This window comes from Lathamus discolor, chromosome Z (assembly GCF_037157495.1).
Source record: "Lathamus discolor isolate bLatDis1 chromosome Z, bLatDis1.hap1, whole genome shotgun sequence".
NCBI lineage: Eukaryota > Metazoa > Chordata > Aves > Psittaciformes > Psittacidae > Lathamus > Lathamus discolor.
In genome coordinates this window covers 112,036,871-112,107,274 of record NC_088909.1, presented here as the reverse complement: position 1 = coordinate 112,107,274, position 70,404 = coordinate 112,036,871, and the positions used below count along the sequence as shown (strand labels likewise).

Sequence of the window (70,404 nt, the reverse complement as noted above, 5' to 3'; positions counted from 1 at the left end):
CGGTCAGCACCTCTGCAAGTGCATGCTCAGCCTACAAACAGCACCCACAGCTCCCTCGCTGGTGATCCGGTCCTGGGATGGCTGTTCCATCAGCTAATGATGGGGTTCATGATTTACTGGGTTTTGGTCACATTTCAGTGCCTCAATCCAAAAAGCCATTTCACAGTGAGCAGTAGCCCACTGGAACTACAGTGTCCCACTCCTCGTAGAGCAGTTCCTATTTCAAACTCAAACACAGTATGGCTGGAGAAGTATTTAATGCCAAGTACAAGGTTCCTACGTGCACCACACCATCATCACCGGCTTGCTTCCCTCAGGCAAACAGCGACATCCACCATTCCTGTACATGGAGCCCCTGTGTGAGCTGTGGGACAGCAGCACCTTAAATAAGGGGGATGTCTAACCAAAGCCTGTGCAACACAGAACCCCTCACACCCAGGGAAATCTAGAGTCGAGCTACAGAATCCAAATGCTCTTGTATCCTGTGTACACCTCTGACTGCCATTCATAGGCACCAGAATTACATCTTCATAAATACGGCCTCCTCTATTAAAAATAATAATGATCATTATTTAAATATTTATCACAGCCCTGAAGAAAAGCAAAGCACATTCCTTCCCATCTTCGGATCTTCATCTGGAAGACAGATTTCAAGCAGACACAAAGCTTAACCATCAGGGGCTGGGGTTTTACTTTCTGAAGGCAAAGGAAAACCAAGAAAACACACCTTATCTATCTGGGCTGCAGGTAATCAGGTATCCGTGTCCAGCAGTAGGAAAGCACAGGGTACCTACTACTCTCACAATTATGTTTTACTTCAAGATAGAACCAAAGTAACTGTTTAATGCTGGATATTCAAGGTTCGGTGGCAAACTGAGCTTCTGCAAGTCGTTATATATCCTACTCACACAGAAGACCCTGTTTTCAGTAGAAATCTAATCACTGGAGAAATCTGGATATTTAAGGCAATAATCTCATTATTCCATGCATATGTTCAAAGTCTGACCACAAAAATGTGGCTATTGATGCAGGGCAAAAGAACACACACACTTGGATGTGTTTACACGTACCGGGGGCAACTTTCAGCCTCTGTAAGTACAATTCATTACCAAATACTTTTCAAAGTCAAAATATTTCCCTCTTTCCATAGCATAATGGGATTTGTCTCATCTGATGACAAAGCTGCCCACTGCAGAGCTGAAGATGACACAGTTCCCTCTTTTGATAGTAAGAATCACTGTTACTGCAAGTGTCACTGTCATAAAGCTGTAGCCAGAAAGAAACCTATGGACAGCATTTGTATTAGTGGTGTAAGAGACTTAAATATCGGCTTTAATTTCTTACCCATATTCAAGTCAAACCCCAAATACTCACTGACTTCAGCACACCAGCATTTCGGGAGGGAGGAATATTAATTACACCATACTGCAGTAGAATATGGGAAGAAAAGAATCATCCCGCCAATGTCTTTAAGGTGCTGTATTAACCTTTGCATTCTATTTCAAACCACTGCACCTCTATCACCATGACTGTACCTGAGGCATTATAAAGGCAGGAGTTTTCTAGTAAATTCTGCAATTTTGTGTCATTTAGGCCCTGATTATTTTCTCTAAAGCCTCACTGATACACTTCCAAGGGCAGTTTATAGGGTTTTTCAAAAGAACAGGGGTGAATCTGGTCCAAAGCCTTGAAATCTTGTGAAATAGTGCTGGTAAATCCATTAACCTGAGGGAAGAAGAGAAGCCAGAGCTGGGAACAGAGGAAACTCCCCAACCCAGATGCTCCGTCCTCTGATCAGCACTCAAGGGAGACAGGCAATGTGATGTGCTGTTATACACACCACACTTTGCCTTCTTCCTGCCCACTACACTCACACCTGGTTTTCACACCAGCTTATTTTTACTGGATTAATACACAGCTGGGTGCTGATGTGGCCAAATGGGCATGAGGTGCTGGAAAAGAAGAGAGTGGAACAACCGAGTGACTTGAAGGAAATGCAGGCACTAAAATCTGAGTTTATGTCCAGTGGCAAATTAACCCATTAAAATTACAATATATATAATATATACAATACATATAATATATAGAATATATATAACCATAGAATCACAGAATGGTTTGGGTTGAAGGCACCTTAAAGCTCATCCAGTTCCAAACCCCCTGCCACAGGTAGGGACACCTTCCAATAGCCCAGGTTGCTCCCAGCCTCATCCAACCTGGTCTTGAACATTGCCAGGGATAGGGCAATCAAGATAATCACTAATCAGTAAAGCAATAATCGAGAGCAGACTCTACTGAATGACTAGTGTGCAAGATGCATTTCTGCTGCTTTTCTGGACAACCTGCAAGCCAGAGGAAGCTGATCTGTTACCGTACAATGAACAGTGAACATATGGAGTGTTTGTGCAGGTTTTTTCTCACTTACATTTTTCCAGCTGCTGTTGTCATCTGTGTCCCAGGTATTCCTGGCGTACCAGGGAAGCCCTCCTTTTACAATATGAGCACTTTTATTTTCACTCTTTTCCAGCAGCCGTAGCAAATACTTGGAGATTTCCTCCCACTGCAGGTAGTCTTCCAGCTGCTTCATATTTTCAGGTAATGCTGAAAATGGGGTCTTATTTTCTTCTTCATAAGCATAAGGAAAATCTCCAGTGCTCTTTTTCCCCATTAGATGCCCTGGAACAACAATTATGGTAGCATGAAATTACCCAAGACTGGTATAGATTTGTTTTTTTCAAGCATCAGCTGGAAGATGAAACTGATGGATAGCATGGAGGCAATGACTTAGACAATATCAAAGCACAACTGGAACTGGAAATGCCACACAATTTCCCCCGTCTTTTATTCTACATTGTCAGAGAAAAACTTGCCGAGAAAAGGCAGAGAAACCCAAGCATTGTGCCTGGGGCTAGAGACAGGCATCTAGTAAGATTGCTGGAATAAGAAATGGATGGAGACTCATAGAATCACCTAGGTTGGAAAAGACCTTTAAGATCATTGAGTCCAACCGTAAGAAGCAGGCTTGAGATGTTCCCTGCCTTGACATGCCATGCGGGAGCTGTGGCGTAAGGCTATGTTCCTGTGCCTTTCTAGGATGTAAGCTGGGTGCACTGTTGATATACCGTACTTTATGATCATCAAACTGAAATCATAGTTGGCTTTAGGTTGCAAAGGAGGTTACTGGGACGGGGAGGGTGAGAGGCAGCGCTGGAGGAGCCCCCCGCTGAGCGCCCTGGGGCTTCGGCCGGACCAGGGCTTCCCAAGGTGCCGGCAGCTCCCTGGGGTGCTTCGGGCTCCTGCATCTCTGAGGAAAGGCAGCGGTAGAAGCATCACCGCCAAATGAACACGTCAAAGCTGCGGTACCTGACGGGACGCGGGTTGCCGGCCCTCGGGGCGTGCACAGAGCCCGCCCGGCACCGGCGGGTACAGGGAGGCGCCCGTCGGGGACTCGCTCGCCCCGAGCCGTCGGTTCCAGGGCACCGGCGGGAGCCGGCGCTTCTGCCGGCAGCCACCCGCCGAGCCGACGGCGGGGACAGGGGCGCTCGGTTGGACGCCGGACGCTCGCACCCGCGTCCCCCCGGACGGGGCGCCTGGAGCCGCGGCGGGAGCGCCGTCGGGCCGGACGGAGACTTACCCACCGCCCAGTGGCTGCCGCGGGGGTAGATCTTGGAGAGCGCGGGGGAGCCGCCGGGCTGGAGGGGAGCCGAGCCGCCCTGTGCCGCCAGCAGCGCCAACGCCAGCAGCGGCAGAGCACCGGGCCGCCGCGGGCCGCCGCCGCCGCCGCCCATCCTGCCGCGCCGGGGCCGCCGGTGCCGCCGCTGCGCAGCTCCGGCGCCGTCCGGGTGAAGCGCTGCCGCCGCCGCCGCCCATTTATACGGAGCCGGGACCGGGCGCGGACGCCTCCTCGCGGGGCTGCGGCCGCCCCCGGCCCCCGCCCGCCTCCCGCCGCGGCACCGCGCTGCCCCCCGCCCGCCGCCGCCCGCAGCCCCGGGAGCCGCTCCCAGGCGCCCCGCTCCCTGCCCCGCTCGCGTTCGCCCCGTCCTGCCCCCCCCCCCCCGCTCGTGCCCATCCCGTGCGGGGCCGCAGAGGTGGGGCATGGGACCGGACCGGCAGGAGCGTCCTGCGGGGCTCAGTGCAGCGCCCGACCCGGCGGATAGGTTTTAACAGGAGCCTGTAGCACCTCCAGCGTTTCTGTAGCGGGGGGGGGCGGTGAAGCGACCAGGCTCCCGGGATAACATCGCCTGGGGCTCACTGACATAGAACATCTTGTGCCAAGAGGCTCTTCAGTTTCCACTGTCACAGAAATTTACCTTCATGGGTGACAGGAACGTCCCTCACAGACCTACAGGGCTTGCTGGTTTTATTGCGCAGAGAACCCATGAACTTCCAGCAGTCTAAAGCACCTGGAACCGGTCAGCTTTGTAATAGTGGGTGAAAAGACCTTCATCCTGAAGAGGCAGTGCCGAGGGGAGGGTGGAATCACTGAAGGAGGCAATGGGGGACAGTAAAGGCCACAAAAAAGTGGAAGCTGAAACACATACTCAGCTCCAGGCATGTGAGCAGTTCCACTGAGGAGAAGGTGGAAGTAGCAGAGGGATATGGAGTCCTTACGTGCTGTTTGTCTCGAGGAGAACAGAGGCAGGGATCGAGGCACATGGAATTGGTACAGTTTATGTGGTGTCTTGTTCCCTAGGCACCTAGGTGGGGTACACTGTTAATAGAGTTGAGTGCCAGGGGCTTGCCAGATCCTTCAGCTAGCCCTGCCTGGCTGGGACTGAACTACACCCACTGGGAACTACCATGGATGCAAACTAACACGATTACTGGGCAAACCATCGAGTACAATCACTTTGGAAGTCAATTGTGTATCCTCCTGTATGAGCTAAATTGTTCCCTTGCTTAGTCTCAGCTTATTGCATCTTCTACTGATTAATGTGATTCATTCCTTTATTTTGGTTATTAATTATGCATTCTTGTTTAATGTACAATGGTATTCTGATGCCTCAAGCATTCCTCTAACAGCCTGCAGTGCAGCTACAGACAGCACGTGCTCTGTGCTGAGTGACAGTGATCCAACACTCAAAATTGCCACCTGTGGGACATCCTCATTGCTCTTTGCCAGAGACTGGAAATTCAGGAAGCTGTCCAGAATGCGGAGGATGTGCTGGGCTGGGGGATCCCACTGGCGCCCAGGGAGATGGGTGCAAATGTGGGCACAGAAGGGGCTGTCAAGGTTTGGACCACGTGTAGGTGGACAAGCGCCTGGACTGTGCTCATCAGGTTATCTGGGTGCTGGGCAGGGACAGCAGAAATGTTCCCAAATAAACACTCTTCCTCCTTGGCCTCACCACCTTCCTCAGCCCAGCCGAGGATCCAGCCCACTCTTGGAATACATTTGTGCATCATTATCATTTCTTTCTTTACTTGTTCATAAGGATAAAAAAGGCAATATGGATTTATTTAAATTATTATATTTATTAACCTTTCAGAATAATACTCATCTGATAACATACAGAAATAAAATAGTGGACCCCCCAACAGAAAGAAGAGCCAGATATCATAAACGTACATTATGAACTGTGACTCAGTCGAGACAACCCTTCTTAAAGAGGAAATCTGATCACGTCGATCTGTGTTGGAACACCCAGAAGCAGCTCTCCCCATGTTAAAATACCTTTCTACCTTTCGTATATCCCATGGCAAAGTGAACTCTTGTTGTGTTCCACAGCAGGAAACATGAATGGGTTTTAAATGCTATTACCACAATGACACTCTTTAATTTGCTTCCTTTACATTTTAGACAACACTGACTGTTCTATCAGCAAGGCAGGTTTCTGGGAAGAGAAAGGGCTAACAGAAGAATGGTGCGCCTTTCATCGCTCCCTTTGTAGGGATCCTGCCATCGGAGGCAGCTGTAATGTATGTACAGAACAAACAATGGTTGAAGCCTATCACCAATGCAATAATAGGGCACAATCACCCAGGAATACTTGGTAAATGTTGGAGATGCTGAATAGACTTCATCTGCAGCACTTCCCACCTGCAGGGAGGGCAGGCGCCCGCAGACAGCCCCAGAGCTGACCACAGCAGCAGCTCCCTGAGGAGCTGAAGACATTTTTCCATCAAGAGCTCCCCGCTTTACAGGGGCTGAGTAATAGGAAACAAGAAACATGTTTGACAGGGCACAGCCGACATTTGTGCTGTGTTTGGGAAGCGCCGGGCTCAGGCAGCCTGTTGCTTGGTGCTCGTCAGGGGAAGCACTTCTCAGGACGGGCTCAGGGTGCAGGTTAAGCGCAGGGTCCATGGTAAAGGGTCAGGGCTCTTTTTCGCTGGACAGCCTGAGCTGTTCCAGCAGGATTTCCACACGAGCTGGGGCTGGGACAGTGCAGCCAGTGGCAGGTGACTCATCTGCAATTTGTTGGGTTGCAACTAAATCTATGGAAAATAAGCACTGAAGGAATCTGAAACTACCAGGTTTATCTCCCAAATGACAACTTCCTTCCACATATAGCTGCTGGGTTTATAAATACTGGATTGTGTTGGAGAAAACAGCTGAGGAACCTGTGTGACAGAAATCCAGGGGGCAAGCAAAGACAAAACAGCAGGACAAGTGCTGATGACGAAGGACAGGCATCAGCAAACCAAAAGGCTCTCAAAGGGACCCTAGACCCCCATCGCAAGAAGCAAAACAGGAAGCAGCAGCCATCCAGCAGCTGGCAGAAGTGGCACTGTCCCTTGGAAGCAAGGAGAGGCCACAGTCCAGTGCCCAGCGCTGAGCTGCCCATGACTGCTGGAGCCCTGTGCTGGCTGGAAGGTAAGCCAAAGGCTTCAGACATCCCCAGGACAGAGCCACACTGTGCATCCCTCCCAGACACAGCAAAACCTCTCCTCCTCCCTTGCCCCCAGCAGGCAAACACAGCCAGGGTGCTCCACTCCCAGCCCTTCTTGCACTCAGATTTTCCACATACACCTTTAGTTTTATTTCTAGCAAAAGTGTTCATCAGCACTGGGCACTGGTGTCCTAATGTGGCTGCAGAAGAAACAAAGCTTTGTCCACAGCAGAGGACAAACACATGCAAACAGATTAAAAATTCAGGTGATGGTCATGCCCACGTCAGACTTCCACGCATCTACATATAGACACAGACTATCTATAGCACGTGTGTGTGTATATATAGTTTGTGCTATTAGTGTATTCACACAGATGATAGAGAAGCAGTTAGTTCTCTATATAAAACCAGGGTACTGGAGCATAAATGATGACAGAAGAGGTGGAATATACTTATTTAAGTCAAGCTGCAGAGCAGAGAAGCATATTGAATTTTTGCCATGTGGGTGGCTTATGCTTTGTTTGCTTTTAGCCCTTAAGATGTTCAAAGAAACATTGATAAAATCCATGTACACAGAGGAAAACGTCCTTTTCATCACTGTTGCTTACTATCTTGATTAAACAGTGAGAGAAATGACTTGCTAAACAAGGCTCAAACTGGAGTTCTCCCTCCAGTTACTCCACATACTCACTTTCCCTCTACCAACGCAGGCAACAGTTCAGCCTGAGTATGCGGCATCAGGACTCGGCCGCCTCCAGCACTGCCCTTCCAGAAGGGCAGTGAGGAGCAGAGGGGCACAGCGCCCGGGCTGCCCTGCACCCCCAGCCTAACACCAAACACCAAAGTGCTGAGAAGTGATTTAAAATGCTCCCTCCTTTCCTCCAGTGACACAATGCGCAGTATTTCACACCAATAGCCAAGCCAGCCGTGCTCCCCAGGGGTACTGATGTCTAAAGCAGTGTGTAGGCTGAGGTGAACCAGCTACCACAGCTTCAAGGATCAATGGAGCACTGCCTCCAGTTAGTAAGCCAGTAGATCTGATTATTAAATCCTTGATCTGTCCTGCCTTCAAAGGGAAGCTGCAGCCTGGAAGCAGAGCAGGCAACTGAAGTAGCTGAATTTATAGAAAAAGGAAAGCATCCAATACAAAGGATCTTAACCCACTTTTTGTCAGTCAGCCCCATCTATAACCTGCCAAATGACATGCACAAGCGCAGTCTGTCGCTCACCTCTGAGGAGAGAATATAGCATTCTGCTTGAAGCACAAGGAGCAGCAATATTTAATGTGCATAAGTTTGGCTGTAACATGTTAAATCACCTTATAAAAACATGCAACATCGCCTTAAAATCGCCTTAGCAGGACGAGCAGAGAGAGTTGGTGATATGCAATTGCAAAATATATCAAACAGCAAACTGCATTCTCTCTGTTGCAAATGCAAATTAACATTTAGCAGACATTAAATCATTCTAGCATCAGAGTGCAATTTACTCACAGCAGAAAGTATTCTGATATGCACTGGCCCACTGAAGCTCATTTATCATTGCTTATCGGCCCAAGAACTAAAACATTCTGTATGTTACCTAGCAGAAGGAAAGGGTTTATACCAGAGATTCAGGTTCTGGGCAAAGCTTTTGGCACTCCTTTCCTCTTGGACTTCTCCTCCACAGAAATTAATAAGCAGCACTATCTCCCTAGATCATCAGAAATGGAAGTGGGGGCTTAAAGCAGCTCAATGACAGGAACGAAAGTCAAGAGCAGAATCGAGAACAACCCGATCCAGATGTTGTGAGTGATCTTCAAACATTATTCACAGGCAGCCAACCAATCTGGGCTGGCCAAAGCAGCCACTGGCTAGCAAGCTAATGTGTTTCTGCATGGAAAGTTACCATCCTTTAGTGCTTTCACTATGTTTTTAGCGGCTTCACTATCATTTTAGCCTGTTTCAGTAAAAATTACTGTTTCTAACGTTCAGATGGAATTCTTTCTTGCCTTATCACTGGGCACCACTGAGAAAAGCTGAGCTCCATCTTCTTTACAGCCTTCCCATGTAGACAGGTAAATTACCTATATGGTTAACCAAGCGAGTGTATGTGCTGACCAAAGTTGCTTCGGCAGATGCACTAGCAGATCTCTAGGCAAGCAGCCAAACCCAGACAAAGCGGGCCGGCACTGCCATCCAGCATTATGGAAAATGAAGAGCACCAGATACGGCCATGCTGACAACCACATGTGCAGGAAGAGTTAAAATAAGACAGGGGATCTCACACCCGAGAAATACAACCTTCTTTTCTGAGCATGAACCCACATGCTTAGATGTTATCCTTGTGTCTTTTTACTAAACCATATTTCCTCAACAGAATGAACTCCCATAATAACATGTCAAATCTGTCATGGGGGTTCTATCCAAAACCCCCCTCCCAGAGCCAGAGCTGGCTGTGATTGCACTGAGGAGGTGGATTCTGATTTCAGCAACACAGGAGGAAGAGAGAATGAAACATCAATGTCCCTTACTACACATACACCCTCTCCAAAACTAATCTTTTTCTGAGCTGTGATGGTGCACTTCCAGGAAGGCTGCATTACAGATACCTAAATTATTCTGACATGCCATTTATTATAGCCAATTTTATTTCCACACAATTTGACACAAAATAAGTCATTTTTATAATACAGTTTGTCATGAAAACTGCTTAGTAGGACACAAAAGGAGTACTTGGAAAAATGCAGCAGTTGTCTGCCTTCAGCAGTAGCTTTACAACAGAAGAGGTGCCAGTATTCTGTAACAGGGTATAGTTTTGTAGAGCTAAGGGATTACAGAAGAAACAACACGCCACTGGAAGAAGCCTCATGCTGTTCCTTATCAAGGCTACAAAACAAAGCAAGCGAGGAAAACAAGTTCTGCTTTGTTGAGGGTAAACCACCAACATTTGAAGAGAAAGGAGAGAAAAAGCCAGAATTTCATATAAAACACTGATCAGGCAAGTTTTTAAATGAAAAAGCCACTTTATGTTTAACACTATTCAGGTATCAGATGATAGGAGAACACAATACAGCCTCAACACTGGAATATGAGTTATGTCATACCCATATTGGTAATATTACTGAAGTGAACTACTGAGCTATTCACTCAGCAATTTACTGGTGTTAACAAAGCCCCACAACATCTTGTTGCCAGGTTTGGTTTATAGCTGGGAACACAAAGGCAGAATGCCTACAGCTATGAACACACAGAGTCCCTGAAAATCAGGCCTCTCAAAATCAGGCCACCAGGTTATGTGTCCCTACAGCACTAAGGAACATGTTTCAAATCCAGGGGAAAAGCTCTGAGTTTCCACTTCTCAGTTCTTAATCAAAAATACCCCTTCTTTTTTACTGTTGTCAGCCCTACCTGGACAGCTTTCTTCAGGCATCAGTCCGACTAAACACCCTCAACCCACTTCCCATCCTAACCCATATGCTGTGTCCCTGCAAGCACTGATCAAAACACTGTCTATGGTCATGAAAAGAGAGATTAATCAGGAAACAAAAATACTTAACAGGAGGCAGAAGGTGCGTTCAGGCACAGCACCACTTCATCGAAACCAGCAGCATCTCAAGGAGTGCCACAAGCTGCTTTAGAACATGGCAGGCAAAAGCCTAACCGAAAGCAGCATTTATGTAAGGTAGTACACATGCCATTTCATAATTAACAACACGCAACAGCTTTACTCATCAGTTTATTCAGACAAGACAGAAACTTGCACAGTTTTGTATACAGAAATGATCTGAAATATATTAGTTTTTTCCCCCCTGTATATTTAACTCTGGACTTCTGCAAGAACCAAGTGACCTTTGTCTCAGGATTCACGTTTCAGCAGTACATATGCTCCCATTACAGCCAGCAGAGCATACTGCAAGAGAAAACAGAGAATAAAGGAGGTTATAATTTCTCTTACAAAGTGTTCCAAGCATGCCCTGTCCAACATTATACCATCTAGATCAGTACACCATTACGGAGTTGGGTTCCTACAGATTTACAGGACTATTTCAATGTGATCATATTCATTACAAACAGGCACCACAACTGCAAACACTTCTGGAATTCCTACAAACTAAAAGTTTTCAGATTATTTCTAATACTAAGTTCTACTGTGTAACAGACAGGCTAAAACAAGCAAGAGCACACAGCTTGTTTTACATTAGGTACCAAAACACAGAACCACATTTATTAACGTGTTCTTATAGGCAACATTCTTACTATCTTCACTTGCTATTCTAAAGTATCCAAAATGTCTGCATACATACCTTAAATTTCGGATAGTCATTCATTATTATAGTCACCATCCCAACGTAAGGCAAAAACCTGTAATTCACAAAGCAGCTGAATGTAAGATGAACCCTAAAATATTACACAGAAACCTGTCAATGCTACTCAGTGTTGGTGTAAAACAACCATTTATCCTGCCACTAATGGATGGCTGAATGGGAAATAATTGCTTTCCCCCCCCTTAGATAAAAAAATTAATCAAGTTATGCAAGATGTATCTTAGAGATCCACACCGGTGAGAGGAACCACAGAGGCAACTTCTACATGTACTTTACTTCCCATTTTCTTTAAGAAATTCAAAGCCCCCCAATACCAGACCCACTTTGTACCAACAGTGGAAGTGATTCAAGTTCCACATTTTCTTTCTATTAAACCATCAAGAACATTTTCATTACTTACCCTCTTGCTCTTCCAACAACATCTTTCTTCTCTAACCAGTTCTGACCTTCTTTGTACAAGCCTCTATCATCGACTTCATTATTATCACCTTTAGTCAGAAATTTGATGTTCCCATTTCCTCTAGAAGGCAAAGAGGTGATAAACTAAATACCACTTAATATAAAAGCCTCAATTAACATCTACAAAGCACAACACAGATAAACAGTGTTATCTAATCTCGTAGCACTTTTCACTTCCAGCCCTGCTTATTTAACACCATTAAATCATTAACATTACAGACCTTACTGACAGAATTAATAGATTTTAACAAGAAATGTGTTTTAAAAACATTCCTAGATTGTCATTTAATGTAGGCAATGACACGACGGACGTGAAAGGGATATTGTCCATCCAGAGTAAAAGCTGTATGTGCCTATCAGAGAGAAACAACCCCAGCCCTCTGCATTTCCAACAGATCAGAAAGTTAACTCTGAAATGCTGAATAGTCTCTACTAAGAGGTTGTGTCTATTTTAATTGTATTGCACAAATTGTGGAGCAAAATCCCCTGAAGTCATCACACCTTGGAGAATTAACTTAAATCACAAGTTTTGTTTGAGGTAGACCCTGAAATTCTTCCCTTGGGAAGGAAGTGGTATAACAACACAGTGCAATTTGCTTCTAAGTTCTAGACGCTTGTTTAAGTCTCAGTAATCACATTTATGGCAAAAGAAAGCTGTCCTTCCTTTGATGGAAACAGATACTGAAGACCCTCTAAAGCAGCTGCAAAGCTGCATCAAATTCAGTATTTTGTCACTAACACTAACACAGTTCTAGTCACTCACCGAAGCAACAGGCAGACATGCAGGCGATGCATGCAAGACTTTGGTTCAATGCTCCCATTTAAATAAAATCATTAAGTTATTAATTTTGCTCAAGAAGCTGCTAATTGCAAGGAGTGATATCAAGAAACAAGGAGTTTTCATGAAGACAAATTAGGTATTAAAAAAAGGCAGTTCCTGGATGTACAGATTTGTTACAAAAAGCACTGAAGAACAGATACTTCTCAAAAGATGAACACCTTCAGTTCGTGGCCAGCACTTCCTGAGGAGCAAGTACGTCAACGTCTGCAACCTCCATCGTGCAGAATCAGAAGCAGACTCTGCTCCCATACTGCTACTGCTGGCAAAACCAACGGGTACAGCTTGTGTTACTGGACTCCTCTTTGGCACAGATTTAGCTACTTCAAACCTCTGACGAGGAACAGGAGTCAGGGTCTCAAGAAGTGTGCCACAGGACTGGGGACAAACGTGGATCACACTCTAGAGATGACTTATGTTCCAGCATGGCCTCACTGCCTTTTGTCATCAAATACCAACAAATCAGAATATGATCAAAAGCTGGGGTGAAGGAGAGCACATTTAGAAACAAGGAAAATGCCAAATTGCATTACTTTTCATGTACTTTGATTACTCTGTGAACTATTGGAATGTCTCTGCCTTCAACTTTAAAAACAACTATTTCACCAGCTCTGATTGGGTCATCATGGAAATTTGTTAAGAAGAGCAGGTCTCCCCTGTGGAAAGCTGGTTCCATGCTGCCACTACAAACAGAAAGAGAGGGAGACTGTAAGTATTCTGTTAAATGGAAGAACCACTATGAAAACAAAGTTAATTCTTACAAATAAAGTCACAATTTTAACTGAGATGTGTTGCTACATCCATTCAGTTACACTGCACAGACAATTAGCACAACCCAAGCCTCAGCAAGCCCCAAGCTGAGCCAGCCTATAGAAGGCTTCCTTACTGCCTCATGGAAATAATGAGACGACCTGGATTTTCAAAGGTGTCACATATCCACTGCTTCTACAAACTGCAGTGAAAACTAGACTGCAATTAGAAAAGCAACCTAACTCTTACAAAACTAGAGTTAGGAGAAAGGAAGTGTTTGAGAGCTCCTTTAAGCAGGTGAGCCTCTAAACTCCAAATCTATCCAAGGGGAAGGGGAGGAGACACAGGACAAAAATCGCATTTGGACTTGAACAAAAAAAGTCTTTACATTCACTTACCTGAGCACCACGACAATGGGGCTCTCACTTCCAGTAACCACGATCAGCCCTTTCCATATCATAAGGGCAGAAGACACAATCATAGCAAAGTTTAAGACTTGGTAATACAGCTGTATGAAACAAGACAATCGTTCCACGAAGTTACTGTGCTGCATTTAAAAGCTTAACAGAGAATTTCAACCCATATGGACCCACACTCCAGGCACGTGGACTTCCATGCTACAATCATATTCCAACAGAAGGTGTTGGCTGGAGCGCCAACGCAACCGTACACACCACACTGCAGCATAGATCCAGCGTGCGCTTCAACCTTGGCTTATCCTGCCCGTGAGATGCTCCCACGTGTTTGCGCTAGGAGCTAGTGAACTCACCAGCAAAGGCTTCTAGCACACAGGCCTTGAGCACTGCCAGGGATGGGGCAGCCGCAGCTTCTCCGGACACCCCGGGCCAGCTCCGGGAGGCCCCGAAGCTCCAGAACCCCCGAGCGGCCCCCACCTCCCGCCCCGCGGGCCCGGGCCCCGGCCGCTACCTGCCGCTTGTTCATGCGCCGCAGGTCCCCGAAGAGATCCATGGCGGAGCCCCGGGCCGGCGGCAGGAACCTGCCGGCGCCCTCCCCAGCGGCTCCTTACGGGGGGCGGAAGGAGCCCGCTGTCCGAGTCCTGCGCGCGCCGCCGCCGGAGCGGAAGAAGATGGACGCCGCAAGCCCCGTGCGCCCCGGAAGTTGTAGTCCTCCTAGTAACACCGCCCCACTCACTCTCACTAGGCCTCCGCGACACTTGAACTACAATTCCCAGCATGCATCGCAGCAAAGGGTCCTGAAGACAAAGCCCATTGCGCCTGCCCTCAGAGGTGCCTGACCAGTTTGGTGTTGGAGGGGGCTCTCGGTGGGAGCTGAGAATCCCACGACACGGCGGAATGAGCCAGGCTCGTGTGGGAAGCGACACACAACGGCGGCGCCGGCCTCCCTCGCCTGTCCTTTGGGTCAGGCGGCTGCCGGCCACCTCTCTCTGGTACCGTTGCTGCGTGTGCGCTGCTCATTGGCCAGCCGCGGCAGGGCGGGCGAAGGAGGGGCAGGAGCGGGCTGGCGGTAGGGGGCGCCCTGCTGAGGGGCAGTGCTGTGAGGCGAAGGTGATGGCGGCGGCCGGGGTCCTGCCGCGGCTCCAGCTCAGCTCCCTGCCGCAGGCACCGGGAGCGGGATGTACCTCAGGGAGCCCGCAGACACACCAACATCTGCTGGAGGTCGACTCCCTCCCATGCAGCAGGGCTGAGCGGATGATCTCTGGAAGCCTCTTCCAGCTCTTCATTTGAATAGCCGCGTAAGTCTGAAGCAACCAGCAGCAGAACAGGGACAGGTCATGGCCCGGGGCTTGTCGGTTTCCTGGGAATGAGGTGAACTGGACTGGGTTTTCAACGAGTTCTGAAGGAGTTCCCAAAGAGTGGATATGACAAAGGGAGAGCAAAGAGCTCGGGAAATGCTACTGAGATAAATGGGAGCAAAAAGTTTGCCTGAAGGAGGGTGGAAAAGTGTTTGCTCCAGACTTACTGCTAGCAGACAGCTGGGAAAGAGTGACCAACAGTGCTAGAACTGGCCTTAGAGCACGGGAGAGCCTGAGAGCTGGGGCTGCTCATCCTGGAGAGAAGAAAGCTCTGGGGGATCTTGTCAATGTATAGCAATACCTGAATAAACAAAGAGCCAGACTCTTCCTGCTGGTGGCCAAAGCACGTGACACAATTTGCCATTATCCCCATTGGAGCAGATGTGGATTCAGAAGCAGTTACTAAGCCAGAAGGAAAATACACCAGAGCAAACTCAGAGGTGGCTGAATTCTCTTTGTTCCAGAGCTTTTTAATCCCAATCTTCATTACACAAAGTTACCTGCTCTTCAGGAGTGGGATCTGCCACTGGAATGTTTGGCAGGTGCTTGTCCAGTGACAGCTTTTCTGCTGTTCCCCTGGAGCAGCTTTTTCATCCAGCATACTTGGACACGGTTTTGGTCTTTAAACAGAGGGTTTCTCCTTTAAAGATTAAATGGTGATCAGGAAGCACACTCAGTGTGAGGGAGACTTCACAGCACATCCTGTGGGTGGCTGAACCACAGAATCTGGAGCCATGTGTTGGTTTTCATGCACATCTATGACATATGAGTTCTGCAGAGTTTACGGATGTGTCCGTATAAGACAGAGAAAAGGAATGATAAAGGTCACAGTTCAGTTTAGCTGTTGGTTACCTCCTACCCATGACGCAAACGTGAGACTTGTTACCTCAGGAGAGTCATCCAGGCCTTTGATTGTTCATTTGCTCCTCCAACAGCCGCTGATTGCCCAGAAAATTGTGCCTTTCGAGCAAAAGAGGCCGAATTCTCACTTGCACCAGAGTAAACCTAAACCTCTCACTGAATACACCACTGATTTATACCAAGGTGTAGCAGAACTGAGTTCAGACCTGCAACTCATAGGCGGTTCTAACCAACCTGACACTCAAAGATTGGTTAAAATTACTTTGCCACTGGAATGCCATCTTTATGTTATTTCTTGTGGTTATAGATGTAGATTTCACTTCAGCTATTAAAATAATTCATTATTTTAGTGTAGAATGTCACTTACGCCTTAATATAAGAAAAAACCCACAACACTCCAGCTTTTGTTCCACAATACTGTGTACCACAGCCAAATTCCTACTGAAGTAGAATAGATTTAAATATTACTTTGCATTGAATTATATGTTGACATTTAACAGTAAATATTTGACCCTTTTCTATTATCCAGTTCTTCTAAGCAAGTGTCGTCGTTTATAATATGCTTGCAAGGTTATTTCACACTGGCTGTCATGTTTGAGGTACTTTGGGTTCTTACCAGTATCTTCTCCATGAACTGTTTCAGATTTCCTGGTTCAACAACTGCCCAGTGCAGTGCTGCAATGTGGGATTGTGACCCAGCTCTCTAACTGAACCATGCTCTGCAATCCTCCAGGGCTGCTACTCAGGTATGAAATACAGATCAGACCAGTGCAAGAAGGTACGGCTGGAAGCATGTGGGCTGGTTGATGTCTTGCTGTGCTCTCTTGTGGCTGCTGCAACCTAGAATTAATCATGAGACTTTTGAGGCTGTTGCAGGGTTTCACTGATGCAAAGGGGACAGGAAGACTTAGGATGTGACTGTGCTTCTACACCCTCGCACAAATAGAGCTGTGTGCAGTCTCTCTGTGCTCAGGAAGTCACAGAGATGTGACATCGTTTTGTCCAAGGCACAAACCCACACTTCATTCTGGGGACCTAGTACCAGTTTGCCATTGATTTCAGTTCCAAAGCTCAGAAAACACTTCTACTCACTCATTGTTCATGGTGAAACAAGGGAAACCCCCCTTCTGCTGGTGGCTTTGTTCTTTCCTCATCTAATGATTTTGGTTATTAAAGGTTACATGTGTTTTGAAATCTTCCATTCCTGTGAATGTTTGGCTTCAATATTTGTCCAGCAGATCTGCTGGAGCTCTGCACCTATAAAATGATGCTAATTTTTTAGTACACAGGAAAATGTAGCTCTTGACATTCTGGCTGATTTGCCAGACCTTTGCAAACAGCCAGGCCTTAGTGCTACCTCTATGGATAATATTTGAATGACGGCTCTGTGTTTTCAAAGAGATTGGTCATGGGCAAATAACCAGCACCTTGCACCTGAGCTGGGCAATGTAGGTTAATAAGGAAAGCCATTGGAGTCCATTTGCAGCCACGGTGAGTAAAGCACAGAATAAATGCAGTAACTAACTGACTTCCTCAGTGAGCACTCTTCAAATACATTTGGAACTCTTCTGCTGCCCATTCCTGTTGCTCAACAGGCTGTTAGAGCAGCCAGTAATACAGAGAGTGGTGTCCAAAAGCAACAGGATACCACTTACACCAATACCACTCTCTGGATTATTCTAATACTTGGAGCACTAAGCTGCCTGTATGAGTGGTTGCATCTGAGTGCAAGTAAGTGAAAAGCATCATTACACCATTTTCTGAGCCACAGAGCTGAGGGAATGTACCGCTACCTCAGTACCCTCATTCCATATGAAATCATGTTCAAACAAAGACAGGAATGCTGACAGCTCTCCTGCAGCACCGGCAGGGAGTCCTGGGCCCCTCTTCCCTCCTTCTTGTGTGGTTTACATGTGGCTTCATTATCTCCAGCACTTCAGTCTCATTCATTTTCACACACACGATATCCACTGATGTGCTGAAGGGCTTTGTTCTGTGTAAGAAAAATACTTTGGTGGAATATGGCCCCAGGCACACACCTTTGCTCTTCAGAGTCATTTCTGAGTTTCAGCTGCTTCTGTTAGCCCACACACCGAGTGGTCTCAGGCAAAACTACATGTCTTGCCTTTGAAATCATATTAAGGCTCCTTAAAACTGGGCACCCAACACGCAGGACTCTGTGACCTTTCAGTGGGGAAGTGGAGAACTTCATGTTTGGGGTTGTAATGGGCTTCTCTGGCTTCACCTTTCAGTCACAGAAAGTCCAAGTACAGACCCTCCCCTGGGGCTTGGGAAGGCTCTGGTATATCTTTTGTTTTCGGTGCATACCTCCCACAGGCATTCTCATTTTGCCATTGTGTCTTCTGTTGGGTTTGTATCATATTCAGATTACTCTGCCCTTTAGCTCAATAAAACTCCTTTCTTTGCTTTAAGGGTAGATGTTAGCTGGACAGAGAGAGTTTTAGAATCTAAAAGACCTCAGCAATGATTCTTTTGTAAACAGCCTTTGAGAGTTCCATTCCTTTCCTTTCCTGTCCTGTCCTGTCCTGTCCTGTGAATCAGGCTCTACCTGTGCCTCCAGCCAGCCTGGAGCTGCCTCTGCCCTATCCCTGGGGCTGCAGCTCATGGTGAGACACAACCACATGTGCCCAAAGTCCTCACACAGATCCAGCTCCAGAGCGTCCCTGCTGCTGTGTGTGACATGAGGAGGGACCCTGAGGAGCCCCACTGCGTGGAACACCAGTCATGTACTGGAGCGCTGGCTCAGAGCATCACTTCTTATTCGTCACAATATGATATTAATACCTGATGAATCTCCTGTGAAGCAGGAAAACAGTCTCAGGGGTTGTAGTAAGCATTACCAATAAAGGTTAATGTTTCTTGAGTGCTTTTGGCATTGATGTGCTGATGTCTTTGTAACAGGCACCTGGTGCTGTGAAGTGTTTGCTGTCATCTCCACCAGGGTACCTCTGTAGGGAAGCAAGGAGACAGACCTGATCTGTGGTTAAATCAAGAGATCTACCTCTGCCCTCTTGGCCTGTGATCAGTTCTCTTTCAGCACAGCAGAATCTAACATCTTTAGAAAACATCCTAGCCTAAGTGCAACTGGTTCTGGAAGGATCTGGGAGCTCTCACAAACCCGAGCTCCCTCAGCTCGGGTTAGGCAGGGCTGAAGGTGATACAGGAGACCAGGAACACCTTGGAAACCTCTGTCTGCTTCCAGATTGAGGCATGACTGTTCTGGGAGCCACAGCTGTACAGTGCTGGAAAACTCAGAGGCTGATAGTAATTTAGTGATGAGGGAAAAGAAAGGTCATGTCACTCCTCTGCCTTCACAATGCTTTTTAATTCCTGAACAGTTCTGATTTAGTTCCCAAAGTTTATGTGCAACTCTTGTTTTCTGGTCACCTCAGTGTCTTGAACTATGATGACTTTTCCATGAGCTCTTCTCTCTGCTGTAACTGTATTACCTGGGAAGATGAGCAGTGTAGCACCAGTAATTGGTAATAATATCTGTTTATCTGCTTCATCTGCTCCGAAGAACTGAGGGTAGAACACTGCCTATGAAGTGTTACATATGTGAAGGCCCTTGAAGGCCTTGGTCACAGCACCATATAAGACAATCTGGCCCCTTGTCACTGAGTTCAGTGGACACAAATTTGGCCTCTGGCTATAGAATCTGCTATTTGATGCTTGTGCCTTGACTTTCCTGAGATTTGGAAAGTGCTTGACATTACATGAGTGAAGCACATCATGTGTGGGCAGCATCTCAGCGAGCGTAAAGCATCCAGAGCAATGCTGGTGCTGCATGATGGAGATGTTTCTGTGCTTATAAAGGGCTCTTCTCATTTTGCTAACAGCAACAGTATGGAAATGTAATGACCAAGGGCTATTTTGAGATAGTAGCTCCACCACTTGCAACTTGAATGCATTCATCAGGGGGCTGCTCTGCATTTTAACTGGGAAAGGGACAGTCACTTCAACTAGGAAATATTGTTGTACTTCAATATTAATCTGGCACACAGAGCTGTGGCAATGGAGCTGAGTGGTGGCCAGACTCAGAGACAGCAACACTTGTAAAGCAGTGCATCCATCTTCCCACCATTGGATTCGAACCACAAAATACAAGAGTAGAATTTGAGAATATGAAATAAATGAACTGCATAAAGGCTTCTGCCAAATCACATTAAGGGCCAGAGCTGTGAAGGATCTAATAGTCCCATTACTGCTTCAAATACAGTTTTCCTTCAAAAGTAGGAACCTGGGGATCAGAGAAGAAAACTGTAGTGCCTCCTGTTCATTTTCTAGATGGATCTGGGTCACTTCCAATGTCTTGTTCTACCAGGTCTCTTCAGAACAGCCCATAGCAGTGGAAGAAGTGCTCCTTCTTTCCTGCTCCTACTTCATCCACCTCTGGCTACATAACCCAGGTTTTAAGTGGAGCCGAGGGATGTAGGTTAACTATGCTTGTGCCCTCTGTGTTTGCCATGTTCTGTAGTTCTTTCTCTTTTCCCTCCATTCCCTACCCTTGCTCCTTTGGGGAGCTTAGACACATAACCTTTTAGTAATAATCTGAAATTCAAATACTGAGAGTTGATTTCTGAACTGCCCTAATATTTGAGAAAGGTTTTAAAGCAAAATAGGTTCTTCTGTGTCCCATTATTGGCCTGGCAGGTGCGTGTGTGTGCTGAGTGTACTGAGAAAGGTAATATTAACAGCATGAAAAGGTCAGAGTTATATAAAAACCCTTTTAAAACTAAATAGGCCTCAACTCCCCACAGATACACAGAGGTTAAGAACTGAGATCTGGGCCTTCGGCAGGTCAAGTTGTGCATCTGTAAATGCCCTCCAGAATAAAAACACAGGCAAGTCCTCAAGTACAGCAGCTGTGATCAGCCAGATGCAACTTCTGCTCTACCTCCTCTGCAAGAAGGCTGCTGGCCAGGCCAATGCTCAGAACCTCCCTGAGCAAGGCCAGACCAGCACCAAGAGTGTACCCCTGTGCAGGGTGGGCAGTGCGTATGTGCATCATGCCCAATAACCATCAACAAAGGAGACAGATACACAGTGCAGGCCTTAGAGGGGGTGTGCATGGACAGCACAAGTGTATTCATTCACTTGAACATGCTGAGTTTAGAGCTACATGCAGCTGGGCTCTGTGGCTCTGAATGCCCAGCAGTTGGGCTCAGCAGAGCCCCAGGGCCTGCTGTGGGTTTGCTTTTCCCTGAGCAGTGTGCTTTTGCTTCCTATGGGGTTGATTGCAGGGAATGAGGCAGCTCTGGCTGACCGGTGTCCCACTTCTCCTGGCTTATTGTTCCTTCCAGCTGGTGTCTCAGCCTTTCTCAAGGGCGTTTTTGTTGCTGGCAAATTGAATGCTTTGGAAAGTGTCTGAGTATGGCCCCATTCACAGTGTGAAGGGCTGGCACCATGCTGCCTCCCCAGGCACTGTAAACTCTCATGTCATTTTCTGTTCCTTCCCCACTGGTAAGTAAGTGCCTGTCCCCATGAAGATGCAGCAAAACTGTCCCAAGTACTATGTGTGGGTTTTGCTCCACAAGTACTACAGCCATGGACTTGTCTCCATGCTACGTGCACAGCCCTGGGGATAATGGGACCCCCGCCGCTCCAGGGTGAACTGTGTGCCCACCCCAGGGCAGTGCCTGCCACCCACAGCACCACAGCCCTTACAGACTTGTCAGCAGAGTGTCTGCACACCCACTGCACTGCACGTCTGAGATAGGGAGTGGGTTACCAGCACAGAGCCATTCTACATCCTGCTCAGCAGCTCTCATATGCCCTGTCAGTAACTTAGTGATTTGCCTCTTGGCAGCACCAACAGTGACATCACTTACTGTTCACAGCATCCCTCGCAGGTGCTACTCAGTGAAAAGGGAAAAGAAACCAAAGTATTAGTAATGGCTGTGAAAATTTAACTTTTATTATCTGTTCACTGTATACAAAACACCATTCTGCATAGTGAGAACTCATTTGTTGTACAGTTGACAGTGCACATCAACAAACAAGTGTTCAGGAGGTATACACTCAATGGAGAGGGCAGTGATGGCCAGTGCACATTACACACAGATCCTGCGGCGCTGGCTGTGTGTTTCAGGATGGAGAAGTACCTCATAACCACTCACATGGAGTACTCTAAAGGGGGTAACAAGCATTTACCAACAGACCAAATTAAGAATGGGTATGAGGAGAGAAAGCAGAACTAATGTATCTGATACACAGTCTCCAGAGTGCTGAAGGAGTTTCACAGAGGTGGCTTAGAAGGATCCATAGTTTTTCCAAACACTTCCATTATTAAAACAGTTCAAATTTAATGATAAATAACAGAATCTCACAAATCTTTTGGGGCAAAATGCTCCACATTTATTTACATATGAAATGTGTTTAATACAGTCGTAATGGACATAGTGTATAGTAACATCCGACAGCAGCAAGACTTTAAGGAACCGAACAGTTACTACTGGCTATCATGCAGCTATCTATATATACACCAGTTGTTTTAAAAAAAAGTACAAAATTGCTTTTTTAGGGATACATACAAGGTATAAAATGCAAAACCAAACCAAAAATATAACTCTCACAGAGAACTCTATATGAAAGGGACAGCGTGGTACCTTGTACGTGGTGAAGCACAGCCAGGGATACCAGCACGTGTCAGAAAGGGCTGAACCAGCTGCCTGGGCTGGTGGACTTACACAGGCTGCGTGTCAGCTTCCTGATGCTTGTGGTTTTCCACACACTGAGCACCAGAACGTTTGGCATGAGCAGAGCTGGGCAGTGCCAACCCCTGTGGCAAGGGTTAACTAGTTTCTTTCAATACCAGAAATACAGGAACATACATAATGCTGCGTAATCACTCCTACAGAGTGATGAATAAATTACATGACAAAAAATATCGTTAGGAACCTATTCCTCTAACCACATCTTATTTGTTAACTCCAGAGCAGCCCAGCCCTTTTGGAAGAATGAGAGCTTTGAGCACAAGCACCTGATGGCTTAAAAAATCACTTCATGATACAGAAAGTTGTGCAATTATACTTTTCAAAAGTACTTGAGCATTCTAAGGGGTCTGCACCTCTTCTGGTGTTGCCACCCAACCCCAGCACTGCAGCTCACATGTGCAATGCTACTTTATCTTGGTTTTGTCTTTTATATATATCTAAAAGAAAGTTTAAAAGCTTCCTTAGACATGTAGAAGCACAAGTTCTTCGAATGTAAAGTCTCCCTTAGCCTGCTTCCCCTCCAGGAACAGCCTTCTGATTCACTTCCATCAGCTGAACCTGCCTTCGGAAGCATCTGAACAAGAAACACTTTATGAGAAGTGAAGGAACTGCCCCAACGTTCAGAACTCTGTTTGAAAAGGAACTTACTAGAAAAAAAGAACAGAAACAAAACAGGAAAACCCAAATTTGCCACTAGATACGATACAAACACATAACAAAGAGTATAAAAGTTATTAGTTTAAATATATACAAACTCTTTTCAACTCAAATACTGCTTCAATGGTTTTGAGGGTATAGACAATGAGGTGAAGGGGACACTTTTATGAAGAATATATTGCAACAGCCTGAACAGTCCTGTGAACACTATTATATCTTGAGCTTTCTGTAGCAAAAATGTCCTTAGTATTCCAATGTGGAGAGAGATTTCTGCGTCCCAAGTCCTCTGGTCACTTCTCAGCTGAACTCATTCTTTTTGACTTGATGAAGGCCATGCCATGTGTTCTCATGTGAGTGTTTAAGGCCGCTTCAGTTTCAAAAGTCTTTGCACACACTTTGCACTTTCTGTCCGACGCTGTGCTGTCAGATGACTCTTCCTCATGGTTGGCTTTGTTCTCTTGCTGGTTGTCCTCCCCAGAGCCATTCTGTTTTGATACTGGTTGAGGTTCCTTCAGCTTATGTACAATGAAGAGATGTCTGGAAAGGGATACGTGGGATGTGTAGCAGAGTCCGCATTCCCTGCACTGGTACGAGGAGCCATCAGATTTATGCTGAGGAATATGTTCATGGAACTGGAGAAGATTTTCTGTTGTAAAGCCACAAACAGCACACTTGTGAACTTTAAAGACATTGATCTTTAGCTTCTTCAGTGGCTGAGTGATTGCACCTCGTGGAGGCCTGAACTCCAGTACAGGTTCTTCCAGTTTACGCTTTGGACTAGGAACCTATAAAAGCCACAGAAAGTGTATCATGTAAGTGTGTAAACACACAACTCTTTTCATCACTATTTGTGACTTAAAAACGTAAAAAACTTTTGTGTGATAAGGGAAAAAAATTGCCAAAAAATAACATTTGTTTTGTCAGGTCTGAGAGCAGCACAGTATCTAATGCTCTCTATAAACTTGAATTAGTGTTTGCCAGCAGTGTGTGCACCCAAGCACACACACCAGTGAGAGCTCAGCTGTACGCAGAACGTAGAGTATCAGTCTAGGAACTTATCAGCATTACCTTCTGCAACTCCATTTTAATTACTTAGCATGATTTCATGCCTGAACTTGACTTGGCAGATGATCTCCTGATAGTCAGTAACCAGACTGACATATTGCCAAAGCATGAATCAACATGCACAATGTTTTAAACTAGTTACATGGATCATGTTTTAGATTCTCTTTGTTATTCTGTCACAAATATTCCTCAAGAATCCTCTGCATCCTAGGTAGCTCAGGTATGCTCCATGGTGTTTATGGAGGCAATGTAGACAGCTGCCATATTTTCAGCACTTAATATGACAATATGTTGGGCTGAAAGACAGTCATGCAAAGGATAATAGTACACTTTAAAATCCAGATGTGTTTGTGTCTCTGCTGTCAGCTTTGCACATGTCATCACAGGTGAAATCCTGTATCATTCAGAGCCCAAAACACTTGAAAACGTTGTTAATCTCTGCATGTAACAAGTCTTTGGACAATGCTGTCAGTTTTGCTTTCCTTCTAACGCTCACCATCAACAGAAAAGCAGAATAGAATAGTTTGGCTACAAGGGACTTACAAATATCATCTGGTCCAACTGCCAGACCAAAAGTTAAAGCATGATATTAAGGGCATTGTCAAAAAATCCCCTCTCAGTGACTGAATGAACCTTCCAAAAGATTACCTTCGTGTCTTCCTTTACTTCCCTTTCTTCCACATTTGTTGATTCAGTCATTTCTTTCACGTCGGGGTCTTTAATGCCATGCATCAACTGAATATGCTTTTCCAACATCAACCGCTTGGTAAAAGTACGTCTTGAATCTGGGCAGTGCCTACAGATATACCACAGAAAACCACAGTGAGCTTTCTTCTGCTCAGAGGGTAGCAAAACCCAGACCCTTGCTGCTTGTCATACACCAGGATAAATAGTGGCCAGCCTTGCCAGCTCATGGAGGCAAAACACACAGTACAAGCCATAGAAACAACCTGATGCATCAGCTGCATCAAGCAACCAAGAGCAGCAGCCAGGTTGTTGGAATGCTGTGCTATGCATGACAGGCTCATGTTCCCACACCACTGGGTGTTCTGTTAGACAGCACAGACCATGCTACCACAGAGAAGGATCTATGATTTCAGCCACAGACAGCTGCTGCAGCTTCCTTTGCAGAATTCCAAACTCAGCTCCACAGCATGCAAATACATACCGAGCTATGAATGAAGAGAGAAACAGGAAGTCTGTATGGTGGCTTGTCTCAGGAAAGCTTTAGATTTGCTTGCCAAAGCCCCTGAGAGGCAGCTGACTTCAGGTACCTGCCTTCTCAGCAGCCTGCTATGCTTTATGCAGGCAGGAGAGCCTCAGTAGTTTGAGTTGTGTATCTAAATACCCACCTTCATTTGAATGAATGGGACAATCGTTTTTATAGGACTAAGAACTAAATGACACTAACAGGGTTTCTTGTTGGTTTCTACATAAATGGAAGTGGAACTTACGAGCAGGTATAAACCTTCCTGATGCCTTTGTGCTTGATCCGATTGTGCCGACATAAACTGTGGGATGAACTGAAAGATTTATCACACTGTCGACATGGATGTTTCTTCATTTGCTTTAGAAAAAGAAGAAAAAAACATTAATTAAAAACACTCAATAAAAGCAGTGCACGTGTCAAACCCTTTGCTGACAGGGAAGAAACACCACTCACCAGTGTTGGTAGCATACCTGCAAGTGACACCACTCCTACAGCAACGCTGCAGAAGTCAGAGGACCTGGACCCATTTCAAAGCAGTGTGGCCAGTATGAGTTACACACACACCTACAACCAGTTGTAAACCAGTGTCACAGACTGGGGATGAAGAGAACTTCTTCCATAAAAGCCACAAGGGAGATAGTGGATAATTTCTGGATCAGTAAAGGCAGTACACTGAGAGCTTTGCTTTCTCTAAGAAGTAACCTGTCCTTTCCCAGCACCAAGGAGGGGTGAAGAGCACAGAATAAAGACCAAAGCAAAACGTCACAGACACTGACAAACTAACAGGGCTCAGAAAATCCATGAGGAAATGAGAGGAATGGTCCAATGCCAGTGTGGGGGACGTGTCTGTGAAATTCTATGAATTTTCTATGATGGCTGCACTGCTCAGGAGCAGCTCCAGTGGAGCCCTGCAGAGGTGGTGCCATCCCTGAGGATTACTGTTTACTGCTGGAAATCTGTGTGCAGGAAGAAGTGATGTCTGTATGGCTAAAGGAGCTGCTTCAGGCTGATGGAAGATCTTTTGCTATCACGTGGAAAGCGGGGAAGGAAAGCAAAGCTGTTCTGAAAGGTCGTGGATGCAAATGTGAGGCAGCCCATTAAGAAGCATGATATGGTAATATAACTGGGGCTAGTCAACACAATGCTGTTAGAGGTGCAGTACTGAACAGTCTCGACTTCCTTTTCTTGTTTAAAGGCCAATTAAAACAAAAGGAAACCGACATATTCTGCTCTTAAATTGTTAAAGGTGAGAACCTGACAGTGTGTACACACAGTGCATACTCAATGATGCCACTGCATGAATGAATACATTCTGCACTGTGCTTATTCTCAGTGCTCATAGGAGCCAATCCTTCTGAGAGCACTGGGGAAACCATCCACACCACCACACTTGCTCTAAAATCGTTGGAAAATTCTGGATAGACCCAACTAGGATTTTGGATGAGTTAGTTACAAATCCTGGGAAGCTCAGCATCTGCCTACCTGGCTGAGCACAGACCAAGCCAGGAGTTGTAGGGACTTGTTGGAGCCACCCTTTGTCTGGCTAATAGCTTTTTGCTTGTTATTTTAAACAGCACTTATAAGATCAGGCAGAGACACAATAAGGGGGCTACAAATCCTCCTACCCTACAGCTGGATTGCCTTCAGCAGCTCAGGAAGAGCATAAGGAAAGGTCAATCTGTCTGTCTGTGTGTGCAGACATTTCCCAGTAAGCTGTGGAAGGTGCTAAGGAGGGTGCTCTGGTCCTGCAAGAGCAGCAATTAGAGGTTTGAAAGCCATTATCTTAAAATACATTGCATGACAACGGGCTTTGTGAATAGCTCTTGCACTGCTTGAATGAAGGTTGTAGCACATCCTGCAGAGCTCCGTTTAGAGCATTTAACCGCAGCCATCATCCTTAGGAAAACCAGCCTATGGATTCATCCCATTCTTTGTTAGACCCATGTGACATTCTTGGTTATCTTATGCTAATTTCTAGTCTTTCTACAATAAAATGCCTCCATAAAAGTTTGGGGTTTGAATATAGCAACTCTGAAAGCTAACAACTGTTGAGAGGTCTGGAAGGAACACAGCAACTGCCTTTATCACCCATTTCTGAGAGACTTGGAGTTGTATTTTTACTCAATTTAATATATATATGCATACTGCCTCCTGTCCTGTCTGAGAAACTGCTTGAATAGGGATAAAAAAAGCACCTAAATGTAAGCAATGAAACAGGCCTTTGGGCCAGTGTTTGAGGGCCACAATTATCCATCAGCTATTTCCTAAGTGCTGCTCTTGACGTAGCACTTCACATTCTTATTAAACATCAGAGCTAGAAAGATACATATTTAAAACTAATATTTAGCAAGCATTATCAGTGTGTTACTAAACTTATTCTACACGTCTTCTGCACTTTGCTGTGGATGTGATCAAGCTGGATGTCATTCTCCAGCTTACTCTGAAGGGACAGTTTCACAGGGAGGTTGTGTGGGTTTGGGTTGAAGAACTACATCAAAGTGAAGTGCATCTGGTCTGCATCTAGTTCTGTTTGCTGGTAAAGGCAGCGATGAGTTATCATTTGGACTACAGGAAAAAACAGAGAACTGTTAGAAAATGACAAAAATTGAGCAGCCAAAGGGAGGAAGATGAAGTAGATCCAAGATCAGAGAACAACAATGGAATTTAAAGGGTTATTTGCAAAACCACTTCATATTTCAGGTTCAATTCACTTTTTTTACTAGAATATTCCTCATTTACCTTCCCATGTTCTTTCCTCATGTGAGAGATGTACACATCCCTCTGAGTGAAGAGCCTGTCACACTCCCAACATGTCCAGCCAGGATTAGCCACCTTTTTAGGTTCTGCTTTCTTCATGGGAGAAGATTTCTTCTCCAGCTTCTCTGTGCCATTGAGAGATTTTGTGTCCTCTTTGTTGTGGCTGGCAGAGTTCTGGGTTGTGGGTTTAGTGCTGAGAGGCAGGTTTATCCCCAGATTTGGTGGCCCCTCCACACTTTTCAAAGTTCCATGCATAGACTGAAATGAAAGAGAAAAGAAGAGTACAAAACTAACATAGATGTAACAGATGTAACAGTGTATTGACAAGATGAAAGACCCTCTGAACCAAAGGTCATTTACTTCTTTGCCATACTACTGTCAGATGATATTCTTAACTTAAAGAAACATGACTAAATAAGAGGCTTGGCATAATGAGAAATTAGCCAGCACTAACAGACAGCATCTGTAGCTAAAGAGAAGTTTTCTCCGTGCCTAGATGTCTTCACACACACACAAAAGAGACTTTGTAGGTTAAGTTTAAATTGCTGCTTAATAAGGAGGAAAAAGGGCTGAACAAGTACTTTATGCTAAGTTTAATTTCTCACTTTACTTACCTAACATTAATTGAGTGTCCTCATTTCAAACTACATGACTAGAGATTTCCGAGAAGGAAAGGTTTTATTGTCACATTTTGACTGGGCGCATTGGTAAATAGGACAAGAAAGGTCAAAGATCAAACAACTCTATCATTCAGGATGTATTATTATTTTATGCTGATGCTGAGGTGAGCCCTGTCTTACTCCATGCTCAGGTTATTCAGTACCCTAACTCAGGGTCCTTAGAACCAAAGGTGGTCTCCAAGGCTAGGGCACAACTAAGCGGAGTCTGAGAAGCACCCTGCAGCTCTGACACAGTGATCCTTTCCCACTGGCTTCCTTCTAGGCTTTTTCATTTTCATGTAAAGTAACCCAGGAGTAAGAAGCCATCCCAAACCTAATTATTTTCCCCACAGGTAACCTCAGAAACAAAAAAAGAACATTCAATACATTCTTGGTTCTGAGAATATAAGAATACAAATCTGATACTCCAGCTCTATTCTTCAGTATCAAGTTCTTCTGTAAATCCTGTGGCTCCTGGGACTACCCACTGGCTCTCTAGCAAATATCAACCTGATCTGCAGAACATGTTCTTCTATTTAACAGTTGCTAAGCAGAAGAAAAGGCAGTAATTTAAAGACCTAAAATGTTATTAAAAAGTAAAGCACACAGGGCCAAGTGAGTGGTTCTGAGAACAAAGTGAAGTTGTGTAGTAGAGGAAGAGGCTGCCTTTAGTATCCCACTGCACCAGGCAAGAAGCAAGCAGCACAGGGCAGGGAGGAGGAAGTTCACTGTACTTCCAGCCAACTGAGGTTCCCCTTCAGGCTCAACTTGCCAGCATGTGAAGTGTTAGTGCTCAGCTTCTCAAGTGTCTTTTACACACAATAGTTGGAGTTCAATTTCTTACTTGAAAATAAACAGAAGTATCAAAGCACAACACGGAGTTACAGTGACCACAGCACATACCACCATCAGAGCTGGGAGTGATTCAACTCCAGCCCAGCCATTCACTCATTGGCACTTACAAGCTTTCTGTAGCAAGCTGTTACTGGAAAAGGAGATGTTGCCAACAAGAAACACATCTACAGGAATTACTTCAGGTTATCTTCCTCCTCCTGGGCTGCTTGCTATCCCTTTCTGTTCTGCCTTCAGCCTTGTCTTCTCTGCCCTGATGCTTTATGTCTAGCCATACCAGGCTGAGCTCTGGCACTCCTCCTCTCCTGAGCCCTTTTGTGTTCTTATCTAGCCCCTGTTACTGGTCATTTCATCCCCCCTTAACTCTGCTGCTGCTGTCCATATTGCTATACACACATCCAACAATTCTGAGTAACAGCAGGAATACTGTTAGTACATGTGTATGTTTCAATCCTCTCATTTACTTAGAAATGTCTGAATCATTTACAGTGACAATGCTAAAAACCCACTGTGTTTAAAGTACAAATACTGGCATGGAACACTAAAGCCAAGAGTTAAATAGTGCCCAAATCCTAAGGAACGGAGAATAACTTTATAGTGAGAGATGCTGAACAACCCTAATTTCTGTAGAAATAGCTTCATGTCCTCAGTAGCTGTTTTCCGGTCTTAAAGACGTAGGTGGGTACAGATATAATAATACTTATTTACTAATGCCTGAGTCAAGGACAGCTAATTACATAATTAAGACATGCACTGCGATACAGGGAATTTGCCTATTTAGTTAAAACCAGAAGCAATACAAGAAAATAGGACTTTGCACTGCCAAATATGAGGACCATTTTTGATCCCTGGCATAGACGTAAGCTGATTTTTACAGTAAATATGAACTAGTTCAGAAGCAAAGGCGCTCCTCAAGTTAAGGACTAGCTTTAAGACCAGCTGTTTTCCAAGACTTGTGATCTTGTTTTCAGCACAACTTCAGAGATGTCTGAGGATACAAGTACCACAGCTGAGACTAAAATGCAAAATGCTGGTTTTAGCAGGCAAGAAACAGGTCTGGTTTTCCACTCTCCGGTATACAAATGTGACTAAGTCTTATGTGTCACTGCCAGAGAACTAAGTGCTGCCTGTCTGGATTATAATACTCTGCAATGGTGTAAATAACTTCAACTGTTACCAGCTGTTGATAAGGCATAAGCATTGCTGACAGGTTTAGTCTATATAAACCAAGGCAACACAGAGTATTCAAATGCGTGGCTAGCAGAGTACAGCCAGGGGACTGTGATATGAAAACCTCATGTGCAAAGAGTGACAGTGAATCTCCTTCAGTGCTAAGGGCATTTAGGAGACAATCCCAAAGCATGCATGTGTTCACGTTTGTATGTAGAGACACACATAAATAACCTCTGCATCTCTGCAAGAAACTGACTGGTTTCTACCAGTGAATTCTGAACATCACAGGTTGGATTATATCACATACTAACAACTGGAATCCTACTGAGAATACTGTAAATAAGGCTCAGTACTACTAGGATAAATCTACTTCACTCTGTTATTACTTTGATAAAATGACCTGTTGAATGCAATGCACTGAGATATTCCTGGTACACCCAAATCAACATTCATATAGAAAACCTGAGTTAGTGATTACACCCCAGATACACTGAAGAGCATGTGAAATATAACATTTGAATACTGGAGAACAATATCCCCAGATGACTCTCGGAATTAATGCCACCTCTCTCAGCAGTCTGCCTGTTACTCTGTGCCTTTTTACAGCATTTTCTCACAGCATATATTGCATGACAAATGGTATCTTTGAAGGAAACAAGAGAAGATGCCTACACACCTTGATGTGATCCATCATAAGCTGTTTCTGTGCATATAGAAGAGAACAGTCTGGACACTTGAAAACAGACACCTTCTGGTTTTCAATGTGCTGATCAAAGTGGCGATAGAGCAAAGGTTGTAGAGTAAACACAGTGTCACACATAGAGCATTTATATATTATTCTAAAAACAGAAGTACAATAAACAGTGTCAGTCACGATGATCTCTTTGCAAGAAGCATGATGTTAACTTGTTTCTCAGCAGAGGTAAGCTCTGACATGTTTAAGCAATCATTTCACACTGCCTGAAGAAGGTTAAGATTAAACTAAGTCAAAACATCTTCCAAATTCAAAATATGGATCAATAAGGGAAAAAAAATCATTACAAAGTGCAAGCAAAAAGCCAGAAAACAACAGCATGTGCAGTTACATACATAACATCTGCTTAGGATACTCTGGAAGCTGAATGTATTTAGTTGCTGAACTCACATTATAATTGAAGGACAATATACCCCTCTTTCAGGTTGCAAAGGCAATGGGTTTTGAAGGGAGTAACTAATACAATCACAATCACAGCATCGAAGTGGTTTGGGTTGGAAGGGGCCTTAAAGCTCCTCCAGTTCCAACCACCTGCCACAGGCAGGGACACCTTCTACTAATCCAGGTTGCTCAGAGCCCCATAACTGGTAACAGACTTCAAGTTAAATGTGGTTTTGGCAATGTATGTGGCTGTGAACTTCCTGAATGCCAAGCCTGGACTCTGTTCATGCTCTGGAGCTGTAACTTCACAGGCTGGTATTTCCCTGTTTTGTAATTACAAGCGTTTAAGTATCTGTCTTTGGAAGCAATGCAGAGACACCACCAAACCCACAACTTCCTCTCTCAGAGCGTATGTGACTTCTGACATCAGACACCTAAATGTCCCACTCTGATAGCAATGTTGTAATTAAAACTGTAACAGAAGCTACTCACACGTTAGTACTGTGTGAAGCGATGCAGCCATTAATATCACTTCAAAAGTGCTTTCAAACTAGGTATACTTAACAAAGAAGCAGGTAGATACTGGACACTAAGTGCACAGTCCCTGAAAATGAGTATGGCAGTCAAAATTCTGTATCACAAAATCCTGTAAACATCATCAGTGAGTTGAAATGCATTGTATTTTAGCAGATCCTTGTCAAGTGTCTGTCCAACAGGCAAAAACCAGGGAAACCAGTATGAGAATCCTCTGCTCTCAATGCTGCAACAACTACTGCATGACAATAGCTTGATGAAGGCTCAGCCCCAGACGGCTGTCCAGGGCTTGAATGTCTCCACAGGCTGATACTCCGTATCCCCTGTTCCAGTATCTGACCACCTTCACAGTGAAAAAGTTTCTTGTGTTCAGGTGGAATTTCATGTGTTTCAATTTGTGCCTGCTGCCCTCTTGTCCTGTCTCTGGGCACCACAGAGAGGAGCATGGCTCCCCCTTTATGGTATGGTATCTGCACACATCAAAAAGGTCCTCCTGGGCCTGCCAGAGCTCAAAAGTTATGCTCAGCCAGGATGTATTTACAACCTCCATTCAACAAGGCACTGGAGCAGGGTGGGCAGTTAAGTGCAGTCACACTGCAGTGCCTATCCCACAGCACGCACCCAACAAGCTTGAGACATGCACTTCTCACTTCAAAAACCAGGTAACAAACTCCCTTATTATCCCAGAATAACTACAGATCCTAGCTCACAGGAACATACTTTGACATCATACAAAAGATGCTTAGCATTCAAAAGCTTCTGCACCACAGTATGCTATTTGTCCTTCCTGTAGCTTCTTCTCTAGAAAATGAGGGATAATATAATTTGTACCAACAGTATAGTACATATCCATAACCTGGCTTGATAAACAAGAGTTTTTCCAATATCCTCAAAGAGAAATATCTTGGTGCCATTCCTATGCAGTCACACTGCTGACTGAAGAAGAAAGCCACACGCCAGCCTTGATTTCCCCTAAGCCCCATGTAGCCTCCTAGGTACACTGCAGGAAAGAGCTTCGCAAAGCTGATGGACCAGACAGCTATCATTTCCCTGAATTAAATTAATCTAATTTCATCCCTCTGAGAATCACTGCACATAAACTTCATTTCTCATCCACCACGAAGCTGACTCTATCTGTTCTGAAACAACCATTTGTAATGTGATTGTAAATTGCACAGTTCCAGTAAGTGCCGGGGGCACGAAGCCATTTACCAGGGAGGCCCCTTCCTGAGAGCAACAAAGTAGGAACCAGTGATGAGTCCCCCAAGGCCAGTCTGGCCTTTGCCTGCTCACGGAACAGGAGGAATGATCATTCCCCAGATCCATGGCCATGCAGAGCCAACAACCTCTGCCCGCAGGTGAAGTGTGAGCTCAAGTTCAAGGTCAGACCCCTGATACACTCGATGACAGCTCAAAAGCTCCCTATTGCCAAACACAGAAGGCTGCTGCACCCTTCTTCTATGAAGATCAAGGGACCTCATCACAGAGCATCTTGGGTGTTGGTGGCAACACTGTACTACCTAGACATGACTGTGAAAAGGAAGAAAACAACTCCAACACTGGGAAGACTGTGAAAATCCTACCAGTCACCCTGCAGTTAAGGCAGCATCTTGATTAAAAATGGCTCATTTGAAGAAAACACCACTTAAGAGGAACACTCAACTATGGATTCTACAATGTATTACACTACAGTAGTAGCTGCTGAGAAACAACTCAGCAGATCCAAGCCCAAGCCAAGAAATCTGCCCTGTGAGGAAGGAAAGATGGAAAGAGTTGGGCCTCTTTTCTGCCCTTTCCATATGGGAAGTATCTTATCCAAATGGTGATCTCAAGTTTTGCTTTTCTTTAATGAAAGTCGTGGGAATCTGGAGTTTTAGATTAAATTGGGATCTCAAAGCCTGTCACTGAAGGGACCATCCTGAATTAAAACAAGGTATCATCTGGCACTGGAAATGTCTCTGATAGCAGGCACAGGAAGCTTGTTGCAATTTTGCTTTCATGTAGGTTTAAACACCCTAGGGAATAAATCTCCTGTTAGTATGCACCAAATCCTTCTGAAATCTGGTTATTATGTTACATGGTGCCTGTTTCTCTCAGCGGCCTTCGGGAGTCTGCAAGTTGCTAAGTGCACCAGTGTGCTCTGTGCCCTCTGGAGACACAACATGGAGTTAAGTACCTGAATATTTACTCTCAGTACTGCACTTGTACCAACAGAGGAGAAAGGAGACAGAAGAACGAGGTCTGCAAGAAGGCATCAGGCTGAGATGTGAAGCCCAGTTTTCACATGCATCAGCAGCTGCCTTGAACGTTCAGCAGCTTTAAAACAAAGACCCTGAAGCTGAGTTCCAAACTGTGCCCTGTGCTAACATTTCAGTAACCCCCCTGTTCAAGCACAACTTCCCCAGCTACAAAGTGGAATCAGTCCTGCTTTAATCCAGGAAAATGAGATTACCTATTGGAAAAAAGCTTCTATAAACAGCTCTATGAATGCATCTGTTGTGATTTGAGAGGCGAGGCTGGAGAAGGTTTAAAGCTGGCACCTTTCCCTTTGTAACACACTGAAGCTGCTCTCCTTGAGACATGGCTGCCTTAGGGAAGCAAAAAGCAAGCTCACCACTCCCAAACCCAACAGCTTTCCTGAAACAAAATGGAGTGGACAGGAAGAGGAGAACAGACCCTGCAGGAAAACCACCACCAGAGCAGCCAGCAGCTGCCTGGCCACAGGAACAGCCCACGAGCATCACCCGAGGTCAGCCCAGTGACCACAGCTGCCACTTCCAAATCAGCACAGGCCCACACATGACTGATGGCACTGACAGGACCAGTTTTCCCACTCCCCTCGGGTGTCTTATCTGTGAGCATGCAACAGAAAACAAGTAACATCACCTTCCCCCCGCCTTTCCAACCAGCTGTTCTGAAAACCACTGCTTCAAGAACTGCCATTGCTATGTCCGTGGGAATTTAACCCTCACCAAGTAAACTGCAAACCCCTGAAATCGTTACACAGACCCCACACAACAAACTGCTGGTTATAAGCATGTGACTTCAGGGTTACAGGCACACAACAGAATGCAATTTCACAGGTATTAAAACGCAGGCAAGTGCAGTAGAAGATTAATTTTGCTTACTTTGGTTCGCCTATCTTGATACCGGGGTGTTGTGTGTAGGCATGGGAGTGTGTGCTGGGAGCAGATTTAAATGCCATGGGACAGATAGGACACTTGTAAAAGACTTCACAGTGACAACCTTGAATATGAGACTTGAGTGCCGCCACATCAGAGTATACAACATTGCAATGCAGGCAGCTGCAAAGAGAGCGGAGAAGAGTCAGTTCAGCCTAGCCCAAAGCAGTACTGAACGAAATGGAATCAACACTGATTTGCAAGCAAGTGCCAGAGATAAACATATATATACAACTGCATCAATCTACGTTATTCTGTCAATTTAAACAAGCCAGTCAGAATCAACATGAACAGAGATTTCATAGCACAAACTAAGGAAATAGAAAGTTCCCCAATTCAATTTGAAAATCCAAGAGATACGAAGTCAGAACGTGGGTTCTGGCATTACAGCAAAACAGATAGACAGAGGAACAGTCTATTGATTGTGGAAAGATGCTTAAATCCTCTGCACATTTGGAAAGGGATTTTACAGAAGGCATTGTGACATGCAGAGGATTGTGAGAGGTACACCCCAGAGATTCAGGAGCTACCACCAACAGGGAACACCGGTTAGGAAACATTTCCACCACCTCCCTCCTTTAGATTTAATGAAGACATTGGTAATGATTCTCTGTACATGTAATCAAATCAGAGCTTGGATTGAAAAGCAAAACAAGGAGTAATTTCAACTCAGGACAACTAAACCCAATGTCTATAGTCAGATCAGTTCTCTCAGGCTGGAGCTCTGGACACAGTTTTCAAACACATACTTCTGCTGTGGTGAGAATTTGTGACCTTCCCGCAGCTATTCTAAAACAAAATGGTTAGAAAATGGAGTTAATGTTAGTACATAAACCCAGCAGCCCCTGGTAGTGCCACTCATCAGTGCTAAATGCTACCAAGCCCTGGAACATGCTGCAACAGCCATTACCAAACAGCCTCCAAATGAACACATTTCCTAGTGACCAGATTGTGCCGGAAGAGTTTTACAGTTTAAACATAGGTCTCTACCCTCCCAACATTTTAATTTGGGCATCTATCGTGGTGGTGGTCATATATTGTATACTGTTGTCATATAAACCTCCCATTGTTTGTTGGTACTGTTTTAATGCCCTGATGATGGCAAGAAAGCAGGAAATAGATGTACATTGCATTCAAGAATCCCATTTTCCTTTATATGTCACCTTTGAATGTTATGAACGTTATCCTTTCTTGTCTGAGCACTTCATTTACACGCTTAATGCTATTAACCAAGTTCCTAGCTATCTAGTCTCTGCTCACCAATGCATTTCTCAAGTAAATGGTCCTTTTCTTTCTTAAGATCTTCCCTACTTATAAAGAGATGAACATTTTAGTGGTACAAGGTCCTCAACAGATCTATCCCTATGCTGTCACCTCAAGTGAGCTGGGTTGCCTTTCCCACCTCCCCATCCCATCCTGTTTGGGCTTTATTCTCTCATGATGTGGCACGAGATCCTCAGCATCCACCACTGTGTATTCCAACAGTTATGAAGGACCAAGCCTTACTTTCCAGGCCTGCTGTAACAGCTTCCTTGTTTCCACCTTGGAAGGATGCAATTAAACTTAAGGTTGAAAGTTTTGGCTGATTTAGTTCAGACAACTGAAAGGCTGAAATCAGACTGGACTCCTTCAGAGGTCCTTTGGAAAGGCAAGACAGGTTATGCTGTTCCACAGGTGAATGCTCCATGGGGATAAGGAGAGGCTGAGGAGCCCAAGAATGAAGACATTAACCTTCCCAGCTACTGCTTTGCTTTGCCTAGGTATTCTGGGGTTAGTCTCACCACACAGAGAAATTCTGACTTGGTGTGACATGAGATGTGTATGGCACATCTTGACAAGTTTAGTAACAACACTTTCAATTCACAGTGAAGGATTTCTGAGTCTTCTGGTGTTGCTGGCACAGGCCAGGAGTCCCGAAGGTGATTCTAGGTATGAACTAAAGAGACACCGACTAGCAGGGAATGTGCGGAGGAGGCAGATGTAAGCAATGAGGACAAGACAGACTACGGCTTGGGAGAAAAGGAGAACCCAAAGAAATACAAAGAGCTGGGAGCTGGGTCAGGCCACAGATTCAACCTGAAATGAGCCTGTCAATGCTGCTCCAATGCAGACAATGTGCTCCCCCCCTCCGTGGAAGACTTCACAGCTACCCCAGCAAAAGAACTTGTGGCACCTTACAGGGAAGAAACTGGCTGTAAATCACCCTTCTCCATTAGACAGGATGAGGTGGGAAGGTTTCAGGAGTGCTGCCATGCAGTGCGAGGAGAACTCGTACGATAAAACAGGTTTTCAAGCCTTTACAAACTTAACATTCCCATGAAATGCCTTTGAGCCCCTTTCTCAGTGAAAAATATAAGAGTATGGGGAAAGTGGAGAGTAACAAAGAAGAACCAAAAGGCCAGGCTGCTTGAATGAGAAAGGTTATTTTCAAGCAATATGAAGCTGAGGAATCTTGACTTCCCACAGGAAAGAGAGCAACCAGAGAGATGCAGTACACCCATCAGCATCTCAACAGTAGCTTCTGGCTCTCAGGACTGAAAACTACTGTTCTACCAGAGAGAACAATCTAAAATTCCATGTCTTCCAGAAAATTCAAAAGGCCTTTTTAGGGACCTGAAATTAGGAGAATACATCTGAATTCTCTGCTGTGAAGCCCTGAATCTGACATGTGATGATGGACGAGATTAGCTAATATTCTGATTTAATAACATACAAAAGCGGATGCCCCAAACCAAGCAGGATCCTAATGTGGCATTTATTCCAAGCGCTGTAGGACTAATAGCATTGTTGCCGTGACAACCTCAAACCCATGAAGCTGTATTCTACAAACAGTGCTTATGAAAATGGAAAATCACTTTTAGAAGCAGAAATTACACATAAATTGACAACAAAAGGAATCATTATACTGACCGAAAACCAACTCTTCGGGTATAATGCAGGCAGTTCTTAGTGACATGAGTCTGGAAGTGGACAGATCTGCAGATTGCTCCACATTCAGGACACGTGTATGGAGATTTATGCTGATGAATTCTCTGGTGTGATGCAAAACTGCACTGGTTAGGAAGCAGCATCTGGCAGATATTGCATGTCTTCTAAACGATAAACCAAAATAGATGAAACAAAAGGTTTGGTTCAGCTACACAGAACGTCTTGTGTCACACACTGTAATACAGCAAATAAAAGGTTAAATGTTATGCCTGGGATGTGAACCAAAGGCAAGTGCTAAATACAGGCCCTCCTGACACACTTGGAGGGACAGAGCTGGCAGACACTGGCAACCTGACACATTGGCATCCTGGGCCATTCTGGCACAACAAAGCTCCTCCAGGTACCACTGACCATGGGAGGTGCATGTTGGTTTAAATACTCAATAGTGCAAAGGGCCTAAGTACAACTCCAGCATCAAACCTTATGGCTTTAATTCAGTGCACCACAAAGTAAAAACCAAACCACCATACGCACTGGCTTCACCTTCTCAGATCCCTGCTGCTGAGGAATTCTTACGGTAACAGCTGTAATGCCAATAAAATGGACTATTACCAGGCAGAAAGTGCACAGCTGATTGCAAAATGTATTTCACAGGCTGGAATACAACATCTGCATTGGGCATGATGAAAACCTTCTGCTACATGTTGACCATCTGCCCAGTCACAAACACTGACATTCTCTGGGTGCTTTGGGGATGAAACACAAAGTTCTCTCCATCACTGGAGGGCACAAAGGCCCAAACCTGTAAAAGTATTCCAGAAAATGTTTCATTTACAGGAATACATCCCTAAAATCTGGAGCTGTGCTTTGCTTATGGAAGCTGCTTCACTGACCAACAGAAACACTCCTGCTCTCCAAGTCAAGTACAAAAAGGTCTTTGCAGAATAAGACTTTAACTCAACTTTAGAAGATTTTACTTTGTAAGGCTCTAATAATATTATTTATGACCTGGGATCATGACTCACACTAGTGACTTAAGAACATTTAAACAAACCCAAGACTCCTTCAGGATACAGGTGTTATTTAACATGAGATTGTGTCATGCAGGAATAGAGAACAGAACAAGATCTCCAGAGCTGCATCAGAGATGATTTACTAACCTAGGCAAGAAGAAACCCTGAAAGCAACAACCAAGAAAAAACCCCTTTCCTATGGCAGAACAGTTTCTTACTGAACAACAGTCCCCCCCTTCTTCCAATTCAGGTGATTCTCATTTAAATCCCTCTTAAAAATCACAAAGATCCAGATCATGCAATAGCAGAATCTATCACTGCAGAAGAAACAGTAGTGTTACTAATAGCTTTCACAGGAGTCTGACTTACCACTGTTAGCAACTCTGCCAGTAAAAACTAACCCATTCCCATTTAATCAAGAGGAGACACCAACTCCAAAGATGGAAGGAAAAAGCCTTTATAGTCTTTATTGCACAAAAGGATTCCCCCCCCCAGCAGAACACTCTTTAATACTGAAGTCTAGATCTCAATTGCTTTAGCAGTTTTACAGTATTACTGCTTGGTTTTGTTCATCTCTCCACTCCATTCTTATTCTTTTCCAAAATCATGTAATCTGAATGCTTTTTGTTTGAGGCTGCATGCAAATACTCAAGATTCTTTTTTTAGGAGTAATTTGAAGTAGAAATGTTAACACAGAGTATGTTGTGGTCAGGCACACAGGGGCAAGAAGTGTGTTTCCGTGTGGTTCACTTGGAACATATACTTTGCGAACACAGTCTCCATCCCAATGTCCTGAGGAAGTTAAGACAAGCTACCATTACTCACCATCAGGTTCAATACTAGCACTGCTGCCAGCCAGCAGATAGCACAGATACACTTACTACCCCTGGGGAAGGCTTTGCCTAACTAACTCTCTGCAGGGCTTTTGAATTGTCACCCTCACTAGAGCCTCTGTGGCACAGGAAGGCTGAAACTGTTCAGACACACATTTATATACACTTCGAAATGCCAAATATCTGTCCCCAACTGACCACTCAGCTGTGGGCACTGACTGCTGCCCTCCCAGAGGGTTTGGGATGTAAACTGTCTCCAGCTCAGGCTTCAGGGCAAAATCTAACTATAACTCTGCTTAAAACATGCTGGTCACATTTACTTGGCTTCAGTGCCACTCCTAAAACCTACCTTCTGACATTTATGTATTAGTAAGCAGCAATATAATGCTGGAGAACCTACAGTATTGCTTGATTAGGTAAGAAAACAGCAAACCAGAACTTCCCATCAGCATAGCAGACTGATTTTGGAACAAGCAGCCTGCATGATTCACCTGGAACAGCAGACTGGGACTGACAACAAAAGCTATTTGTTAAGGCCACTGGTTTGGTACTTTGATACAGTAAAATGTTTCATTCCAGCTGGCTACAGTAGAACAAGAAGCATCTACTGGGAAAGGCAGCAGGTTTGCTTACCATTGTGTTTTGGGCTTAAGATGGCCTTAACTTCCAGCTCTCACTGCAACCCGCACCAAACCAAACCAGTTTGTGAAATCATCACCTGCCTGCATTTGAAGTCAGGGCCTCAGAGACATAAAAGGATTAGAAGAAAACATGGTGGAGGTGGAAAAGAAAGATGCACGAGAACCATGAGCATGAAGGAAAATGAGCTGTGCAGGTTCCACGGGGGCTACACACCTAAGAGCTGTAAATGAAACCAACATTAACATTAATGAGCCCAGATTTGCTCCTTTTTTAACGCCAGTAAGTAGATGAAGGTTTCATTCAGCCAGGAGACCTGTCACTAGGTGCTCCCATTCCCTTTAACGGGAATATTCATGGAAGTAAAATATGACAGAAAGGGAACAACTTTATAGGGAACATCTTTTAATTGCTAGGGCTCTATTTTAAAAGAAACACTCTATCCTCACAGCAGGAGTTTAAGAACAAGAAGTAACAGCTACTTACTGCTTAGGCTCATTGAAAGCATAAACCAGGCTGCAATTTCCATTTCAGAGCAATGAGGGGGCACTAAATGAATAGGAAGCTGCAAGTAACAACTTTCCCCCAAGTATTTGTTTGCAAAACCCAAATGTTTGTCTTTATTCTTCCTTCCTAAGTCAAAATATCAATCTCATCTACCTTCCCCATCTTCCTCCCCATTAACAGAAAGCCAGTGCCAAGGAAGTGTTTTCCAAGGAAGGAAAACAGAAATGGGAGCAGTTCAACAGTTCCTACGCTGGGCGTTCCACTAGAGCTACAACGCTAAGGTAGGTAATGAAACACAACATAAAAACCCCACAGAATTAAAACCTGCTGGTTGATGCATGAAAAGGGCTAAGAAAAATAGTTCTGAAGAGGATTTTTCAATAACAAACATGTAAAACTACATTTATGAAGTGTTCTTTGAAAATGGAACAAGAGGAAAATAGCTTCTTTTACCCCAGTGCTCTGCAGCAACAAGGCTTTTTTGTTCTGAGACTTAAACCTGGCAATCGCAGCCTAGGAAGCCAGTGTTCAGGCCTTGTTCCTACATCAGTTCCTCCCTGACCAGCAGTCCCTGTGTACCCAGACTCACCTTTCCCCCTAACTGCACTTGTATTTGGACAATCTCAGTTGGTTTGCTGTAGTAAGTCACCAAGACAAACAGCACCTAACAGGGCAATTGCAACAGGGCAAAAATATCAGGCAGGGAAGGGCAAAAGGGGTTTCTACAGACCTGTTTAGTTTACCTGCACCTACAAAAAAAGCCCCACAGAAAGTGAGTCCATCACTTTGCTCTTCCCTAGTGTTTCCTTTATATCCTTACCTCACGCTCCCAATCTATGCTCAGTGTATTTCTCTGTCTCTCACCCACTTGCTTTACCTTAATGCCTTCTTAATTGCTTGATTTTACAGGACCACGAACAACAGAGTTTTCATGAAGACTACTGGAGTGTATCACACCTAACTGACCTATCATGGAAGATAAATCTAAGACCAGTAAGTACCAGCAAAGCAGTTAGCTAAAAACCTGTTATTGAGTATTAAGTAACTCACGAGCTACTGCAGAATATACTCATGGTCAGCCATTAGATACTGTTCACAACTGCAGCCAGACCTACGGACAGAACACATTCTACTAACTTCTTTCTGACAAAAAGCTTAACTAAACTCACTGTAGGCAGGCACATCTGTAGTATCTTACAAGCAGAAATTCACTCCTGTGGCATTTCACTGTGAATCCAGGCAACTTCAGCACAGGTAGTAAAGGAGCTGTGGCAGAGCCACATAATCCACACAGTCAAGATTACTTCCACACTTAAATCTCTCTACTAGCTGTAGTGGTGGGTGCAGTGCAACCGCCTCGTGGCCAGAGAATAGCTCTGAAGTTTAATGAACAGATCCTGGCAGGAACCTCTATATGCTCCTATAACAAGGGGATTTTTCCCTAACTGCAGCACTGAAAATTGCTGTGCAATTCCCAGGAATACTCCTGGGGCATTCCTGTCTCTATCAGTCTGAGTATATCTGCAGGTCTTCAGCTTCCACACAGGAAGAAGCTGCAACAGTAAGCTCAAGTGAATGCTTTGAAACACCAGAATCCCATTTAATTGGCACACCCCAACAGAAACCCAAGTGTATCATTGAACAAACAAGCTCAACTCCTGCAGCATTACAAAATACATCGCACACTGATTGTATTAACATTTATTGAATGAGGTGTCTCTTTCAGATTAGGCCACAGACATTAGTAAAGAATTTTAAGGTGGTTTGGAAGTTTGGCTCGTTTGTAACTGTAAGAGGAAAGCCAACACAAAGAAACAAATGGTCACACAGCAAGAGATGCATGTTAGTGAACCCCATGTCACTGCTGGTGGAGAAGGACCTGAGGAGAAAGCATGCATCTCCTTGTCAAAGGGGTCTGTGTGCCATTTATTCACTGTCCGTGGAGGCAAGAGGAGTGCCTGGCTCAGCCGTGGGGTGGGTGAAACCAGTACAAACTGAATGACAAATCAGGACTGAATCACTTTAATCTATCACTCAGATTGAAGAGATGGGCTGTTAGTGAGGGTGCCAATTAAGTGGATTCCACAGGATACTCACATTCCAAAGCACAGGAAAAAATCACCAAAAATCCTTAGTAAGGACCAGTATGATAACGTTCAGCTGCAAGAAAGCTAATGCTGAGTGTCAGCAAAACTATACAGGGTAAGTATCAGACTTCAGAGCCTAAAAAAAATCTAAGAAAGCTCTTACTTAAACAGTGTTGACATTCACTATGTAAGTGCTTGCAAGGGTGTTGGGTGGTTTTCATTATCATTTTAATCACGGAGGTTCAGATAAATAACAGCTAAATCAAAGTAAACCCATATCCGAAGTCTCCTAGGCTTAGAGGTGAAACATTGGAATGTAAACGTATGATACTCTACTTGTCCACTTGTGTCTGCAGCCTGCTGGAAATGAGTTGCAAGAGATGTCTCATCTTGGAAAACTTCATTGCACTCCAAACACTTTAGACTATGTCTACAGAGTTTCGAGGGGTCTTCATCCAGAGGCATCGCTGGGATGACAGGCGTGCTTGCTGGGGCCGAGATCACCGTCCCCGTTAAGCCAGGCTGGACCTTGGTGACCGTGTGCGTGCTGACCCCCCCGGGGCTTTGAAGCATGGATGCAGCTGTATTGCTTGAAGCAGATGCTATCATCTGATCTGCTGGGACTGGTTTTAAGATGAGGTGGGAACACTGCATTACAACTCCTTTCTCCTTGTGGCCACGGGCGTGGGAAAGGAGACTGCACTTGTTGTAGAAAACTAAGTTCTTTGTGCAATGGTTACAGGTCACCTCGATCCGCACGCTCCGCCGGTCATAGTGCTGGGTCAGGCTCTTCTCGAGGGCAAAGGAGTCCCCACACTCAAGACACTTGTAACCTCGCGTTGGTAATGTTATTCCAGCACTGGCAGGGGGGCTCAGGTTTGGGATGTAAACTGGGACAGGGTTGACACTACTCAGCACCTTGTTGAACGCTTCCACGACAGAACTTTGTAGAGATGACACCACCTGGACTCGAGACACTTTCTTGGAAGGCTGTGAGGCTGCTGCAGAAATTATTGCCTGCTTTATCTGCTGCTGAGGTTTCGTTAGCACTTGGCGGAGTTCAGAGGTGGTTTGAGCACCTTGAGGCAGAAGGTTAAGGTTGGCAAGATGGACTGTCTTTGGCACAAGTTTAGCACTGGCAAGGCTCGATGCTGGCACCACAACAGTCTGCTGTTGTATGGCATTGGCAGCTTTTATAATGGCGCTGCTGGCACTCTGCACTGAGGCAGCAGATATTACAGTGGCTTTCACTGTGGTGTTGTTAGCAAGCTTCAAATTAATCACTTGAGAACCTGCTGTTTTAACTGCTGAAACAGGGAGAAAGGCAGTAGCCACAGGTTTGATAGTGACCTGTTTTGGTGCGAGCTCTGCAGATGCAACTGCATTGGTAACGACTGTGGACTGGAGAGGAGCTCTAGGAGGAGAGGAAAGCACAGCAGCAGAGGTTGGCGAGGACAGCAGAGATGTCATGGAAGTTACCATCGAAGCAGTCTGCTCTGACTTTTTACCAGAGTCTAAATCAACCTCTGGCAACACTCTGGTAACAGTTCTCTTGATCTCCCCAGAAGAAGTCTTGATGGTTTTTATGCGAACTTTAGGAATTGCTGGTGTTGACCCTGCAGGAGAAGAGGGAGACCCTTTGCTGCTGTTCTCACTGGACACACTTCTGGGACTGTCAGGTGGTTTGATGGATGGCTTTTTAGCACCATCAATGAGACTCTGAGATTCAGGCGATTTTTCCACAGCCCGGGGACTCTCACTCATGTCTTTAGGTAGAGGAGAAGATTCTCCTGAATTAGACTGTAAATCTTTACTGGGATCTGTAGCTGCCTTTTTAGCACTCAGTGCTGCAATCGCAGCAATGCACGAAGAGAGCTTTGCTGATGACTTTGCTTTGGACTGTGAAATGCTGGCAAGATTTGTTTCGCCTTTTTCAGCACCCAATTTTCCATCAAGCACCCTGTTTTCAAGCAGCTTCTCAGAACTGTCTTTTAGCAGTTTGTCCTCTGGTTTGCGAGCTTTAAAAGGCTCATAGACACTTAAGTTCATGGAGTTTGTCTCTGCCTCTCGTTTAGCAACTTTACTTTTATCTAGACTACTTGAAACTGAGATTCCAGATTTAATCAAGTTCTCCCCTCCAAGTGCCTTTAGTTTGTCGTATTCCTGCTGAGATATAGATCCTGCCAGGACATTTGCTCTGAAGCTTGCCCGCATCTCCTCTTTATCCGGGGGGTCATCCACCTCAATCTTTTCATCATCATCAAATTCTTCAGCACTTGATATGGGGCTAAACTGGTTAAAAGCTGAATCCTTGAGTGTAGTCTCAGAAGCTGACCCATCATCTTTCAGTGACTTCCCTTCATCTTTACTGTAGCTATCAAGAGCTGATGAGCTTAGAAAGCCATTGTGCAAGCCATTGCCTGTGGAATGGTGCCCATCCTTGTCCACTCCTTCGGAAGAATCAATAGTGCGCACGTTCTTCACAATGACACTCACACCAACGTCAGATGATGATGGGGCATGAGAATCTTCATCTGTGTGAGCATTCTGTTTGATGTGGCTTTCATGGTCATCATGTCCAGATTCAATAGCTGCTTTTGGATCAACCATGTCTGGTATGTCAAAGGCTGCAAGAAGGTCATCAAAATCTGGGGTCTTCATATCCCCCATGGTCATGTATTTGATTGTAAGCAAATCTGTAAAACAAGCAGAAAGTCATCACCTCAGTATGTAAAGCTCTAATAGCACAGTCTTACATCAAATCACCATATGCTCACCTATGCCATGCAAAAAGGTGTTATTTCACTTCTGAAGTAATATTGTCAGAAATTATACATCACAGAAGTGTTTCAGTGCCCGTGCACAGTCACATCGTTAGAGCACAGCTACAGTGAGCCCCTGACTTCAGACTCTAACCCGGTCATTTCATTCTAGCACAGATTTCTCTTCAATGACTTTCTTCCTGCCTCCTCTCCTGCCTCTCAACATCCACAATGACTATAGGAAGATATCCAGATTTCCAGGAAAATAACATGAGGCACAATTCCTCCTGAGTCTAGATTTTCCTTAACATCTGCATTATTAACCTCCCGAGCCTTCCTGAAGATGGCAACAAGTATGTTTCTACTAACAGTTTAGGACTGTTGCACTCTTTTCTGTAAGTTAAATTGCTTTAAAAGAACTATGGAGTGTCTCCCAGTGTTCACAGTGCTTTTTTGCAGCAGCTCCAATGAAGGACCTGCACACTACTCCTGACAGGCCTCACCTACTTTAAAGACCTCCCACAACAGATTCTACAACCTCCAATGTCATTTACTGCAGTCACTCACAATTTTCACTGTTACATGTTTCCTCCTGCATAATGTGAATCTTTCTCGGTGTAATCTGAACGAACTACATACAGTTCTAGCCATCTACCCTCTGCAACAGCATTTTACTCCAAGACCATTATCTCCCTTCAAACTTCTTTTTAGGTTAACCAACATCAGATCTTCAGTGTTTTTTTTTTTTCCCTCACAAATAACATTTTCCAGATCCTGTTCTTTTTGTTCAGTAATTATCAGGCCAGAGTTAGTATTCAGTGTGAAAAGTTACTTAATCAGTGAGTGTTACTGTTAGAAAGTCCAGTTTAGGAAGCATCCTATCCGTCTTCCTGCCTTGGTATCACCCTAAAGGACTGGAAAACATTCTTATTACACAGCTCAACGTTCTGTCTCCAGTATCAGGTAACATAAGCCATCAAAGAACCACAGTGTGACTACCTGCAACAGTGCTCTCCAAGCTCCTCATATTGGCTGAGATAAGCAAGAAGCTACTGCCCCATGGCAGAAGGTCTTGGAAGCCACTTGCCAATGGAGATGCACCCTACAGCTTCAGCAACGTACTGCATCCTTCTCCTCTCAGCCCATTACTGTGAGCTCTGGAGAGGAACTACTGGCTGTTGAGTTCAGCTTAACAATGCTAAGGAAAACTAATCCAATCTGTGAGACTTAAGTACTCATGTATGACCCGGGAGTCATTCTGGGCTCCAAGAAAGGCAACTGAGGAATATTTCTCCAGAACACAGGAATACACACAGACATTTCATACAGTACCTCCAAATAAATAGATAATGATTTTGAGAATTGTTCACAGTCCACTTAGTGGCTTTGTTGCTTTGTCTAGCTCCTAAATACAAAACCACATACACAAATGGTAGCAAAATCACAGAGAAAGTTCCTGTGAGAATTAGATGAAAGAGATTCCAGAGACCAAAGCCTATCAAATCCATGTAAAACCACACAAAGCCTTAACTGACACAGTGTTTCATGGTTTGAGATACTGGTTATTTGCACTGACTGTACATCTGTCCATAGGTGTCTTTTTAGTTATAATACACACTCAAAAAGAACTAGAAAGTCTTCCTAGTCTAAACCTCCCTCTAATTACATACACTGGAGTTTAATTAACATTTAACAAGGGCAATGTGTTAAGTAAAGGCCCACTTAAATGTACCTGGATGAAATACTGTGTAAGAGCATGGCAGAGGAGTTACATTTGTCGTTTCCTGAGCAACTCAGGCTAATTCCACACAGGGAAAGTATCTCAAAAGAATTGAGAGGCTTGTAGAGCTGAGAGCATAAATCCATCCTCAGGGAGCACACAGCGTGAAGCTGCAACTGCCTTTTAGGTGTCTGCAGAAGGAACAACTCCCATGCTCCAACAGAGCATGAGAATGGAACGGTTTCTTCTCCACAGGCACCCAGAATTATTGCTGCCCTTATGAAGAATCAGTCCTGTTCTTCAAACATTTAAAGCAGCCCAAGTTAAACAAGGATGGACAAAAGCCATGGCCAGTCTTGATAAATAGGCAAGCAAAGTTTTAACCTGGGCATTTTATCCATCTCTTCCTCACTATTGTAGTGTATCATTTTAAGGTGCAGTATATAAACCATGTTTCCATCACAGCTGCCACAGTGTGGCCTCTGAAGCTACCTTCCTCCCTTTTTTTCCTTTGAAAACCTTTCAGTAACTCCTTCCCTTAGGGATAGAACTCCACCTTTTATCCAGGATCAGAATCAACTCATCCCCTGGCTGCCAGACAAGCTGTTAGCCTATTCCTTTTCTGGGCCAGCATGATGTCTGCAAATACTCCAGAGCAGGAAATGAGGCAAGTTCCTGGTTCCCTTGAAAATGGCCATTATCCAGGAACTGGAATTGCTTTGAGAACTGCTTTGAAAAGTGCTGAGAGCAAAGCTCAGTGTCTCCAGAGACACACAGAGGTGGAAGACCCAGCATCACAGGGCTGCCATTAAGATGATCTTCAGCACTGAACCAAGAAACAGCCCACGATATGTGTAGTCAAGGACACATTCCTCAGCCTAAACAACAAAATTAGATGTGAAGGAACAACCTGCAAGACCCCAAGTCCTTGTCCAAACCAGAACTGCTTCCAGTTTTAGTTTCTAAAGCCAGCAGGCTCTGGATACACTTCATGAACAGCATGCAGAAAATGGCACAGGTTTTCACTGTTCCACTGCCTGCCTTTTCCAAGTCAGCCCTTTCTTCCAGCTCATCTGGTAACACATTCCAGGGAAGCACTCACTTGGGTAATCACATCAAAATACGACCCAGTCCATAAGAACTCTCTACTGACAGCAGAAGCAGCAAGCAGGGCAGGAATTTGATGCTACACCATGAGAAACAGCTAAATTGTTGTCAGCCTTTTGGGGCCTTCTCATCCTGGCCCTTTAGCTGGGAAGCCTAAGGGTGTATTCAAAGACTTTAGGAGGCTGCTATCCAGCAAAAAGAGGAAAACGCCTGTAAGATACCATGTATCCAGGAGCTTCTGTCCTGTTATCAGGGGTCCCAGAGACCATTCTCAAATCCTGCTTTTCTACAGAAGCTACTCGTTACAGGCACTTCCCACTGTTCTTTTCAGGACTGTGAAAACACAATCACTGAGGCACCACTTTTCAGTGTCTACTATTTCTGGTATAAGCACAGACAACAACTGTTACACTGGTAGGAATTCCCAGTTAGACACACTATTCCAGGACTGAATTCTGATAACCCACTAAATACTTCACTTGCAAACACGAGTACACATTCCTAAGTAACATGGTGCTCGTTCAGGAACAAAATGCCTACAGAGGGAGCAATCCCAGCTTAACTAGCATAAAAGCAGTTTTTAATGAAGTTTCTGTATTGTTATGCCAAGAAATCTCATCAGGTAGAGAAGACTTAAGTGATTAAATGAGAATTACAGTAATATATATCCAAGCATTAGGCAAACAGGAGCCTAATACACAGCTTAGGAGCAGTTCATTAGTTATTTGAGATATATTAGTAATGATGACTGACTAATACTCTTGATTATTTACTTTGACAGCTCATATGTGAAAGACAGACAGAGCGATATGCTACTGCAACCCCCAAACCTGCCTCAGGAAACGAGAACCACATCTCAAATCACAACCTGCTGTGGTTTATATGCTCAGCAGGCGGTAGGATATGCACGAGGCCACTTTAACCACAATCAGCAATGTCTGTCATGTTCACATGACATACAGGTTCCCTTTCCCTTATCAAAGCTCCCACAACTGGTTACTGGTGCAAAACTCAGATTCCTGCTTCCAGGAATAGTAGGGATTCCCTTCATAAAAGAGAGCATTTTGATTTTGTAGGATAAAGGCCTCATTGGCCATCCAAAGGATCAATACGGTCATGCCAGTCCTTATCTCTGCTTAATATGGGGTGTTTTACAGTTAAAATATATCTGTTATTTCAACATTAACCACCTTATCTATCTGCCTTAGAAAGAAAAGGGAGCTCCAAGCCAAAAAGGTTTCCAACAGGCATTCCACAGAACCTGAGAACAGGGACCTCTGTACTCCAACGTCTCTGCTCAAAGCAGGGTCAGCAACAGCAAGACCAACAGGACGTCAGGTTCTGAGTACTGCCAAAGACAGAGACGCCAGAACCTCGCAGGGCAACCGGTTCCTGTGTTCCACTACCCTCACAGTAAGTATTTAAAGCAGCAATCATCATTCAGACCCACTCACATTCACTTCCCCTCCCAGCCACTCCTGACAACATCCAAATGGGTTCCTGGAGCGCATCATCCAGTGAAAGCTCATCAACCCATGGACTGCAACTGCTGATCCAGAGCACAATCCCAGCTCATGCCACGAACAGACACAACATCTTGGATCTGGGACAGGGTAAGCAGCTACACCAAGCTCAGCAGCGGTGATGGTTTATAAGGCTGTCTCTGCAATAGGTACCATTGAGTAAAGACACGTCTTGAGAATTTGCTTTCTTAAGTGAACTCCCATGGGGTTTTTGACAGCCAAAATAAGATTTCTTGTAGTTCACGACTCCTCAGAAGCCTCATTTTGTATTTTAACTACTCCATTTTTTAACTTCCTTACTTTTTTGCAACATGGGTATCTCAAGTTCTTTTCGGGCAGGAGAAAACAGGGTGGGAGGAGAAGGGGTATCTTCTGAAGCCTGTCCCTTTGCTCTTCCCACACCACCACTGAACTACCACATGCAACTGGACCAAAGCTCACTATTACCAGCCTTTGGCTGGCAAAAAGAATAGGGATATTTCAACATACGAAGAAGGCATCTCCTTTTGCACACCACATGGGTCTGAACTGACCAGCTCTATCCACAGCTGGCCAAATGAAAACGACCTGTACTTGTAAAGAGATCCAGTTATGGGTTTGGGCCTAGCAACTTCCTGGATTCTTCCTAACACAGAGATGAATTCATGACAAGCAGGTAAATCCCCAAACCATTCCTTTTGCAATCTAGTCAAAAAGAATGATAAAGATGCCTTCATTTTGTACTTCTGTATGTAAAATGGGCAGAACAGTAATGCATGAATAATTCAGATGTACTATGTTGAGATTCCCAATTTAACACAAATGTGAATCACATTCTAAAGAGCACTTGCTTCCTGCGTGTTTCCTTTAATGGACTTTGGTTAAGTGGGTGGCTATTCTTGCTCAAAACCAGCATGAAGCAGCCACAGACAGTCATGGTAAGAGCACTCCAAGTCAGGCAGGGCCCTCCTCTGCACCACTAGCAACAAACAGGCCCTAAAACGTTAGGGTGTTTTGTTTTCCTTTTAAACATACATTCCCAGCAACCTGTATGCATATTTATGTTTTAACACACATCGATACTTTTAAGTAAAGCAAAGTTAAATCATTCAGAAGAGCCTTGGAGCTTGATAAATCATCCCCCTTCTTCCCAAGATAAGCTACCTGAGACAAGGCTCAGTGCAAAGAGAGATCACGATTGCTGATGCAGAGGAGCAGCCCTCCAGCAGGAAGCAGCATTTTCTGCTGGAACTGGTGCAGATCAGAACCTCCTGGTGAAGAGCATTTACAAATACCATGAGACTAAACAAATGAAACTCACCAGCACCACTGCAGGCTCCAGCATCTATTCGGGTTTCTCATCTTACAGCCTGCAGAAATCTCTCCAATTCAAAAGCTCCTTTGCTCAGAATGAGGGTACAGCTCGTGCTCAAAACCCCGATCAAAACAGGTACACTTAATTTTCTCACATCTCAAGGACTTACACTTTTAGCACTGCTTAGAAAGAAAAATCAACCTAAAAGGTGCTCTCATGGAGCGTATGAATTTTAGCTCACATGTGGAAAAGAACATGCATCATCAGCAGCAATAGACACTATTCCTATCATGCAACAAGGATTCAGGTTTGCAAGCATCATTTTGCCACAGATGTCTACAGGCAAATATAGAACCTCTGCATCCCACTTATGAACAAGAGGCACAGAAATCAGCACAGTGATCTGTGCAGCATTTTGCTCCACCACACAAGCTATTTGCTGCCCCATCACATCTGAGAAACAACCCATTGTAGCTGCATTAAACCCCAGCACACCATCATTCCAGGCTAAACATTAGCATGCTATTTTCACTCTGCCACAATTAATATCTCAATACCTTACGTAATCTACTGCAGTCAGAAAGGAAAAGGTTCCCTGGTATTGTCACTCCCTGGTGCAGGCACCCTGCCTATCGCCAGCCTCCACACAACTTACCCAAGATCTACAACCTCTCAAGGCTTTTAAGCCTGTCTGCGTTAGCAAAAACCCTCATTTCCCACTAGGACAGAGCATTTTCAGTGGATTGCCTCCATATTTATCTTGCTTGGAGCCAGCACAGGCAGGACTGGTGAGGTCTCTTAAAAATCATCCCGGTTCAGATTCTAGAGCTGCTGATTTCCTGTTATAGGAAGTAACAGTTCTAGCAAAAGAATCCCCAAGGCAAAACGTTTAGTGTTCCAATGTGTAAGCCCTAACAGCCTTTGTTCTTCCCTTTGCCAGATTCATCACTGCTCACTTCCCTCTCCCCCTCTCCCTGTCTCTGAAGCCTTCAGCTTCCACCACAAGACCCAAACGCCGGCTCCAATCTAAGTACACATCTATTTTTCAGATGAGAGGGGAAAAAAATACCCTCTCCATTATCCATTGCTTTGAGTTAAAAGCAGCCACCCCCAGGAGCTGCTGCACTGCCCCGCCGCTTCCCAGGCTGATTTCATTACTGCACAACGTTATAATTCATGCTACTAATAATCTGCTGGAGCTCCATCAACCCCCCTGAATACAGCTTTCCACTTGCCTCCTGCAAAATCCTCCCTGGTTACAACAGCTTAAGAAACACCATCCATACTCTTCCTTTCATACGGGTATTTTTTCTATGTAGCTATATTAAGCACAGGTTTAACACTGAAGACCTGAATTCAGAAGCCAGTATTGGGTTACTCAGATTTGGCCAAACAAGCAACCTTTAAACAATCAGAGAGCACCTTCTGAGTGCTGTAACACAGCACAGACAATTCAGTGCCATGTGCTCCGCAATTTCTGATTGTCACTCAGAGGCCTGTTCCCTATCCCCACATTGTTATACAAATGTATAGCTGGAGACAAGATATTGCAGTTAAAACACTGTATTTAGCCCAAGATATCAGTAAGTCTTACAAATAATAGCTTTAATCCTATTAAAGCTGGAGGACATTAATAGCATTTCTTTAGTAACACTTAAACAATTGTCTCCTTACTGAGGTGTGCAGCCAGGAGCTAGATTCGCTTTGCACATACATGTACCTTCATGCTATTGTTCCATTCACACCCAAACAGCACCGCTCACCTTGTGAACCTTGACCTTTCAAAGGTATTTTAGCCAATGCTCAGTGACTGCCACAGACGCATTACCTCTGCAAATATGAAAGGGTTAAAGGCAGCCCCAATCAATAGGCCTACAAGGGAAAGAAAGAGACAAAAAGGAAAGCGAGTATGCCTTACAGCCCCTCTGCAATGCCTTCTGCACAATTCCACAACAACACGGTTTCCTTCTGGCCTTACAGAAAGGCACAGCACCCCCCACCCCCTCCATCCTAACGTCTCCTAAAGCAGCAAAGCACAAGACAGCACCCTGTAAAGAAAAGAGCATGCAAACAGCATTCTTCAGTCACAAGCATCGCTACAATTACAAGTCATTCAAGCCGGTTTATTCAGTTCAGCTTTAAAATAAGATGCATAACCAGTGTCCCACCCTTGCAAAGCACAAGTATTTTAATAAGGGTCATAAATCTCAGCTCTTGCCCATTCCTTAAGCATAAAAAGGCACGAAACGCCAAAGTCATCTCAGTTACTGCAAATATGTACATTTACATACAGAACCCTTTATGCCTCTATTAGCCACATACCAGTGCTGTGTGTCTAAAGTGTGCATTCACATACTGGTTTGGGATGGTATCTTTCTGCAAGCTCCTCTGCTTTTGGCTGCCATGAAGGGAGGAAGCTATCCCACTGTAGTAGCTCAGTGACTGCATTGTGTTCAGGAGCTGATCTGCCTCAAACCAGTTCCAGCCGGTTCTGGTCACCCTACATAAAAAGCTATGGCAACCCTCGCGGAGTTGCCAGCAAGTCCCTGGAATGGCGGGGCTCTCCCTGCTGGGGCGGCGGGGCCGCGCTGGCCCCTCGCCCTGCGCCCCACACGCGGCCCCTGCGCCCCACGGCCGCCCCACACGCTCCCTTCCTCTCCTCCCCACTTACCTCCCACAACCCGGCTCAAAGCTGAGCGTGTGTGCGTGCCTGTCTGTAGCTAACAAAGAGACCGCAGCCAAACCCCGCACAGGAGCTCTCTGCAGCGCCAGGCAGGCTCGGCCGCAGCCCCGCTCGGCTCCCGCGGCACCGCTGCCCCGTGCCCGCGGGGTGGCCGCACACGCTCCCCTCCCGCCCGCCCCGCTCTCGCTGCCCCGGGGGCCGCTCGAACGGCATTTGTGCGCCGTGCACGGCGCCGCTGCCCGGGGTAGCCGCACACGCGCCTCCCTCCCCGCAAGAAACCCATTTCCGCAGCAGCAAGATGCCCGCAGGAGCCGCGCTGCCCCCTCAGCTCAGGGGCTTCCTCTTCTCTGCCCGGCGGCCGGCCCCGAGGCCCCGCGGAGCAGCAGAGCCTGCGGAGCCCTCGCCCGGCCGGGGCCCCCTGCCCAGCCCGGCTGCGGGAGGCCGGGGCTGAGCTCGGCAGCCTGCGCCGCTCCCGCCCCGCAAGATGGCTGCGGCCCTGCTCCGCCGGCCCGCTCCCATCCGCCCCGGGGCAGCCCCGCAGCAGGGCCGCGGCTCCCTGCCGTGCCCGGGTCCCTCCAGAGCAGGGCTCTGCGGCCACCTCTGCCCGTGGCAGCCGTGCTCCGAGCCCGCTCCCCGCTTCTCCTCTGCCACCCAGGGCCTGCCTCCTGCAGGCCCGCAGCCTCCCCAGCCCCGGCCCTTGTGCTCCCCGCTGCTGCTCGGCTACTCACCCCGGCACTGGTACCACCAGTGACCACCTCCTCCTACGCGCCAGGCCCCATCCTCCCGGGACGTGCCGCGGTGGCTCCTCGGCGCCGCTCCCTCGCAGCCAGCGGCCACGCCGGGCGACACCAGCAGCCCCTGTGCTCTGCGGGCTGCACCTGTAACCGTTAGCAGAGGTCTCGGGCACAACCCTTCACCCCCCCTTCCCCTGCGGAGAGAGCTCGGATCTGGCACTTTCTCCACATCCCTCATCCCCACCCCATTCTGGGGAAAACGACCATGTTCTTCCGCTGCCTCAGCCCTGTCTTCCCCGCACCGCGGCTGCAGCCGGCCCTCCCTCAGCCCCGCAGCCCGGGCGGGCTGCTCCCGCCTCTGCGGGCCGCCGTTGCCCCGGGCACCTCGCTGCCGGACCGCGGCCCCCTCCCCTTAGCGCGGCGGCCGCACCCCCCCGGCGCCGGGCCCGCTTTGCTCCTCGGCCCGGGGTCGGCCCTACCCGGGCGGGCGCTGCCGAGCCCGGCCCGGCCACGCGTGGGGGCTGCCCTGGCAGGGGAGGCCGCGGCCCCTCCGGCGCCGGGGGGAAGGGGAGTGCAGGAGGCCACGGCCGAGCGATCCCCGCCGGGGCAGCGCCGGCGCTCGGGGGGCCGCGGGGCTCCGGCGGCCGCCGCCCTCGCAGCGCCCCGGCCCCGGAGCGGCCCGAGCCGCGCCGCGCCGCGCCGAGCAGGCCCGGCAGGGCCGCTACCCGGAGCCTGTCCGCTGCGCGGGGCCGGCGGGCCGGGAGCCGGAGCGCGGGGATCCCCCCCGCATGCAAGCTCGACCCCATGCAAACAAACACACCTGCTGCGGCCCCGCCGGCGCCGCAGGCGGGCACGGCTACGGCCGGCGCGGCCTGGCTAGGAGCCGGTGGAGCATAATGGCAGAGGCTGTGCCGGGATGAGGAGCCGTGGGGGTGCCTCGGCTGCACAGATGGGGGAGACGCTCCCGTGTGATGCCGAGTGAAACGGCTCCCCGGAGCGTGCCGGGGGCGGGGAGGCTGCGCTGCCGCCCAGCACTCGCGGGCACCCGCGGCCGGGCCGGGCAGGTCGCGGCCTCCCGCAGCCCGGGCGGGGGGGGGGGGGGGGAATCCCCGGTTCGAGCCCGGCAGCGAGCTCGCGGTGCCGGCGGCCCTGGGGCACGGCCCGGGCCTTCACCGGGGCCCTGCGCGGGACGGGGCAGGCCCTGCGGGCCCGGAGCAGCGGGGCCCGGCGATGTCAGCGCGGTCCCGCCTCGCCCGAGCGCCCCGGGCCTCCCGCGGAGCCACCGCCCGCGTTCCACCCCCGGCGCGGCTCCGGGCCGCGGGGCCGGGCGTCCCTCATGGGCCCCGCCACCGCCTCGGGGCCGGGAGCCGGCCTGGGTCCTGCCAAACCAGAGCCTGGGACCCCGTCTGGAGCCGAGCCTGGCCGAGCTCTGCGGGGAGCTCAGCGGCTTCGGCAGCTGCGCCGCCATGAAGCAGCCTGGCTTGAATGCCACTGTTACACGTTCTGATAGGAAGCATCTCCCTTTCCGCACAGAGTATGTTACCAGCGAGCAGCAGGACGTGAAGTTCTGTGTGTGAATCACTGTCTTGGATGGCGTGAGAGGCTCTAAATACACAACACCCGTCTCAGGTTTATCCTATCGGCCTGGGTTTTACAGACAACATAGTCAATAACTACACAGACAGTAACTACAGATTCTGGTTGAAACAATGCTGGTTTATGACCACCTCCTCCAAGGCCGGACGTCAGGCAGTGAAGTCCCAAAGGCCTATTGAAGCATCACCAGCACAGATCCCTGTGGGAGGATGCTGCAGCAGGACCTGAGCTCACAGCCATGGATGGGCTAGGCTCCTGCTGCTCGCACTGGGACCTCCCCACATACACGTCCCAGCTTGTTCTGACCATCAAACGAACAGCAGACTGCTCTGTTGCCAGCCTGGCAGTGAGCGAGCCTCACAGGTTCGCAGGGTTTGAACAGAACACATTGATTTGGTTATTTATTTAAATAATAAAGAAACGGATTCGTGTTGCGCACTGGTTTTAATGCTACAGAAGGGCCATGAAACTCATCCTGCGCAAGCCTGGGGCTCATGCTGCAAGTGCCATGTAGAATTAGGCCATTGTGTCTGTGACAGTTCTTCCCAGTTAACTAATAAGCAGTTTGACCAAGGAAGGCGAGATGTGGAGCCTGTTCCTCACACAGTCTCTGCGGCTGGTTTGCACGATGGTGTAAAGGTGACAGCAGCTGCTGCTCTGGCATTGGGATCTGAAATGTTAACTGCTTTCACAGTTGATCCATGGCAGGAAGGCCCTGTGCAGACAGCCTGAGGTTCCAGGCAGGTGGCCTTGACATCCCCGTGGCAGGAAGTCTCTCACCCCAGGATGTGACTTGCAAAACATAAGCACCGTTTCCAAGCGGAGCCAGGCTGACAGCGCCGCTCCCATGGCTTAGTTCAGCACACGCAAAGGAACGCACAAGGGCCACGTGGCTCTTCTGCTTGGTGAGGCTTCAGCAGGCTCTTACATGTTGACCTTACCTCTTGGTCCTGAAGTCGCCTCCAGAGCGTTGTGAGTGCAGGTACAGCTGTCTCAGTGGCAGCTGTGGGTGGGTTTAGGTTACTCCAGCGTTGCCAGAGGTGGGAGCTGGAGTCCCTCGCTTTATCCCATCTCAGCATTCTACCTTCACGCTTCCTGTACCATCATACACACAAGAGCAGAGCAAAGCCTGTTTCTTCTTATAGAATAACTGTTTAGAATGCAATGGGCCTTTAACCACTGTATTGAAACAGTCAGTGTTAAAACCCCATCTTCCAACACGACCTCCCCTTTGCAGAGGCTTCTGTTACTGATAGTTTCTTGGCAAAACACCCCCAGTTTCCTCTCCTGGTTATTAAAATAAGCTTCCCATTGTGTCTTGGACTAAAAGCTCCAGGATTGCTTTTAGAAAGAGGAGAGGTATTAAAAGAAAGGGATCTCATACGAGATAAGGACCCTGGCAGGGAGAAATCTGCAGCCAGGCTCTAAATACACCTTCACTACTGAGTCAAGGGAAATCTGGGATGATTTTGACTGGGAAATCTCATTTAGAAGCAAACAGATGAGACACAGCAACCTGCAGCCACATCTGTGGACTCCAAGGTACCCGTCCAGCCCGTTAAGACATCTCCTGGCCCAGCAGCACATTGAGACCTGAGCTTGTCACATAATGTACTTCTGCAGGTGCTGGATGTGGCCATCTGGGAGGCTCCAGAGCTCTGATCCATGGCCAAGGGGTTAAAACTCACTGAATCCTCACTCCAAATGCCTGGAGCTAATCTGCCATTTGCTGAACTCCTCTTTGGGGGTGCATTAAACTCCATCTCATGCTTGCACGTGGCACTGGTCTGCGCTGGGGCTGCCACAACAGCTCAGGAAGAGCCTGGAATTACCAGTAACAGGTGATAGGAACATGTGCAGCCCATGTATTCTAACCCCTAAGCCTTCGAGTGTCAGCTCTGGTCTGATGAGAGAGGTCTTACTATGTAGTAAGTATGATTTACAAGCGGGTGTTAAGTGTGGTGGGCAGTGAAACAGCTTCCTTGGCCTCTTCTCCCTGCTATAACTGGCTTTGACGACCATGTGTCTGTCAGAGAAACAGGAGGAAGAGGAGGACAGGAAGAGAGCATAATGCCCCAAAAGCATGAAGAGCGACAAACCTCCTCTCAGGACGTGAGCCCTCCACCTGCACCAGCAGCGAGTTCCACACAGGACCACGTGCAGGCTGCGGGATGAGGGCCCTCCTGTGAGCACTGTGGTGTTCTCTGCTTGCTAACACCTCCCAAGTGTGGGCCATCAGCTTCCTCCGCACGCACCAGCCACCTGTGTGATTAACATCCAGTGGAACAGAGCTCATCAGGCCGGGACGTTGAAGGATGCCTGCTTTGTTCCCTGCCGCGCGCGTGTGTGCTCGGGCTCCTTCCCTTCCTTCTCCTGATATTTATTCAAGTACAGGAGCATTATCTGTGAATTATTCATCAGACAGTATCTGATGAGGCCGGGGCTGTGCCGGTTCCCACTGCTTAATGAATGAGCCATTAGCCTGTTGCAGATGGTGCTGTCAACAGCTACTCCGATGCTGGGTGCTCACCTGCACTTACACTGGGAGCAGAAGGGCAGAGCTGAGGCTGGGAGATGCTTTTTCCTGTGATATCCATCAAGTGTCAAGGCGCAGCCATTACTCCGGGTTTAATCCCTGCCAAATGGCCTCCTTAGGCACTTCCTCTAGGAGCTGTTCCTGGAGTTTCCACAGGGCACCTTCTCTCAGGGCTGGAAGCCTACAAACCAGGCAAGAAGAGGAGTTACATTTGCAACAGTGAGACTTCATTTTAGACGGACTCTGACACAGCCTTCTCACACCAGAAAACCTTTGTGTCGAGTAAATTCTGCCAGCTGCAGGATGGGCCCCTGTTGCACCCTCACTCTTGGCCCATCTGCTCTTCCCACTATGAGGAATACGTGGGCAAAGGGAACTCAGCTGCTCTGCCAGGCTGGTCTCTTGTGAGCCTCAGTGAGCAGCAGATATGGAGAGTTCTGCTGGAAGGGGCCCCTCCTGACAGTTATTCCCTATGGGATGTGAGGTGGGCACCAGCTCCCCCCCAGCTGCTTCCCTCCCCATAAAACCAGTGCAGATGGGGCTGAAAACCATCCATCGCTGCTGTCACTGGTGACAATGGTGGCTCTCACCAGCCTCCTGCAGTCCTGATTAGATTGTGCTCAACACAGGCTGCTCAGGTTGATTACAGCCACATCCTGGGCACCACATTGTCCATGGGGCTAATCCTCTGCTCCAGGCCTGGGTATCTCATCCCCTCGCCTCCAAGCCACCTCTGCCTTGGAGACAGTGCTCCCACGCACCCACTGCTCCTCCCAGCATGGGCCTGTGCCATGGGCTCCACATCTGCAGCTTCATTCCAGCCTGGACCTCGCTGTGCCATCTTCCCCACTGCCTCCTGCCCCACATCAGAGTGGGCCGGGGGGGGGGGGGCAGATGTCACCCAGGGCAGGCAGGAAATGCTGCCACCCATGGGGCAGCACAGAGACCCTGTTCTAGTGGAGCTGAGTGATCGAAACCACTCCTTACATCACACAACAGCACAGCTGGAAACACATGGAAACCCCAGGGAAAGGAAATGAGCATTTCTCTGGAGAGGAGATGCTGGGGAGGAGGAGGATGAGGAGAAGGATGATGGTGAGGAGGAGGCTGCCGCTGTGCAGAAGAACGTTGACACCTGGTGGCTGGCCCAGCCAACTGCTGGGGTGATGGCCAGTGGCCACGGTGAGGGTCCAGCCTCCTGCCAAGGAGTCCTACAAAGCCTCCTCTAGGGCAGCCACGCCAGCTAAAGGATTCCAGATTCCAGAACAGGGTATGGCCAGGATTAGGCCATAATAAACAATTCCATGAGCCCAATATGCAAGAAAGTGGCTTCAGATAAGGCCAGAATGTACATTTTGCACTGCATGACGCAAAGAACAACCTGGAGAGCACAGTCAACCACTGCACATCATCCCTCTACTCACCACATCCCTTACTGCTGCTTCTTAGAGCTGCCCAACAATAGGGTTTACGTAAACCAACTCCAGTGTGTGATACAGCAACATTCCAATTATACCTTTTGCACCTTATATATATCCCATAGTTTGAACATCTCCAGGCAGGCAGATGGAGTTTAACGGGAACTATTACATTAACAGATGCTCCTACCTAGTTAGCACTGCTCAGGCAGGGCAGAAACTGAGGGAAGGCAGGAAAACATGTTTTCTGAGGGAGCCACCATCTGCCAATTTGAGAAGCTGCTGTCACTGATGACTCAGTAGCACTTGAATATGTGCAAATATCACTAATAGCATTCTCAAGACAGCTATTATTATATATTAACTTTATTATAGCTGTGGACCAGCACTGAGACTACAGCAATAAGAAAGTACTGTAATTAATGAGGCTAAAAGGGAAATAACTTTAGAGTTAGTTGAGAAAGGGCAGTTATTTCTCTTGGGAACCTTTAGATACAAACCTGGGGTTCATCCTTCTTTTCCACCATATTCTGTTAAGAAAGGGACATGTTTGTGGCTGGACAGCACACAGAGCTTACCAGGGTTTGTAAATGATTGCCAGCAGCAGAGGTGAAGAGTTAGAGCCAAAGGCAAACCTAAATCTATGTCCCAGGCAGTTACTACTCCATAAAGAACCAGGTACACTCCAACAGGAGAACCTGCAGCTCCCCTGCCCTCACTGGTCACTCCTGGGATCTCCTGCACGCCAAGTGCCAGGCCTAGGAGCATTCCCTTTGCACTTCTGTTCCCATGCCATTCCATCCTCTCCCTCCTGTACCCTTCACCCCTTCCCCACAGCACATTCTCATCCCAAACCACACATCCAGCCCAGCTCAAGGATCTTCCCTGTAGAGAACAAGCAGGTTTGGGAAGAGCTGAGCTTCCTTGTGCCTGCTAAGGCTGAAAAACATGGATCTGGCATTGCAGCTGGTGAAGGGAAGCCCCTCAGGGCCTGTATCCTCCATCAGCAGCTGAGCACTTGTGTTCCCCCACTAGAGAGCGTGTGACTGCACAAAACCAGCACAGCATCCAGGCTCCTGAGGGATCCCGTTGTTCCAGAGACATGCAGCAGCATCCTCTGTATTCTATTACGTTCTATTTACAGAACAGAGTTCTTCAGAAAGCATCCTTAGAGTTCATGGCTCTAGCTGGTCCCAGGGGATTCAATCCATCTCTGGCTCATCAGCCACATGGCAGCATTTATAGCGAGGGAAGAATCAAGTACCTGTTTCTTGCTCAGGAATTGCCTGGGAGCTGCTGGGACTTGCTGAGCTCAGCCTAAGGTCTGGGCAGCTTCCAGAGGAGAGGCAGGAACAGAGCCAAGGAGTAGGCGTTGGCACAGGTCGGAGTTCATCCTGTTTTGTGCCAGCTGGGTGTTGCTGTTGTTCCTGAAGGGAACAGAAACACAGTTTGCTCTCCCTGTTCTGCGCCTCACACAGTACAAAATAGCTCCACGTGGGCTTCGCTGACATTTCTGAACTTCTGTTGTCTCAGCTGAGCCCACAGAACAAGAAACATGCCCCCAAAAAGAAGAGCAAACAAAACATAGTGCATAGAGTTCGTTTGCTCCCATACATCCCATCAGAGGAAAGGGCGGATTTAACGCAAGGGGGCTGCCATGTTCCAAGCAGGATTATGCCAGTGAAACAGAGGAGCAGGGATTAGCAGAGGGTCTCCCAGTGTAACGTGCTACAAGCCCTACCTCTGCTTTATGTGCTGCAAAAGCTTTAACCAGCAAATCATCCCTGTGATAAGTGTTGGGTGCAAAGCTGCGGCTGGGTACTTGGGTACCACTGAAGCTGACAGGCATGAAGAAGGTGGGATGTGAACAGGGGAGAATCCTGGGACACTGCAGCACTAGAAGGAGCACAGGGAGGAGTTAAGCTGAGCAGTTTCAGCTCTGCAGAGCTGCACAGATGGGCTTCTCTAGGCCTCCAGCCTGCCTGATGTACAAAGAGAGGTGAAATAAATCCTAACCACCAAGTGAAGCTGTAGGAGAGCCCAGGAAACATCTGGGAGCTGTTCCAGCTCAGGAGCACTGAAGTCATTTGCTTTAGCCACAGATTTCAGTTGGCTGGGGAATGAAAGCAGGGTGCTGAGGCTGCTGCTGCCTGAAGAGCGGATGGGGAAGTCCTAGTCACTTCCTCCTGCAGATGTGAGGCTGCTCGCTGGGTACCACACAGCCCACACGCATCCTGCTCTCCGTGCGTGCCAGCAGCAGGGATGGGAGACAGCGTTTTTCTTACTAGCTCTTAAAATAAGCCTGGGATGACTAAATTGCAGCAGTGGTACCTCAGGAATGAATAACTGCTTTGTTTCCTCAACATGGAGGACTTCTCTCTCCAGTCCTGCAATTACTACGCTAAAAGGACGACCAAACTTAAACCACCCCCAAATCCAACTCCTCCAAACTCTCAACCTCTCCTCCCACACCTGATACCCTGAACCTATCTCCAGCTCACAGCAAACACCCTGGATCTCAAGATGCCCCACTACGACGTGAGCAGGTCTTGCTCTGCCTCGATTAAAATGCTGTGCAAGGAAGGAATAACACTGAGGTGCATTATACTTACACGAGTCAGGAACATATGCCAAGGTGAACATAGCCCTGAAGCTTAAGGTACGTGGGAGCTGCCAAAACCGTTCATTAGCTGACAGGATGAGGAGAAGTAATTGATGCATGAACAAAAGCAGCAACTCCTGAGAGCAAACCCAGCCTTGAAATCACTCAGTGAAGAGTTACAAAGTGCAGATGGTCTTCTGTAACCAAAGAGACAGCTTAAAAGACTGAAGATCAAAGGTTGTTTAGCTGAGGAGGCAGCTTGCAGAGCTTTATAGATATAGAAGTTAAATTCACTCCTACCATCTCTGTGCAAGATGTCTTTCCTGTCCAGTAGAACAGTGCTTTGGCTGGACTGCAAATGGAAATGGCTTGAGCAAGTCAAAAGATGCCCCTATTCAGATACCTCCTGCTGCTCACGATGGCCAAACCCAAATAGCAATCAGCCAAGTTACACAAAACCCTACAGCAATGGGTAAAGCAGAGGCAAAGTAACAGCCTAGCAGATACTGCCAGCAAAAAGTGTTATTCCCAAAGAACTGCACTTCAGGAGCTGCCCCCAGGCTCCAGTTCAGAAAGGGCATCCCAAGGCAAAGAGAGCTTTAACAAACACCCAGGTTTAGTCCCGTGCTTTCATCACACATTTCACTGGGATTTAAATGTTGGCTTCATTTATGCACACTGAACTTTCCCAGTGCCCCACTGGATACGAGCCAAAGGAAATGGCCTGCAGCTTGCCCTGAAGAACCAGAGCATTTCACCTTTAACACCAATGATTAAAGCAGTTTAAGCAGTTCCTAAAGGCAGTGAATGCAGTAAGAAAATCCCTTTCCATACCATTCCCTTTCAGGAAGGGCTCAGAATGATAAAGTGTTCACCCACACAACTGCCACAGGTAGAGTTTTGTCAGGTGCTGGCACAAGTCCCTCTCCAACCTCCAGTCTGTGAGGATTTCTTCTCTCTTTACTATGCTCTTACCACGGAGCTTTGAGCAACCTGGTTTCGTGGAAGGTGTCCCTACCTTTGGCAGAGGGCTGGAACTGGATGAGCTTTAAGGTCCCTTCCAACCCAAATCTTTCTATGTTCACATTTCAAGCATCTCAGGTACAGATCCTCAAAGGTTAATCAGTTCCTACCTAGGCTGACAGGGCTGTGGATCCTCAGAGCGAGTACTAAGCCTGAGAACTAATCAAGGGGTGTTGGAGCTCCCTGGTAGCACTGAGCAGCTACTGCACTGCCGACACCAGCTGCTGCTTGCTGGTAGTTCTACATCCTGCCAGGAGACAGCTCTCACACCAGCACTGCTCCAGGAGCCTGCTTGTGTCTCCAAGGGTGCACCTGCAAACAGAGCAGCACACACAGGGGTGACTTTAACCACTGGCCACATTTCCCAAGGAAACTGGAAATAGAGACTCCTTTGGCTATCTCCAGGAGGTGATGGAGAGGATCCCCCTGTGTTCAGGCAGCAGCACAGCTGGGGTAGCAGAGCTAGAAGGTATAAAAAGTGTTAAAATCAAATAAAACCTTTGAAGTGCATAGCTGAGACACCTGCATGTGCCTAGGGTGAAGGTGTATTTGACTTGAGCTGAAGCTCACGATTCAGATTTCCCCTTGTATGCTTTGTTTTAATCAAGTTTGGGGCTTTATGAACTGGGAGGAGTAGAAGAATATAGCAACAAGAATATAGCAACTACACATGCACAGATATACTGTTTTGTGGACAACAGTTTATTACACAATGAGTTTTCATACAAAACAGGAAACTGTGACAAAGTAGTAGCTAAACATTACAGTACCAGATCATGGGTCAAGCTGTAATTTACCGGTTGTGAGTCACAGGACAGTTAATGCACAGGTACCTTTCAGTCATCAATAAATACTTTACTACTTGGTACACTCCAGGAGCAAGGAGACAATCAAACTCCAGCTCCTTTGCAGGTTACTTCAAGCATTGCTTTCCCTCTGGATGTAACTACGTTAATATCCACGTACCTAAATCCACCTTCAGCCTGAAGATCAACACATCTAGTTAATGATGCAGTAACATTCCAATCTGAAGCTTGGTATAACCACGCAGAACAACAGCAAACATTAACAGATCTAATGTGTCTAGTTCTGACCAAACCATGCAACCTTGGTATGTAAAGCAGTTTGGCTGAGCAGAACTGACAGAGATCAACAGACTGCAGCAGGTAAAGAGCCTGGCAGCCAGCCCAGCCTGGGTCTATCCCTTGCCCTTGTTCATCAAAGCACCAAAGCACCGTACGGAAGTCACCTGCCTTTCCATAGAGGATCAGCTTCCTCTGGAGGTGCCTGGATCTTCTGAGCAGGCTTTGTTGTCAGCTTTAAAGTCACCACAGAAAAGCAAGGGCTGTGTCCAGGAGCACTAGCCCTGGAGAAACCCAGTTTCCACTCACCTGGCCTATTCACTTTCAGCCTTCCTCATGTCTTGCTGCGTGACTACCTATCCAACGCTTCACGTGCTGTGAACAGGCCCTTTTCCTCACGTCCACTTAGTGTTCTTCCAAAACCTAAAAAACCACCTTTCCAGAACTCAGAGCAATAAAATCTTCAGTGTCTTACCTACGGGAAAGATTATCCTACCAAGAACAATCCACCACAGCATGAACCTGTGACTTTGCTCCCTCTGACCATTGTAGTTCTCTCAAAGACAAGAAGCAACTCAGCTCAGGTTTGGTTTTCCTAGCACAGCTCTTCATCCATCTGTCAGCTGCTGCCACTCTGGACCTCTGACCATGGGAGAGGAGAATGCAGGCAAAGCTGACTGTCAGTTGCATCCAAGGGACTGGAATGTCAGTGTCAGTGACTGATCCTAATACACACATGAGGAAGGAAAGAAACTGAGGCTTGAAGGAGACATATTCTTAACACTGGAATATTAAACCATGATATCTTCAACCTCTGTGCTCAGTTCATTTACATTATGTGTCATATACTCAACAGGAGGTTGCTACAACACGTATGAGCACATAAAACCTTACTTGAGTGCAGCACCTAAGAAGAAATCCATGATACTGAACAACTGAGGCTCAAAGGAGAAAGGCATGTTTATCATTCTGGGGCTAAAGGAGTTTTTAGTCATGTTAAATCTCAGGAGAGATGGAAATTCATTTTCCATGTCACATCACAGATATTGCTGCTTAGAGAACCTGAGCTTGTCAGAGAGAAGGAATTCCAGTTCAACAGTATCATCAGTGGTCTCTACTGGTACATTACTCTCTTCCACAGGGGGTTGGTAGTTTCCTACTTCATGCCTTGAAGCTAATATCCCATTGCAGGAACATGCCTCTGGTTGTCTGATGCTGTCTGAGCAAACATGGTTTGGAAGGTAAATGCCTGGGCAGGAATTTGGCGGGCAGTGACTAGGGATGAAGTATTCAGTTGCCACTGGACTCGATCCCATGTGATTAGGAAAACGATTATTGGTCAGGCAACAGGTCTGGAGGCAGTTGTTGGTTTTGAATCCATGATGAAGGCCCAGTTTAGCAATAAGGGGCTTCCCAACATTAACTTCCTTTCTTTCATCCATTGTATATTCTGTTCCTGGGTACTCATAGTGCAAGCAAACGGCGAAAATCAAGTGTTCCTGCAAAAGAGGAAGGAGGGAAGAAAAAGTTACACTTCTTCCCTGGATAGACAACACAGGAAACACTTAGAGCAGCACAGTCTTCTGCAGAAGAAGACTAACCTTTGTAGGAGCTAAAGACATGTATTGGGCAAGACTTGTTTACTGAGGACCTCTTTTGGGTTTTGGCTCACCTGATAGGGTTTATTTATAGAGGCACTTTGATTACACTAGCGGCCAAAAGCACTGGCAGTGAAATACCAAGTGATGTCCAGCAAAGGTGTTCATGACACAGATACAGAGATAAACTCAACAGTGCCACAGCGTCCTAAGGAGAACCTCATGCCCAAGAGCACAAGCTGTAATGGAAGGAGATGATACGTAACATATTCATCTCCTACTAATGACATGCAAGATGCTTCTCTGCTTCAGATCACGTTCTTGTACTTCAGGGCACAGTAATATCCCCACAGAGGGCAACGGATGATCCTCACAAAACTAATCACCTTGCCAAAGTATAGGCCTAGGAAATACAAAGTGCTTTGTACAACAGTGTCAGGATTGCACAGGCATTGATGAATCATCTATACTAACCCTTAGTTTCTGCAGTGAGCTTAGCCTGGTGTAGAGGCAGTGCTTGGGAAGGTCCTTGGAGACTAAATAGCTTCCAGTTTCCTCAGGAGTTCCTCTGTTGGCCTCTTTAGGATCCACATCCAGGTCCTTTTGCAGGGAAGAAAAGATGCAGTTTGACATGGACAAACCAAGGGAGGGAGATCACCAAGACAGCAAGAGGGAGCACTTACTAGTGCAAAGTCTGTAACGTAGGCTCTGCAAACTACTATCTCAGGTGGCTGCTTTACTATCCGTGTGTAGATGATCATGACGTTGGAAAACTCGGCTGCAAACCCCAGCTGGATCTGAACTCCACACTTGAATTCCAGGTACATGCTTTCTGGAAGCTCTGCAAGTAAATAACACAAAACTTAACCTGTGTGTTCTCTATTTATGATGGGTTTCAAAGTGTAGACCTCCTCTTGCTGCCCTCCTCTACCTGTCACTACAGGTTTGCACAGACACTGCCAGAGAGCTGCCTCACCTCCATCAGAGAGCTGCCTCATCACAGACATATCTTTATACAAATATAAAGGTTATTCTCTTCCCAAATCCCACATACATTCTCTCCTATGCATGGCTTAAAACAAACCACAACATTATGTCTTGGTAATCTTTGCTTTGCATTCCTGTCACGTAACACAGAAGAATTAAGGGCCGATACCACAAATGAAAACCTCCATCTGTGATAGATGCTACCTCCCTCACCAGTTCACAAAGAGAATACTGGGAGATTATCCCAGAAGGAGACATCATACACATCTCTCTTCCTCTTATTCTTCCCACCATCATCCAAAAGCAGACTGTCCCATACCATGAGCTTTGGCCCACTGGAGGTTCCGTGCCTGGGTCTCTGCAGAAGATCCAGTCTGTTGGATGGGATCAGTCAGTGCCCTCTTCTCAGACAGACTGCTGCGGATCTCCAGAGCCTGCTTGCCTTTGGTAAGGTGACACTTGCCCATATCTAAAATGAGATGCACATAGTTAGTTTCAAAATGAACACTGCTGAAACTCTAACTGAATTGAATACACTGCTGTGGTTATGCCAGTGTCAGCACATCCATAAAAACATGTCGTTTTAGAAGCATTCATTCCTCAGCTATTCATCAGTTCAGGATAAAGCAGCGTGCCAGGTGCCTGCAGAGGATTTGTATGTGTCCTACTCAATGTGCTCACATGCTCTTCAAAACCAGCCCCGGCGGTACCCCAGCTCTGATTCAGTAAGGTCCCAGTTGAAGTGACTCATTTCAAGCATGTGAATAAACCCATTGGAGAGGATTTCTAAAGATCTGGAGGCAAGCAGGGTATTTTTGGAGGTTGGAACCAGATGGTCTTTAAGGTCCCTCCCAACCCATTCTATGATTTAGGGGTCAATATTGGTTATTTAACATCACCACTGATGATTCTTGTGCCAAAGGCACCTAGCAAGAACAGCACTGCCAGCAAGCACTGACCATTCACATGAAGGCTCTTTACGTGGAACACTTTGACTGTGAACACTCCTCTGGAACACTTTCAAATGGCATCAGCGCACTCCCAACACCCAGTATCTGGTAATTGTGACAGCAGTGGTTGTCACACTGCCTGACAGATAAATCTGTCTTTCCACTTCTGAGTTCAAGGATGAGATAAGCAATAGGTCACACATAACATCTCCAGCATGTGACACTAGACACTATGGACAAAGCAAGAGGCAGTTGGATTTTACTCCTGCTTTGAACAGGCTGACAAGGAGAACATGGGATAAAAACTAAGGATGTAGTAAATACATTTACTACTGATGCTAAAATGATGGGATTGCAGGGAAACCACAGCAGAACGTCACCCACAAAGAACAGAACCTTACACACACAGCTCTTTGTTAATGCTGCAGCTATTCCACGCTTTGAGCACGTTTGCACAGAAGCAATACATTTCCCCTCAACAGTTTTCACCTCAGCACTTCTCCCATCAGCTATACAAGACAATTACTGAAGCAGGCATATTAAAACAGTGCACTGCCCTTTATAGTGGACTTGTACTTATCATCACTAGAGCACTCTCTGGTAGGTAGGACTCAGTTGCTTAAATGAAATGGAAGTGACAGGACCCTGAAAGAGTGATTTTTATGGATGGGCAATTTAAACCTAAATGCAGAAGGACACTCAGAACAAGGAAGGTTCACTAAAAAGCAGAGGATAAAATTGATCAGTATTAAAGAAGCTCAAATCCCTTTATAATATCATGATCTTTGTTAATGTGCTGCCCAGCAGCACTTGCTTCTTGATAAAAGCTGCTGTTTTAACAAAAGAGCTTAAAGCAGACACTTAAGCACAGAAGCTGTTAATAAATGCAGGCTGAGAAGAGTGCAGGAAGCTGGAGCTCACCTTCTGCCACCTCATCGAGCAGCACAGTAATCTTCTTGTCTTCCAACAAGCGATCCTTCAGGAACTTCATGAAGATTCCATT

General features: G+C 46.5%; 4 protein-coding genes and 2 long non-coding RNA genes across 20 annotated transcripts in view; 1 reads left to right on the top strand and 5 right to left on the bottom strand.

The window, feature by feature from the left end:
• The window catches only part of LOC136005992 (gastrin-releasing peptide-like), a 5,415-nt gene extending 1,318 nt beyond the window's left edge, over positions 1–4,097 (bottom strand). The window contains exons 1-2 of the mRNA XM_065663884.1: positions 3,635–4,097; positions 2,426–2,676 (exon numbers count right to left, since the gene is read on the bottom strand). Coding sequence (XP_065519956.1) covers positions 2,426–2,676; positions 3,635–4,097 — 714 coding nt within the window. The remainder of the gene's footprint in view (positions 1–2,425; positions 2,677–3,634) is intronic.
• A 6,437-nt stretch (positions 4,098–10,534) lies between these two features.
• LOC136005756 (signal peptidase complex catalytic subunit SEC11C-like) lies at positions 10,535–14,378 on the bottom strand. Its single transcript, XM_065663539.1, is given in 8 exon segments — positions 10,535–10,721; positions 11,116–11,173; positions 11,537–11,656; positions 12,967–13,116; positions 13,582–13,691; positions 14,111–14,199; positions 14,202–14,249; positions 14,252–14,378. Coding segments are annotated over 8 exon segments (756 nt in total). The 3' UTR covers positions 10,535–10,667.
• A 269-nt stretch (positions 14,379–14,647) lies between these two features.
• LOC136005757 (uncharacterized) lies at positions 14,648–42,692 on the top strand. The gene is made up of 4 exons (XR_010608872.1): positions 14,648–14,897; positions 16,462–16,564; positions 41,880–41,980; positions 42,609–42,692. It is a non-coding gene; the product is annotated as an uncharacterized LOC136005757 (long non-coding RNA).
• Positions 22,461–56,643, bottom strand: LOC136005755 (zinc finger protein 532). 10 transcript variants are annotated; one of them, XM_065663532.1, is made up of 11 exons: positions 56,430–56,643; positions 55,604–55,753; positions 53,956–54,064; positions 44,123–46,482; positions 38,690–38,871; positions 35,726–35,902; positions 31,605–31,767; positions 28,227–28,502; positions 25,732–25,844; positions 24,926–25,073; positions 22,461–23,997 (listed from the first exon to the last, which is right to left on the bottom strand). In XM_065663532.1, the coding sequence occupies exons 4-11, from the start codon at positions 46,460–46,462 to the stop codon at positions 23,503–23,505; spliced, it is 3,894 nt and encodes a 1,297-aa protein (XP_065519604.1). In that variant the 5' UTR covers positions 46,463–46,482; positions 53,956–54,064; positions 55,604–55,753; positions 56,430–56,643; the 3' UTR covers positions 22,461–23,502. The 10 variants fall into 10 exon arrangements, with proteins under 10 accessions (XP_065519604.1, XP_065519605.1, XP_065519601.1 ...); XM_065663533.1 differs by lacking the exon at positions 56,430–56,643 and adding an exon at positions 54,515–54,692 and having other exon boundaries at positions 55,604–55,619; XM_065663529.1 differs by lacking the exon at positions 53,956–54,064.
• Positions 56,644–58,417: 1,774 nt separating this feature from the next.
• Positions 58,418–64,884, bottom strand: LOC136004763 (uncharacterized). The gene is made up of 4 exons (XR_010608590.1): positions 63,772–64,884; positions 62,424–62,586; positions 59,736–59,922; positions 58,418–59,467 (listed from the first exon to the last, which is right to left on the bottom strand). It is a non-coding gene; the product is annotated as an uncharacterized LOC136004763 (long non-coding RNA).
• A 581-nt stretch (positions 64,885–65,465) lies between these two features.
• The window catches only part of LOC136004761 (mucosa-associated lymphoid tissue lymphoma translocation protein 1-like), a 20,942-nt gene continuing 16,003 nt past the window's right edge, over positions 65,466–70,404 (bottom strand). For all 6 annotated transcript variants that reach the window (XM_065661595.1, XM_065661591.1, XM_065661592.1 and 3 more), the window contains 5 exons: positions 70,323–70,404; positions 68,771–68,920; positions 68,148–68,305; positions 67,939–68,064; positions 65,466–67,365 (listed from right to left, as the gene is read on the bottom strand). The exon at positions 70,323–70,404 is cut by the window's right edge and continues 46 nt beyond it. In XM_065661595.1, coding sequence (XP_065517667.1) covers positions 66,904–67,365; positions 67,939–68,064; positions 68,148–68,305; positions 68,771–68,920; positions 70,323–70,404 — 978 coding nt within the window. In that variant the 3' untranslated portion in view covers positions 65,466–66,903. The remainder of the gene's footprint in view (positions 67,366–67,938; positions 68,065–68,147; positions 68,306–68,770; positions 68,921–70,322) is intronic.

What these genes read in the sequence shown, in the direction of transcription:
- LOC136005755 (XM_065663528.1), bottom strand. Translation starts at nt 55,847, where the DNA reads ATGAGGGATGTGGAGAAAGTGCCAGATCCGAGCTCTCTCCGCAGGGGA. An exon ending in CTGGTGGTACCAGTGCCGGG is followed by an intron (nt 46,483 to 55,603) that starts GTGAGTAGCCGA and finishes CTTGTTTTACAG; the next exon opens with ATTTGCTTACAATCAAATAC. An exon ending in ACCCGAAGAGTTGGTTTTCG is followed by an intron (nt 31,768 to 38,689) that starts GTCAGTATAATG and finishes TTCTGTTTTTAG; the next exon opens with AATAATATATAAATGCTCTA.